The 72,089-nt window shown below is 44.4% G+C and overlaps 1 protein-coding gene across 1 annotated transcript; it reads right to left on the bottom strand.

The window, feature by feature from the left end:
- Window positions 1-13,588: 13,588 nt before the first annotated feature.
- Window positions 13,589-41,502, bottom strand: LOC309385757 (maestro heat-like repeat family member 5; the record flags this gene model as incomplete). The annotated part of the gene is made up of 27 exons (XM_081940461.1): window positions 13,589-13,755; window positions 15,346-15,448; window positions 17,132-17,257; window positions 17,650-17,715; window positions 17,803-17,949; window positions 20,939-21,115; window positions 21,680-21,823; window positions 24,718-24,832; window positions 25,641-25,778; window positions 26,013-26,194; window positions 26,530-26,677; window positions 27,430-27,584; window positions 28,086-28,235; window positions 28,563-28,681; window positions 29,915-30,050; window positions 30,774-30,878; window positions 31,031-31,126; window positions 31,555-31,690; window positions 32,357-32,409; window positions 32,740-32,880; window positions 34,060-34,179; window positions 35,000-35,149; window positions 35,682-35,804; window positions 36,257-36,373; window positions 38,210-38,317; window positions 40,278-40,414; window positions 41,085-41,502. 27 exons carry the CDS (start codon window positions 41,500-41,502, stop codon window positions 13,589-13,591), a joined length of 3,777 nt encoding a protein of 1,258 aa, XP_081796587.1.
- Window positions 41,503-72,089: the final 30,587 nt, after the last annotated feature.

Consider the following 72,089-nt stretch of genomic DNA (forward strand, 5'->3'; position numbering starts at 1 on the left):
GCAGAGTTGAAAGGTCGAGGAAGCTCCTTCCGCCCACCAGCCCCCCCTCCCCCTCCCCTTCGGCTATCTGGACTCACAACCACAATGGAGCCCAGCATTCAGAGGCTGGGCAACTGGCATGTACTTACGACGGTTGCAGTGTCCTGGGGTCACGTGATCCCCTTTTACGACCATCTGGCCAGCAAAGTCGATGGGGAAGCCGGATTCATTTCACAACCATGTGACTAACTTACAGAACAGAACAGAAGAGAGCTGGAAGGGACCTTGGAGGTCTTCTAGCCCAGCCCCTGCTCAAGCAGGAGAAGCTACACTATTTCAGATCAGGGGCTGTCTAGTTTCTTCTTGAAAGCCTCCAGTGATAGGGCTCCCACGATTCCTGAAGGCAGCTATTCCAGGGGTTAATTCTCCTCACTGCCCGGAAGTTTCTCCTTAATTCCACTCTAGGGATTCACTTAACAAAGGTGGCAAGAAAGGTGGTAAAATGGGGCAACACTCACTTAACAACCGTCTCGCTTAGCAACAAAAGTTTTGGGCCCGACTGTGGTCGCAGGTCAAAGATTCCCTGCATTTTAGTTTCCTTGCAGACAGTCCAGAATCTCTTCCTTTGTGAGATGGACAACTGGCCAACTTAGATGAAGAAAGAAATAAAATTTGTTGTGAAGTTTTTTGTGATTCAATGCAGCTTCTGGTTCCAGAGCTGAGTTTGCTTCAGTGGCTTTAGACACCGGCAGCTTTTCTGTTTCGGAGTTTCTTTTCTTTTTTAAAAAAGTTTTTTATTTTTAGACAAACAGAGACGAACAAGACATGAAACATAAAACCATCATCAATTACACATACATATAGCATGTTGTTTGGTTACAAACACTTGTGCATCACTGCTTTCAATTATATATAAAGTCACAGAATGTCCATCGAGTATACATAGGTACATTATTCTTATTGTTTATCATATGTTCAGCTTACAATTGTTACTCCTTCATTTTTTAAAACAAATATTCTAAAGATTATATTCATGTATACACCAACATTCCATTACATCATTATTAATCTATTTAGTACTAATATGTTTTTATAGTATCACCTATCTCATTCTATTGTTCTTACCATATGAAAAAATTCTCCAACATTCATACTTATGCATCACCATTTTCCGTTGTATATAAAATCACGAATTGTCCATCAAATATACATAGATACGTTGTTATATTGTACATCATATATTCAACTACAATTATTATTCCTTCATTTTAAACAAAATATTCTAGATATTTGATTCATATATATACCAATATTCCATTGCCTCATTATAAATCTATTTAATAATAATATGTCTTTATGGTATCACCGAACTCATTCTATTATTACAATATGAAAAACTTCTCCAAGATTTTTCATTTCCATATTTTTTTTAATCTAACCACTGGTAGAACAAATCCCATACCTTATAAAATTGTTCATCTTCTTGTTCTCTAATTTCAAATGTCAATTTACTCATTTCAGCACATTCCATTGTTTTTCAAATAACTTCCTCCTGCGTGGGTATTTTCTCGTTTTTCCAATTCTTTGCAAATACAATTCTAGCTGCCGTTAAATCATTTACAATAAAATATTTTAGATCTTTATTATATATTTCTGGTATGATTCCCAATTAAAAAATCTCTGGTTTAAAGTCTATGTGTTTTTGTATCATTTTCTCCAACCATGAGTGGATTTTAGTCCAGTATCGTTTAGTTTCTAAGCAAGTCCACCACGTATGGTAATATGAACCCGGTGTCTGATGACATTTTCAACACTTTTCTGACTTGTTCTTGGACATTCTTGCTATTCTCGTTGGGGGTAGGTGCCACCTGTAAAACATCTTATACAAATTTTCCTTATATGCTGTTGACATTGTCATTTTATAATTTTGAGACCACAATTTCTGCCATTTCTCTAATTCAATCCCATGTCCAAAATTTTTTCCCCAAGCTATCATAAGTGTCCATATAGTTTTTTAATTACTTTTTCATCAGTACCTGTCAAAATTTTGTCTATTGAAGCCTCGAGAGTAGTCAAAATGACCCTCCGAGCAAACCAGAGGTCTGTTCCAAAACTTCCAGTTTGCCCTTAGGGCCGTTTTTTTGGGCTCCGGAGGCATCAAGGAAGCTAATGAAGCCTCTGGAGGGCCTCCGGGGGGGGGAGGCTCTTTTTGCCCTCCGCAGGCTCCTATAAAGGCTCTGGAACCTGGGGAGGGCGAAAATTGGCTTTAAAAAGAGTTGAACACAGCTGGCCAGCGCAAGCATGCACACTGGCCAGCTGACAGGGCAGTACCTCACGTGCCCTGACAAATGGCTCCACGTGCCACCCTTTGCAAACGTGCCATAGGTTCGCTATCACTGCCTTATACCATAGAAAATCATGCCATCCCAACAGTAAGTCATGTCCTTCTGCAGTCAATAATCTAGAATTCCTTAATGTTATCCACTCCTTAACCCACCTCAAACTTTTTTCCTCGTAATATAATTCCCAGTTGGGTAACTCCAGTCCTCTTATTCTAGCATCTTGTAATAATTTTAATTTTATTCTCGCTTTCTTTCCCTGCCAAATATACTTCAACACTATTTTGTTTAAATTGTCAAAATAATATTTCCCTAATCTAATTGGAATTGTCTGGAATAAATATAAAATCCTGGGTAATATATTCATCTTGATTGTTGATATTCTCCCTATTATTGATAGTTGTAAATTTTCCCATTTTGCCAAATCTGTCGCAATCTGTTGTTTGAGTTTATGGTAATTGTTCTCTTTAAGTGTACTACATCTTGCTGTCAAATATATCCCCAAATACTTGACCTTATTTGTGACTTGGATCTTCAAAGCTTCCACCAATTCTTCCTTTTATTTTAATAGCATATTCTTTGTCAAAATCTTCATTTTGTCTTTATTTATTTTCAAACCTGCTACTTTTCCATATTCCTCTATTTTTTCTATCAGTTTAGGTGCAGTTTCTAGTAGATCCTCTAAGATGAAGACCAGGTCATCCGCAAATGCCTGCAATTTATATTCTTCCTTTTTAATTTTCATTCCTTTTATGTCCTTTTCTTCTCTAATGTTTCTATTTAGGACTTCTAATGTTAAGACAAACAACAGAGGTGATCATGGACAACCTTGTCTTGTCCCTTTCCTTATTTCAATAGAATCTGTCAGTTCTCCGTTTATCATTATCTTTGCTGTTTGTTTGTGGTATATAGTATGTATGGCGTGGGTGAATTTCTTACCAAAGCCCATCTGTTCCAGCTGTAGTAACATAAATCACCAGTTCACATTGTCAAAGGCTTTCTGTGCATCTAAGAACCTCAAAGCCATTTGTTTTTCAGGATGGGCCTCATAATATTCCAAAGTGTCCAGAATTATTCTCATATTATCTTCAATTTGTCTCTTTGGTAGAAACCCATTTTGATCAGGGTGAATAAAGTTGTTTTAATATTTTTTGAGTTGTTCTGCTAATATTGAAGCAAATATCTTATAGTCTTGAGTTTAGCAGAGAAATTGGTCTATAATTCTTAATTTGAAGTGGGTCGTACTTCTCTTTTAGCACAAGTGTAATATGTGCTTCTGAACATGATTTAGGTATCCTTATGTTTGACATAACCTCATTCATAACTTCTAGTAATGGAAGACACAACGATTCCTGCAATGTCTTATGAAATTCCACTGGCAGTCCGCCCGGAACTGGAGCCTTTGTATTGTTTTGTTTTTTAAGTGCTCCATCATGGTTATATTGCCTTCTAGCATCATTTCAGTTTCTTTAGGTATCTGTGGTAGATTCACTAACTGCAAATATTGTTTAGCTTCTCCCTCTTCTATATTCTCTTGTTCATACAATTTTCCATAGTAATCTTCTTTCTCCTCTTCATTTCCATAACAAATTTGCCCTTGATCATCTATTAATTGAATTATTTTTCTTGATTCTCTCTCTTTTTCAATTTATATGCTAACCATCTGCCTGGTTCATTTGCATTTTCAAAGTAATTCTGTTTAGCACCTCTAATTTTTTTGTGCTAATTCCTCCTTTTCGATTAACCCCATTTTATGTTTGATTGTATCCACTTTTATTTTAATGTCCTTTTTTTGTGGAGATTTCTGTAACTCTCTTTCAAATCTCTTGTAATTGTCATCTAGTATTTTAAAGGCTTGTCTTTTCTTTGTATTTCTTTTCCTTGTATAGTCAATTAACAAGCCTCTGGCGTAAGCCTTCATTGATTCCCAAAGAGTCTGCATTGATGTCTCTTCTTTTCTGTTTTCTTTAAAGAAGAATGGCAATTCTTTCTCCTTTTCTTTTAATATAGTTGTTAGGGTTCTAAATACCATGCAGAAATAAATCATTGTCCAAGGCAAAACATCCTTAAAGGTGCAATTTATTCCGCAGGCATGTTAGCACGGCTATGGAAAATTCCAACTCTGGAAGTACATCCTCTAAGTCCACCCAGTTGAAAGTTCATGATTTATCCCCACACCCACAAATCCATCACATGTTCCAATCATATTCTTCCACGCTGGCATGTACACTCATCTTCTTCCGGCCAGGTGTCGAGATGCGAAGACAAAAGATGACCTTGGTTTCTACAAAAGAATGTCAACAATCCATTCTACAATCCTACTCCTTTCAATTCCTCCCTCCCAACTACTACACTATTGAAACAGCATAGAAAATTATAAGAAAGTGTGGCAGGCCCAAGATCCTAAAAAGAACATAACTACAGGCCTGACAGGCGGCCTCTCCTCAAAAGAAAAACGTTTCCTGCAAAGAGAATAACATAAAAGTTAATATAACAAAATTAACCACCTCTTCTCCACCCAGGGAACCCCTTGACTTCTTGGGAAACTTCCCATTGAATTGCTTTACTAACTTTTCCACTTTTAGGTTCCCACTGTTCACCCAATTAGCTTCAGACCAAGGGTAACCCTTCCAATGCACTAAGTACTGTAAGCAACCCCTATTCAGCCTGAAATCTACAATTCTTTCCACCTCAGATTGTGTTTCCCCTTCTATCACTACAGGAGGAGATTGAGCTTGGGTGGATGCTCTTCTGTTAGACCCAATTACTGATTTCAACAAGCTACAATGAAATTCTGGGTCAATTTCCCCTAGACTTCTGGGTAGACTGAGTTGAACTGTAACTGAGTTAACTATCTTCACTATTGGGAATGGCCCTAGAAATTTTGGACCCAATTCCTTGCTAAGCATTTCTAATCTTATGTATTTGGTAGAAAAAAAAACATTGTCCCCCACACGGTAGGGGTTTTGGAGCGAGCGATGTTGATCATCTTGCTTCTGGTAGGCTTCTGCCGCAACTGCTAGAGCCTTCTTCGTATTCTCCCATCCTTTCTTTAGCATGTCCATCCATTCACTCAAAGACATGAAGGAAGGAGCTTCTCTAGGCAATTCAGGCATGGCAACAACTTCCATGCCACCAGTAATCTGGAAACCCGCTAGTCCTCTGCTGCTGTGGACCGCATCGTTGTACGCCACTTCGGCGAAGGGTAGCAAGTCCGACCAGTTGTTGTGCTGATAGTCCACAAAACACCTGATGTATTGTTCCACCACCGCATTGGCTCCCTCTGCTGCGCCATTCATGCTGGGATGAACCTCTGAGCTTAGTTCTTGTGTGGACCCAATGGATCTCAGGACCTCTCTCCAGAACTTGGCTGTGAACTGGACTCCGCGGTCTGAAATGATCCTCTTGGGTACTCCGTGCAGGCGATAAATGTGTTTCACAAACATTTTCGCTAATTCATTTGCGGATGGCAATCCTGAGCAAGCAATGAAGTGTGCCTGCTTAGAAAACAAATCAATAATAGTCCAAATTACTTTATGCCCCTTGCTGTCTGGGAGTTCCACGATGAAGTCCATTGCGACCTCTTCCCATGGCCGTTTAGGGCTCTCTGCTGCAGGTGCTGTAGGTTCTGGGCTCTTGGATTCAATCATCCACGGCTGGCCTTGTTCCTCCTCCGAGGCCTCCCCCTTGGTAGGACTCTTCGTCACCTGAAGTTGAAGGTCCTCTTCCAGAGGTCGGTTGGGCATTTCCCCCTCTGAGGCCTCCCCCTTAGTTGGACACTTTGTCACCTTCAGTTGGGGATCCTCCTCCGGAGATTGTTTGCCCTTTTCCTCTTCCAAGGCCTCCCCCTTGGTAGGACACTTCGTCACTTTAAGTTGGGGATCCTCTTCCAGAGGCTGTTGGCCCAGATGACTTTTCTGTGCAGGCATCTGGGGCCCTCTCTTAATCACCGTGGCAATTGGTACACACGTTTGTTCTTTGGCAATTCCCTCCTCCGAGGCCTCCCCCTTGGTAGGACTGTTTGTCACCTTAAGCTGGGGATCCTCTTCCAGAGGTCGTTTGCCCAGATGACTTTTCTGTGCTGGCATCTGGGGCCCTCTCTTTACCACCATGGCGACTGGTACACACAATTGTTCTTCGGCAATTCCCTCCTCCGAGGCCTCCCCCTTGGTAGGACTCTTCGTCACCATAAGTTGGGGATCCTCTTCCAGAGGTCGTTTAGACTTTTCCCACTCCGAGGCCTCCCCCTTAGTTGGACTCTTTGTCACCTTAAGTTGGGGATCCTCCTCCAGAGATTGTCTGCCCTTTTCCTCTTCCAAGGCCTCCCCCTTGGTAGGACACTTCCCCACCTTAAGTTGGGGATCCTCGTCCAGAGGTTGTTGGCCCAGATGACTCTTCTGTGGTGGCATCTGGGACCCTCTCTTTACCGCCGTGGTGGTTGGTGCGCACGTTTGTGGCATTGGGGCTGGAGCCAAGCACTCTGACGCTCTGTGGCCAAGTTGACAACAATGGTGGCATTTAATTGGCCCCCACGAGGAATGGAACCTAGTTACATCTCTAAACTTAGGAACCGTTTCATCACACTGCCTTGCTCTCCAACTTGCAGCTGCCCCCTTGGTAAACCCTTCTTCCATGGTGGAGATTGCTTCTCTGTAGGAAGGTGGAGTAAGAACCTTTTGGGGCATTGCAGATGCACCTTGTCCCGCTTCCCATCCTGCAGGCCTCTCTTTGGTAATCCCTTCTTCCATGTTGGAGATTGCTACTCTGTAGGAAGGTGGGGTAAGAACCACTTGGGGCCTTGCAGGCGCACATTTTCCCGCCATCCACAATGCAGGCCTCTGTTTGGTAATCCCTTCTTCCATGGAGATTTCTTCTCTGTAGGAAGTTCTGGTAAGAACCTTTTTGGGCCTTGCAGGGGAGACTGGAACCGGTGGGGAGGTCAATCCCTCGGTTGGCCACTGCCCAGCTTTCTGCCATGGTGCCATCTGCTGAGGGAGGGCAGGTGACCACTGGCATCCCTCCCATCCATGACCTGGGGTTAAGACCCATCCCGGGGATGCCTGCTTCACAGGTTGCAGCTCAACCAATGATGGCTGGCTAGGGGGTTTTACGTGCCAAGGACCCTCCTGCTGGCTTGGAGGAGTTATGGGCCAAGTAGGTGCCCTTTGCTGGCTTGGATGAGTTATGGGCCAAGTAGGTGCCCTCTGCTGGCTTGGAGCATTTCCCCATGCTGATGGCAAAGGAGTTGGTAAGTAGCATCTCTTCCATCCAAGTCCTGGGAGGAAAGCCCAATTTACTGCCCAATTTGCTTCATTTACTGGTTGCAGCCCCATTTGTGGTGGCTTGCAAGTGACAATTGCTGGAAAAATTCCTTCTTCCTGCCTCCTTTGAAATTCCCATTTTGAAAGGGAATCTTTCTCCCAGCTAATTGCAGGGTGATAAGCCATTTCATTTATTGCTGTCTGGAAGGAGCCCAAACCTCTGTTCTAGGGTTTTTTTTTCCAAGCCTTGTTTCCAAGCTGGGGGGAAGGAGGGGGAGCATGCACTCACAATTTTCCTGAAGAAGTACGTCTGCGACCTTCCTTCGTCTTGTCGTGTCTCCTCCTGCATTCCTCCTGATGCAATTAAACTGGAAGCAGCATTCCATTGCCTTTGAAGTTCCGCACTCAGCTTCTTATCACCAAAAGCTTCTCATTTATTCTTCGCTGATATTTACGCTGTCCCGGTCAGCATTGGGAATGCCGAGACCCCATCACCAGATCTTCCATCACCAGCCCTTCCCCCTTGATAGGGGGAGGGAGCTAGTGAATTATTTTAAAGTAGAGAGTTGGAATAATGTTAGGGTTCTAAATACCATGCAGAAATAAATCATTGTCCAAGGCAAAACATCCTTAAATGTGCAATTTATTCTGCAGGCATGTTAGCACGGCTATGGAAAATTCCAACTCTGGAAGTACATCCTCTAAGTCCACCCAGTTGAAAGTTCATGATTTATCCCCACACCCACAAATCCATCACATGTTCCAATCATATTCTTCCACGCTGGCATGTACACCCATCTTCTTCCGGCCAGGTGTCGAGATGCGAAGACAAAAGATGACCTTGGTTTCTACAAAAGAATGTCAACAATCCATTCTACAATCCTACTCCTTTCAATTCCCCCCTCCCAACTACTACACTATTGAAACAGCATAGAAAATTATAAGAAAGTGTGGCAGGCCAAAGATCCTAAAAAGAACATAACTACAGGCCTGACAATAGTATTGTTTAGTGTCCATCTAGATCTTCTCCTTTGAACTTTCCATTTAATTGTCATATGATTGTGGTCCGCCCAAGTGCTTGTTTCTATGTCAATTTGCTCTATGTTACAAATCAATTCCATTGAAATCCATATCATATCTATTCTGGACCATGATGGATGTCTATTTGAGTAGAAGATATATTGTCTATTTGTGGGATTTCTTTCTCTCCATACATCTTCTAAATCTATTTCATCAGTCATTAAAAACAGATTTTGGAAGAGTCTTTCTATTCAGTTTTGTTGTTTTTTGTGTTTTATAGTCCATATTCTGATCTACAATTCCATTAAAATCTCCCATCGTACAAATATTAACATAATCAAATTCAATTATTTTCATGTGTAATTTTCTATAAAATTCATCTTGGTTGTCATTGGGAGCATAAATTGCTATTAAAAGTATTTTCTTATTATTGTCCATAATTTCCACCATCAAAATTCTTCCATCATCATCTGTCTAGATTTGTTCCACTGGGATTGTATATTTGATATACAAAACCACTCCTCTTTTCTTACATCTTGGCAACACAGTAAATATTTTCCCTAATTTTGGCTGCACCAGTATTTGTTCATGTTGCTTTATAATATGTACTTCTTGTAGGCAGATTATGTCCCAATTTTAATTTCTTTAATTTATGAAATGTTTTCCTTCTTTTAATAGCTGAATTAAGTCCATTTATATTAATTGTAATCATTTTTTTCTGTTCCATTTTTATACTTTATAAGAAGGATTTACTGCTCTAGTAGATCTTGTTGTTCTCTAAGGTCAATGCCGCCTATCGCACCTTCTTCTTTCTCAGTCACAACTATGCACTCCTCTTGGAGTACAATTAGTGATTCTTCTTTTCCTGTCTCCTCATCTTTCCCTCTCAGATGTTCTGCATAGAATAGTTCTGCTTTCTCAGTTGAATCTATTCTGTGTCTTTGTCCTTGCCATACAAACATGAGACCTTCTGATATCAGCCATCTATAATTAACACCTTTTAAAAGTAAAATTTTAGTCAAAAATTGGTATTCTCTTCTCATCTCTTTCACTCTTCTTGGTACTTATTTCAAAACTGTAATCTCCTTATTTTTATATTCCAGTCTTTTGTCTCTTGCCTTCTGTAATATTTGTGTCTTAATTCCTTTCTTAGTAAATCTTAAATGAACTTCTCTTGGGAGATTGTTTCTCACTGCATATCTTGTATAGACTCAAAACAACTTGTCCATACCATCCATCAACTTCTCTTTGGTTATCTCCAAGATGTCTGCCAGAATTTCTATCATTATTTCTGCCAGATTTTCTCCCTTTTCTTCTTCTGTTTTGAAATCTGAGATAAAATTCTGATCTATCAATCTCCCATCCCAGTATTCTACTGTTATCTTTTTCAACCATGCTGAATCTGCTATCAATATCTTCAATTTTCTTATATTTTGCTCATCTTTTTCTTCAATTTTTTGAAATCTGTCCTCATATTTCATCATCATTTGGTGAATGCTCTCAATTTTCCCATCTGTTTTCCCGTTTTTTTTTGTTCGATGTTCTCTGTTCTATATTTTCTATTCTCTTTTCAATGTTCTCTGTTCTTTTCTATATTCTCTGTTCTTACTTGTATTTTATAGAGGAAGTTGGTATTGCAGAGCCAGTGGCCATTATGTTTTACTCATTTCAAAACAGTTGATTTACTATATGGTAGTTGAGAAATACAAAGTCTTCAGGTTCTTCTATATCTTAATCCATTTATATAGAGGACATTTATAATCCCAAGTGGCCCTAATAAGGAGAGAGAGAGAAAAGGAAATGGCAAAAAGAAAAAAAGGGGAAAGGGGGAAAAGGAAAAAATCTTCAGGCTCTCGTTTGCCCTAATCCAATTGGTTCCAGTTGTTTAAAAGAAAAAAAGGAAAAAACAGATCATTCACAAAATAAATAAATAAAAGGAACAATAATAAAAGTCTTCAGGTTCTTTTTTACCTTAATTCAGTGGAATAAAATAACAAAATCCATCAGGAAAAGAGGAAAAACATGTCTATATATGCATCCCAAGAAACAGACAAGAAAAACAGAAAAGAAGCACACCTTTTTTAAGAAAAAAAGGGGGGAAGCCAAACTTCTTCTGCAGAAAGCCTCAGACCAGCTGGCAGTGGTTAAGTGAGAAGGAGAGTAGGGGAGTACAAAGAGAGAGAGAAAAAGGGAGAGAGAAACACTGCCACTGCAAAATCCAAGGCTCCTATATTAAGTTCCAAACAAAATTAGCAATTATCTTTTCAAGTTCACTACAGTCTTTTTTCTTTGAATTCCAAATTTTCTCTCATGCCCAAACTCCACACACTGATAGTATCCCAGAAGAGCACCTGTATAAACAATGCATGCTCATCCCACTATCATTTCATAAACAGGTTAAAGTCCTTGAAATGTAACATCATGTCTTACCTTTTTTAAACTTTTCCCTAAACACTCATACAAGAAAAAGAAAACAATGTTTCCAGGTCTCTAGGTGGCAGAGGTATTTATTCTCTTCCATTTCTCTTACTTTCCTTATACTCAAAAAAGAAAAAAGAAAGAGAGATTCAAAAAGGAAATACACTTAGAGCCTTGAAAAGAGAAAAAAAGTAGGGAGGAAAAAGTCTTAGACAGCAAAAATTATTATGCAAATATTTAAGAAAGAAAAGACAAAAAAACCCCAGTCCAGTTTAAAAAGTAAAAGGCGTTTGTAAAAATCCAGCCAAATTCCAACAATAAAAAGGAAGAAAAAAACCCACTCAACTTGACTGGCGTAATCTCACCGTTTAGCCTCTTCAGTCTTCAATTTTAAATTAACTTTTAGTCTTTTAGGGTGTTCTCTCGAACAATAATGATGAAAAGTCCTCTCACCAGATCGACACACTTTCTCTCCTGCTCTTTCTTCCCTACTGGAGCTGTCCCTGACTTCAGCAGCTTTGATGGCTGTTTCACAGCCGCCAGAAAAAGGGCCTCTTCTGGATCAACCAGGGACTTTGCAATGTCCCTGGGATCAGCACGATGTGCCTTTCTCTGTCACCATCTCTACGGGACAGTTTAGGTCCAAAAGGACCATCCAGCAGCAGAGATATCAACGGCGATCCTAGAGCTGCAAGATCACCCATCGTACCGCAGCGACAACAGCCCCCTCTCTCTATTCTATTCTATTTCCATTTCCATTTTTATTCTTATTCTATTCTATTATTTATATTTATATTATTTCTATTTCTATTTTCTATTTCTATTCTTATTTTTATTGTTATTGTTATCCTATTTCTATTTCTGTTCGGTTCTGTTTTATTCTATATTTTTCTGTTCTATTGTATTCTATTTTTTCTATTCTATTTCTATGCTATGCTATGCTAATTCTATTCTATTTTATTTCTGTTTCTATTCTTATTCTATTTCTATTTCCTTTCATTCTGTTCCATTCCATTCCATTCCATTCCATTCTTTGTTTCTTGTCCTGTCTTCACTTGCTTTGGAGAATAGTTTGACTCCCTCTTTTTTGTGGCAACCCATGAGATATTGGAACAATGCTATCATATCTCCCCTGATTCTTCTTTTCATTAAACTAGACACACCCAGTTCCTGCAACAGTTCTTCATATGTTTTAGCCTCCAGCCCCCTAATCCTCTCTGTTGCTCTTCTCTGCACTCTTTCTAGAGTCTCCACATCTGTTTTACAACCAAAACTAGGACTGCGGTGGCTTTTTTGGCTGCTGCATCACATGCTAGCTCGTATTTTAGTGGCTGTCCAATAATGTCCCTAGATACTTTGAATGTCCTAGTTGAACATAATTAACAGAATAACAGAATATCTGCTGTTACCACCAGCCACAGCTTAATTTCAAATTGAGCATCTCAAAAGCCACATTCCGTGTTAAGGTTGTGGTTAAGTAGAAACTGTTAGGGATGTAACCATAGGCTTGGCTTGGCAATGTATGTAAGCTATGATTACTTTACTGTTACTTTAAATGCTTAAGAGATATAATTGGTTTGTTACCTCAATCAGCCATAAAAGGGAGCCAGAATGGCTGTTAGCTCTCTGTTTTGTTAGAAGCTGATCAGTGTATTTTGAGGTATTATGGTTTACTACTGTTTAGCTATACTTTGTGTGTTAGACTGACTATTTTGATAACTGAATTACTGGACCATGTATGACTTGGACTGTTAACCGGACTCTGAAAACTTCTATATTTCTACATAGTAAACTACTATATTTTTATACTATTCAGTGTCTCTGTATGCTGGTTTGAGCGTGTTATTCCATATCACTCTCAATAACCTTCTCTGCATACTCGGTCTCCTAACGGGGAGCTTAATTACTTAACAGAAATCAATCAAGATTTCCCAAACTCATTGGTAGCCTCACATTGCAATGAAGAAGGACATGCATTCAATTTCACAGCTGCTAAGATTGTTGGCTGAGCAGGTACAAAAACAGCCAGGGAAATGATTGAAGCCCAGGAAATGGGCCCCTCGTCAGTCAACAGCCAATCAGGTACCTATGAGTTACTAATCTCCCTCCCAGCCCTTTTCCATGATGTTCCTTTGGGGTCTTTCACAACGTAGGAATTATCTTCATGTTTCCTCCCTTTCTCCAAAGACCAGCTGGAAGGGAGGTCCTTGGTTGCCCCCCCCCCCACCTCTTTGGAAGAGCTATATAGCTCCCGCTGTCTTAAGAAAGTTCCAAACATCCTTAAAAATCCATCTCCTCCTGGGCACCCCTTTTTTTTAACTATTACCATCTGGCAGACAGTACAGGACAATAAAAAGAAGGACAAGTAGACTGAAAAAGAGCTTCCATCCCAGAGCAGTAACTATCTTGAATTCTAGTACAGAGGGCAACAGAAATGCAATATTAGGAGTTTCCAATTTCATTGTATAGAATGTACAGTTGTATACAATTGTATGGTTTTATTTTTAATGTATAATATACACTGAAGAAGGCACAACCTTGTTGTATGAGGTGCCAAGTCAATAAAGTAAACTATGATAATTTGGTCTTGGAGATGCTCTGGATGACTTTGGAGAGGAGCTGGCTACTAATGAGAGCAGGGTTGATCCGATGGCCGCACTGCCGAAAGATTTTTTCCATGGACTCAGCTGCAGCCTGAGCCACGGAGGCTTCGCAATCCTCTTGAAGATCCCGGAGACCTGGAAGGAATCCAGAAAAGAAATGATTCCCGGGATCCACCTTGAGAACCAATCCTGATCAGGGACAGAGCTTCTGGAGAGAAAATCTCTGCTTCAAGCGAGGGAACATTGGAAGCCGTACGGGTCTGGATGGATGGCAACCGACTCAAACTCAACCCCTCCAAGACGGAGTGGCTGTGGGTACTAGCTCCCCGGTTCAGCCAATTAATTCCATCATTGGCCATCGGGGGCATCCAACTCGCCCCTGTGGAGCGAGCGCGCAATTTGGGCGTCCTCCTGGATGCCCGGCTGTCCATGGATGACCATGTGACAGCCGTGGCAAGGGGGGCGTTCCACCAGGTTCGCCTGGTGCGCCAATTGCGCCCCCTACTGGACCGGGACGCCTTACGCATGGTCACTCATGCGCTGGTGACGTCTCGCTTGGACTACTGTAACGCTCTCTACATGGGGCTTCCCTTGAAATGCACCCGGAGGCTACAGTTGGTCCAGAACGCAGCCGCGTGGGTAATTATGGGGAGTACTAAGTACTCCCATGTGACACCGTTCCTGCGCGAGCTGCACTGGTTTCCTGTGGTCTATCGGGTGCGTTTCAAGGTTTTGATAACGATCTTCAAAGCGCTCCCTGGCTCAGGACCTAGTTACTTGCGGGATCGTATTCTGCCCCATACATCCCTGCGACCAATCTGCTCGCACAGAGAGGGTCTCCTCCAGGTGCCGTCCACCAGGCAGTGCTGGGGGGCGGCGCCTAGGAGTAGAGCCTTCTCTGTGGCGGGCCCAGCCCTGTGGAATGACCTCCCCCCGGATATTAGGAATACCTCCGACCTCTGCTCCTTTCGTGTAAAACTCAAGACCCACCTATTTCAAGTAGCTGGCCTGGCTCAACTTTAATCCAACTATATCGCTCCTGACGGGTTTTTTATTTGGGGTATTTTAATTGTATTAAATTATTTAAGGGTTTTTAAACATTGTGTTTTTAATTGTTTTTTATTCATCAGCTCACCTCCTCCTTGTATATGTATATGTCTTGGTATACGTTTTTGTTATATGTATGTTTGTTTATATATTTATTTCCTATGTTTTATTGTACGCCGCCCCGAGTCCTTCGGGAGAGGGTGCGGCTAAGAAATAAATATTTATTATTATTATTATTTATTAAACTCACCCAGGAAAACTTCTTCGATTTGTTTGGAAGTCACCACATCTGGTTTCATGTATTGTGCGCAGCAGCCTAGACACATGCAAAGAAAAGGTTGGTGGAGTTGGCAGAGACGGCTAAGTTGACTGATTCAAGAAATCCAACACCACAGGATCAAAATTCGGATGCTTGGCAAACTGACTCGTATGACAGTTGCAGAGTCTTGGGGGTCACCTGATCACTTTTTGCAAACTTTGGGTGAGCAAACACCGAAAGGAATCCAGATTCACTTAACAACCACGTGACTCACTTAACAACCACAGCAATACCATTAAGAAAGGGGGCCGTATGTGTGTGTGTGAGTGAGAGAGATAATGGTCAGCATGCCTGGCCTTAGCCCGCCCACCTGCCCTGGTTTTTCCTCCCCTCCTTCCAGAGTTTGCATTTGGGGTTACCAATTAAGAGGGCAGCTGCCTCTCGGGACAAAGAATTCCGGCTCTTCAGGAATTCCAACATCTGCTCCAACATTTCAGGCAGGTTTTCCTTGCATCGATTGATCTGGGGAACACAAGGCCATAAACAAGGCAATGAACTCTGTAGCTTCCTCTTTTTTTCTTTCTAAGGTTTCTAGTCCTCATGTCCTCAACAACAATGTCTTCAATAACATATTGAATTTTATTATACTTTATCGTATCATATTGTACTTTAAACTATAAAATTGTTATACTATACCAGTGATGGCGAACTTATGGCACATAAGGTGGCACGTGGAGCCATTTGTCAGGGCACGCGAGACGCACTGGCCAGCTGAGTTCACCCTTTTTAAAGCCATTTTTTCCCCTCCCCAGGCTCCAGAGGCTTTATAGGAGCCTGGGGAGGGAGAAAATAGCCTTCTCCCCCCCAAACAGGAGGCCCTCCGGAGGCTTCATGAGCTTTCCTGAAGCCTTCGGAACGCTTAAACTGACCATCTGAGCAAACCGAAAGTGACTTCTGGTTTGCTCGGAGGGTCGTTTTGAGCGCTCCGAAGGCATCAGGGAAGCCTCCCGATGGTCCCCGAAGCTTTTGGAGCGCTAAAAAGGATCCTCTGAGCAAACCGGAAGAGACTCGGAGGGTCGTTTTGAGCACACCGAAGGCATCAGGGACCATCCGGAGGCTTCCCTGACGCCTCCGGAGTGCGTCCAGGGGGTGGGGGAGGCTGTTTTCGCCTTCCCCAGGCTCCTATAAAGCCTCTGGAGCCTGGGGAGGGCGAAAAAAGGATGTAAAAATATGGGGGGTTCGCTCCTGTAGTGCGTGCATGCAAACTGGGTGTCATGCATTGCATTATGGGTGCGGCATGCCCACACACGACCCCCCTACACTCCCCCCCCCCACTTATGGCACGCAAGCCAAAAAAGGTTCGCCATCGCTGTACTATACTATCTTTTATTATACTAAACAATATTATTATACTAATCTGCACTTGACTGGACTGGACTAGACTGGACTATTATACAATGCAATACAATATACTATTACACTATATAGTACAGTATATTATAAGTATTAGTATAATATAGTTCAATATTGTATTATATTATACACGCACACATTTGTGCTATTAAAGACACTTTTATCCAAATTAAAACCAAAAAGGAAAATAAAGGAAAATGGTAGATAGTGAAAAACAAACAGAAAAAGAAAAGGGAAAGAAAGATGACAAGGAAATGGCTTCTGATCTTATAAATGCATTTATGTTTTGCCCTCTTTACATCGTAATTTCCCTTTTCCACAAACTGCCATTTCTAATCGTCAAACCCACAAATCAGCAAAGTTTCTAGTCCTCATGGTGGCATAGAACCTCTGCTGTTCCCAAGGGAGCAACAACCCAAGAAGAATCCCTCTAGTCAATTTAGTCTAGTGGTTGTGGCTTCAGGCAACAAACCAGGGGCCGGTGAGTTCTAGTCCCTCCTTTAGGATGAAAGTCCGATGGGTGACTTGGGGAGTTCTAGTCCTGCCTTAGGCATGAAAGCTAGCTGGATGACTTTGGTCCAGTCCCTCTCTCTCAGGGCAGCCTACCTCACAGGCTTGTTGGGAAGGAAATCGGAGGAATAGGAGGAGAAGGAGGAGGAGGGGAAGGGGGAGGAGAAGCATTAGGGACGTCCACTATCTTGAATGATTTATCAAAAGAAGAAAGGCAGGAGAAAAAGAAAATATATTATACTCTAATCCGGAAGAAAAGGAACCAGCTGGGCTCCTACTTACCACCTCCGAGCAGATGCTGGAATACATGCTCTGGAGACTGGTGTAAATCTCGTAGTCAAACAAAGTCTCTGGAAACTCCTCCCACTTCATAAAGGAGACGCAGGAGGTCAGGGTGTTCCTGGAGACCTGGGCCGCGGGAGGAAAGGAGGCATCAGAGGAGCCGGTTCTGAGGTTATCCATCTTTGGCAGAGAAAAGCCAGGCTTCTCCTTGCTCAGAGGTGGGAAAGGGGATGAGCCACCCCAAGAGGAAGCTAATGCAGGGCAAGGGCCCCCCTGAAGGCCAGAGTTCCCCACAATTCAACCCCGATTCTCTTCTATTGGTACCAGACAAACAATCAAGCAGAAAACAACCCCCTAATCAAAGAACAACCCAACAGAAAACCTGCACCAACATCAAAATGATTGGGCATTAAGCAGAGGTCAAACCCTCCCCTCCAACCTACTGATGCTGTCACCTAGTTGGGTCAGGAAAGGCCTGCAAGAAAACAACCAGGTTCAGAGAGCACCAAGGACCTCACAACTTCAGGATTGTCCAGAATCTCTTTGCCTTCTCGAGAGGGTCCACATGATGCAACCATGTTGCCCTGAGTGAAGATGGGGGTACAGCATGGTCTCATGGAGAAGGGAGCATGAAAGAGCAGGAGCTTAGTTGACCCTGCCCTTCAACTCACCTCTTGGGTCCAACGATTAGCCAACTGGATGACGAGAGGAATCAGGCTGCGCAGGATGGATTTGGTCAGATTCTCCTCTGTCTCCTTGACCCCTTTTAAGACCAGGCCAAAAAGGGTGATGGAGGTGTTGCGCAACTCGATGTCCTCCTACGAAGGAAGAGAAATGCGTCAGTCCCTCCAATAGCATTCAGTAAATGGGAGGTGTAGTGAGAACCTAGAAGACAAACTGCAACACATACTACAGTCAGCTGAGCAAAAACTGAGAGCAGAATTTGCAGACAAGAAAACATCTCACAGAAGTTTTTCAACATGATATGATTAAATAGACATAGACATAGACCGATATTTGGTGAAAGAGAAAATTCCTATACTTACAGATGAGCAAAGGGGAAGATTGAATCAACTTGTAACTACAGAGGAAATCTTCCTGGCAATTAAGTAGTTAAAAATCGGCAAAGCGCCTGTCACAGATGTCTTGACAGCAGTTTATTATAAAAAGTTACAACTAGAAATGATGGAACCTCTTAGGGAACTATTTAATAAAATTCAAATGGAAGGCATGGTCCCACCATCTTGGAAAACAGCTTTTATTTCATTGATTCCAAAAGAAGAACAGGATCCTACCCAGACAAAAAACTACAGGCCTATTTCATTACTTAATACAGACTGCAAAATCTTTGCTAAAATATTGGTAAACAGGTTAATCCCAATTGCGCAACAAACGATTCACAATGGTCAGTCTGGTTTTATACAGGGAAGGCAAATGAAAAGTAATGTAAGACAAAACATTAATATAATGGAATATTTGGGAAAGTATAATCAAGTCCCGGCAGTGCTTCTATTCTTAGATGCAGAGAAAGCATTCGACCAAGTCAATTGGCAATTTTTAATAAAAATACTACAAAAGATGCAGTGCGGAGAGGATTTCATGCAATCTATCAAAGCAATATACCAGAAACAGACAGCACAAATTATAGTTAATGGAGGCTTAACAGAATCTTTTAAAATTGAAAAATGAACAAGACAGGGGTGTCCCTTGTCTCCATTATTGTTTATCTTAACCTTGGAATTGTTATTGAACAGAATACGTGGGTCTGACAAACTACAAGGAATTAAGATTAGGCACTACGAATATAGAGTAAGAGCATTTGCGGATGACTTGGTTGTAACTTTAACCCAGCCAGGGGAATCAGTTATAGGTCTAATGAATATAATTAACCAATATGATCAAGTATCTAGGTTCAAAGTAAATCTAGGGAAGACAAAGATGATAGCTAAAAATATGACTACGAACCAAAAAAAAAAAGAAGAAGAAGAATTAGAAAGAGTAACAGGGTGTGAGATAGTAAAAAAGGTTAAATATTTAGGAATTTATATTACAACTTCAAATGGGAAATTATATAGTACAATTATGAACCATTATGGCATAAAATACAGATAGAAATGAATAATTGGAAAAAATTACAATTGTCTTTGTTGGGAAGGATAGCTGCAGTTAAAATGAATGTTTTGCCCAAGTTTCTATTCTTCTTCCAAATGATACCAATACTTTAAAAAGACGCAAATTTGGAGGAATGGCAGAAAGGTATTAACAATTTTGTTTGGGTAGGAAAGAAACCGAGAATAAAACTTAAAATAATGCAAGACATACGTGAAAGAGGAGGCTTAAAAATGCCCAATTTAAAATTATACTATGAAGCAACAGTTTTAGCAACAGTCAGCGATTGGATCAACTTAACAGAGGATAGAATATTGAATATTGAGGGTTACGATTTGGTATATGGCTGGCATGCTTATTTAATATACGACAAGAAGGCCGACAAGATATTTAAAGTCATATTTTAAGGAATGCCTTACTGCGTGTCTGGAAAAAATATCAAGATAGGCTAAACGACAAGATACCTATGTGGGGGGTGCCTAGACACGCTATAGAGAACATAAGTATAGAACAAAAACAAGATGTAACTACATATGCAGAACTCCTTAGTATGGATAGAGGCGCACTGCAGTTGAAATCTTTAAATGCATTAAGAGATGAAAGGGTAATTCAAACCTGGTTTCAGTATGGTCAGTTACAGGCTAGATGGAAAAAAGAGTTGCCTACTATCCAAGAATGGACGTTAAAAGTAGTAAACTTAGCAGAGATGGCCAAAATTTCAGCCTATCTGAAGGATCACTCAGATGAGAAGTACAAGCTGGACTGGAGAAGATGGATTGACTGCATTCAAAACAAATACCGGACTAAAAAAATTCAGTTAGCTTATGAATGAAGGCATAAAGAACGTTACAATTTATTCAAAGTTAGCTTAGTAAAGGGGGAGTTAAAGCACAAGAATAGTAACATGTTAAAATTAGTTAGCTTATGTTAGCGTATGGTTGTTAAATGTTTATACCCTGTATTTTGCTCTGGGAGGTCGGCGGGAGGGAGGGCGGGAAGAGGGAAGGGTAAGGGGGGTGATAATTGTAAAGTTTATTTAAAAATTTTAATAAAAAAAAAAGAAAACATCTCACATTTGATTCTCCTTTGTTTCCTTAAAGAGAAAGGCAAGGAGAGCTCCACTAACCCTACATAATAGCCTTCATAACCTCCATCCTCTTTGTCTGATCTGCCTCAGTTTCCCACTCAAGAAACAAAGGAAGGGGAGTCTGGCAACTGTTTTCTAGAAAAGGCCATGCGAATGGTTGGCCATGGGTGTAAAGGGCTTGCAGACCAACTTCTATGGTTTGATCGAGGGAGTTGTTTTCCCATCTTAGCAGCTTTCAGATGTGGGGACTTCAACCTCTGGAGTTCTCAGGCCTCAGAGTTGAAATCCACACACCTTAAAGTGTCTGAGATCAAGCAACACCAATCTGGACTTTTAATAAATATGGAGAGGGATTGATAGTGGTTTGGTGAAGCTGAAGAGAGTGGGAACCTTCTCCAGCTCTCTGGAAGGGCTCAAGGATCATCTGAAAGCTCACACACTCTTTTAGATGGGAACAGCACAGTTATTGCTGAACTATTTCTAAGCCTTTTTGATAAAATTAGAATTCTGCAGATGTTACCCAGGCCATCTTTATGGGAGAAAAAGAGAGAAGGGAGGGAGAGGAAGAGAAAGGGGGGGTGGATTAGTTTGTCGTGATTTGGTTGACGTACATCAGCAAAATACTTCCCCAGGACCGGAATAAGATTGACAGCTTTCCATCCATAGGTTTGAACATTCAGGTGCCGGAATAGGAACTGAAGAGTCCGTAGGGATTCCTTTGCCACACTTTTTTCTGGGTGACAAGCACAGTTGACCACAGGGACTAGCACCGGCTCTAACATCGTATTCTGGAGGAAGGAGGGAAGAAAGGGAGCAATTAAACATGGTCACTGGAGTTCTCTGAGTCTAGGAATGACAAACATATAGAAGCCCATAGAACATAGAATAACATGGTTGAAAAGGAACTTGGAGGTCATCTAGTCCAACCCCCTGCTCAAGCAGGAGACCCTACACTATTCTGGACAAGTAGTTGTCCAGTCTTTTCTTGAAAGCCTCCAGTGTTGGAGCACCCACAACGTCTGGAGGTAGGTCATTCTACTGGTTAATTGTTCTCAGTATCAGGAAATTTTTCCTTAGGCCCAGGTTGCTTCTCTCCTTGGTTAGTTTCCATCCGTTGCTTCTTGTTCTGCTTTAGATGTCCTCCAAGAGGATCTGTCTCCAAATTGATCCTTCAGATCTTCCAGGGATGCCCCCATCTTTGTAGAAGAGACCCCACTGTAGCTGAGGGCATCCTCTTTCTGGTGGTTGTCTTCTTCTCCTCCTTCTACCCTTCCTAGCCTTGTAGACTTCCCAGAGAGGTCACACCTGCTGCTCCCTTGAAAGTCCCTCACTTCCTGCCCCCCATCTCTTACCTCCAAGGGGTGCTGGAGAAGATACCCCAGACCACGAATAGCAAATATTTGGATGAGGGGATATGGCTGAGCCATCCAGTCTTGGAGGACATCGAGGATGTCCTTTATGACGAAGAGGTGTCCGAGCTCCGGGTGATAGAGAAGCTGGGGAAGAAGAGGAGAGAGACGAAGCATTAGCAAAACAAAGGAAGGGAATTTTCCTCAGAGCCTCTACGAAGAGATGCCACATTCAGCCTTTACGGGGAGAGGAAAAGAAAAGACAGTCCTCATTTAGTGACTGCGGAAAGTCACCACGGCACTGACAAAAGGGACAACTCCATTTTTCAGACTCATGACCATTGATCACGGTCACCTGATCAAAAATTGGATACTTGACGGTCCGTATTTATGTGTGTCGCAGTGTTTCATTTTTTATTTAATATTATTTATTTTTAAACAAACAAACATAAACAAACATAGAGCATAAAAACCATCCTCCAGTTACATACAGTATGTCGATTGGTCATAAAACTCCTGTGCCTCCTCTCCAGAGTTTTCACTTACAATTTATATAGAATCTCATATTATCAATCTAATATATATGTATAAATTATTATCATTATTTAACATTTATTTGACTATAACTATTATTACTTCCTTTTATGTGAGATATTCTAAATTTAGAATATTTATATTATGACATTTCATTACATCATCCTAAATCCATCCAGTAATGTTACATCTTTACATTGTACTCTATATAAAATGATTTATCTTTGGTTACAAAACTTTTATGCGTCCTCTCCATAGTCCTCACTTACAATTAATATAAAATTTCACAGGCATTATTAATATTAATCATTTATTTGACTATAACTATTATTACTTCATTTTATGCTTAATATTCTAAGATTAACTAAATTTAAATTAGCTTTTATTATAGCATTTCATTACATCATCCTGTATCCTTCCAATAGTAGTGAAATCCTATATTTCTTGCTATTTTTAGTATTTGTGTTCTAATGGCTTTCTTAGAAGATCTTATATGGACTTCTCTTGGCAACTTGTTTTTCATTGCATATCTTGTAAAGACTCGAAACCCCTTGTCTGTTCCTTCCATCAACTTCCCTTCGGTTATCACCAATGCTTCTGCCAAAATTTCTATCATTACATTGCCAAATTTTCTCCCTTTTCTTCTTCTATATTCTGGAATTCTGGAATTCTAATCTATCAATCTCCCATTCCAATATTCCACTCTTGTCTTTTCCAACCTCAATCTGCTGTCAATATCACCAATTTTCTTATCTTTTTGTTCATCTTTTTCTTCAATTTTTTTCTGTTCTTTGTTCAATATTCTGCATTCTCTTTTCAATGTTCTCTGTTCTTACTTGTATTTTTTGAATTTCTTGTATAATCATCTGCCATGTCACTTTGTTTTCTTTTCATGTTGCAACATTCCTCCAGATATACACTGCCACTATATAGAATCCAAGGCTTTTTTATTAAATTCCAAACAAGTTCACTGCAATTCTTCTCTCTTTCAAGGCTTCCTTTTCACTCCAATCTAGCTACTGATAGTACCCCAGAGGAGCACCTGTATAAACTATCCGTACTCATCCGGCTATCATTTTCAATAAAGAAGCTCAGAGACCTTGAAATGTAAATTAAATGTTCAAAGAAAAAAAAAGAAAAACAATGTTTCCAAGACTCCAAGCCTCTAAGTGGCAGTGTAACTTCTTTTCTTCTACTTTTACTCCCATCTTTATATTCCAAACTTCAGTAGAAAAAGAAAAGTTCTTAAAAGAATATGTACTAGAACATTGAAAAAAGAAAAAGAAAGAAAGTCTTAATCAATAAGTATTAAAAAAAGGAAAAATTGAAGAAGAAAAAACCGGTCCAGTTTGAAAAGTAAGAAGTGTTTGTAAAAATTCCATCAATAAAAAGATTAAAGAACACACTAAGTTTGACTCAGGCTTTAATCTTGTCGCTTACCTCTTCTGTCTTCAATTTTAACTTTATTTTTGATCTTTTTGGTTGTTCTCTTCTCTAATAATAAAATTATCTCACCAATTCGACACACTTTCTCTCCCGCTTTCCTTCCATTCTGGAGCTGTCCCAACTTTAAGCAGCTTCAATGGCTGCTTCTCTTTCGATGGAGAAAAGGGCTTCTCCTGGATCTGCCAGGAACTTTGCGATGTCCCTGGGATCAGGAGGATGTGCCCTTCTCTATCACCGTCTCTACGGGACCGTTTAGGTCCAAAAGGACAATCCAACGGCAGTCATATCGACGGCGATCCCGGAATTTCAAGACTGCATGTTGTATCGTCGCGATGTCAGCCTCACCTGCCAACGGTCGGAGTGTTTCAAGGTTACGTGATCCATTTTGTGACTGTCTGATAAGCCAAGTCAATGGGGAAACCTGATTCACTTAACGACCATGTGACTAATTTAACAACTGCAGTGATTCACTTAACAACTATGGCAAAGGAGGAGGTAAAATGGGACAAAACTTGCTTAAGGACTGTTTCACTGAGCAACAGAAATTTGGAGCTCAGTTGTGGTCATAAGTCGAGGACAACTTGTAGAAGGAAATCACTGAAGTATCTGGTTTATCCTAAGTATATGACCACGGCATTGGCTTAAGGGCTGCTGCGATCACTTAGTGACCACTGGAGGTTCTATGATGGTCTTATGTTGAGGACTACAGTATGGCAATACAAAACTGCCTATAATGCAAAGAGGAAATGGAATTTGGGGTCATTGAATCTTCCTCCCTCCCTCCCTCCCTCCCTCCCTCCTTCCCTCCCTCCCTCCCTCGCTCCTTCTCATTCCACCAATTAACAGAATAAGAGGAGACCTTGGAGGTCTTCTAGTCCAACCCCTTGACCAAGCAGGAGACCATCTACTATGTCAGACAAATGGTCTTTCCAGTCTCTTCTTCAAGGCCTCCAGTGATGGAGCCCCCACAACTTCAAGTTCCTAACCATAAAGTCCTCTTGAATCCTGCGCAACATTCCTGGAGATCCACAATGTTGTGGTGCATCACAATGTCTCCTCACCTCTGAGAAGAACACCATCCCAATTGTCTTCTCCCTTAAATCGGGATGGTGCAGATAGTTGTTGGCCTGTCTGAACATCACCTTCAGCTCCACTTTAGAGTAAGTGAAGAGTTTCCTAAAGATCAAATAGGGAGAAATCAGACAAGATCTGCTGGTGATTGAGGAGAAAATCACCAAGCTAGAGAAAAGATTATCTGAATTATGGATAAATGAATTACTCAATGAAGTAAGTATTTAGATAATGTCTCACCCACCCTCTCTTTCTTTGTCTTTCTCTCCCTCTCCTTCCCACCCTCCTTCTCCATCTCATTCTCTCTCTCCTTTTGTCTCCCTCTCACATTCCCTCTCTTTCTTTGTCTTTTTCTCCCTCCCTCCTCTTCCTCTCTCCCTCTCCTTTCTTTGTCTAACTCTCCCTCTCATTCTCTCTCTCCTTTTCTGTTTCCATCTCTCTCTCCCCCCTCCCTCTCTTTTGCTCGCTCCCCTTCCCTCTCCTCTATCTCCCCTTCCCCCCTCTCTTTCCTCCCTCTCACCCTCCCTTTCCTTCTCTTTCTCTCTGTACCTCTTCTTCTTCCTCTCCTTCTGCCCTCCCTCCCTCTCTCCTTCACTTTCTTTCTCCCTCCCTCTCTCCTTTTCCTCTATCTAACCCTCCCTCTTCCTCTCTCCCTCCCCTCTTTCCTCCCTCTTCCCCCTCTCGCTCACTTTCTCTATCTCTGCCTCTTCTTCCTCCTCTCCCTCAGCCCTCCCCTCCCACTCTCACCCTTCCTATTCCTCTCTTTCTCTCTCCCTCACCTTACCTTCCCTCTTCCCCCTCTCCCTCACTTTCTCTCTCTCCGCCTCTTCCTCCTCCTCTCCCTCTGCCCTTCCCCTCCCTCTCTCACCAACTGCCACTTGTAGCCAAGCTCTTTGGACTTTGAAGTTCTTACCGGACCAGGTGGAAAATGGCCTCAAACAGACTATCTGGGCTCAAGAGCATCTCCCAGAATCCCACCATCCCCAAATCGTTGTACTCCTCTTCGTATCCAGCAGACAGGATGAGGTTTTTGATCGCCTGCACTGCCGTGCTAAATCAAAGAAAGGGAGAAGAGTTGGTGCCAATCCTTCGGCTGATGCCCCCTGCAAAGGCCAGGCTTGCCCTGATACCAACCGGCCTCCCGCTGCCCTTCAGGAGATCTCCAGGTTTCACTTGGCAGCTTGTGCAACAACCACAAAACACAACAGCAAATCAGCCTCCATTTATTTCTTCCCCCTCCAGTGATATCCTGTAGGATCCAGATTGGGCCCAGGACATTCCTTACCCCAATTGGTTGATCTGTTCTGAAAGGTCTGTGACTCTGCTGGACTTCCTGGCAACACTCTTGCTGGCTCCCAGGAGGAAGTACAGCTGCGTGACCAGGGCGAGGAGCAGGTTGGAGAATTTGTTGTGGAGGAGCTCAGCAGCGTTCGGGAGGGACAGGAGGAAACAGAGAGCGTTGGTGGCCTAGAAACGGGATGAAGGGTGAGTCACCTTGGGCTCCCCAGGTTACTTAGTTTCATCACATTCTTCTTCTTCTTCCTCTTCTTCTAACGTTCCCAGAAACACTTGCAGGGTGGAGTCTGGCCATCTGAATGGAGCTGGGGGTTTACTGGCCAGATGCCCTTCCTGTTGCCAATGAGGAGTTTTGTTCGGCAGATGTATTCTCATTGTGCTCAGGGAGAGAAACATCTGCCTCCACTTAAAGGAGAGCGTCTTACGCCAAATGATGCTCCAATTTCAGCCCCCAGCTGCTTGCCCACTGCCTCCCTCCCCCATTCCCAAAGACGTGGAGGGCTTACCGCAATGGGCATGAGGGACTTGCTGTTCCTCCTTGCGAGGGCGTCGGTGCTGGGGTCTTGGTCCTGCAGCCTTTTCAAGAGGGGCTTCATGATCTTGAGGTTGGCATAATGGTCTGCAGCCAGTGCCCCCCAAACCTCCCTGGCGCTTCTGCAGAGGGGGAGAAACAGATAGGGTGGAAATCAGATACTTTCCCCATTTCAGAAGAGACGGCCAGTCCAGATAGATGAACCCCCCCGTCCCAATGGAAGGAAGGATTGGAAAACCGATGGCCAAATAAATGGCTCTCATGCCAGAAAAATCTCTATATACACAGGTAGTTCTCGACTTACAACTGTTTGTCAACTGCAGTGATTCACTTAACGAATGTGACAAGAAAAGTCGTGACCTCCCCACTAGAAGACTTCATCTGTGACACACCCATGGCCCATCAGGACCTCCCTCAGAAGACCCTCACCTGACACAACCTTTACTAACCTCCACATCACAAGTCCCATCACAAGATCCCCACCTGACATAACTCTCAATCTGAGGTGACCTCTCCATCACCCTCACCTGAGACAACCCACACCTGAGGTGACCTCCCCATCACAAGACCCTCACTTGATATGACCCTCACCTGAGACAACCCACACCTGACGTGACCTCTCCATCACAAGACCTACTGACCACACCAAGCCCTTACAAGCAGAAGATCACCAGCACTGGCGTTCTTTAAACTCCACTGAAGACGTTACCTTGCCTGGTAACAAAACATTTGGAAACCAACGCAGAAGCTCAGAGAACCAACCTCCACCCTCTCCCTCCACCTGAGCTACAGGGATTCACCCCATCGCAAAGGATGGAGAGTCTCTGAGGAATCCAAGGCAACAGGAGGCCCATCTCCTTGAAGTTCTTCTTACCCATCACAGCCAATGGAGGATTCCAGCAATATGTCCACAACTGGGTTGACCCTCTTGGATGCCAGGTGACATACGGCCTTGAGGGTGAGGTGTTTCGTTGCTGGGTGGGCAATATTCGGGAGACGCTGGTAAATCTCCTTCAAGATCTTAGGTAGCTATGGCAAAAGAGAGATCGGAGGGATGAGATCCAGCGTTGGTCTCCATTGGAGATGCAGTAGAGACGATAACTCCCACCCATTGGGGGAAATAAATTGGCCCCCACAATGTCAATGTTTGCCCTACATTTTTGAAAGGACTCCTGATTTGTCCATCTGCCTGTGATAATTTATTGGTTTATTTTAGGAGATTTATATTGCTGCCTATTCGCATATGGCAACTCAAGGCGGATGACAAAGATGGAAAAACATCTGGAGCCTTAACCACTGGCACACTGGCTCACCAAATGTTATTTTTCATGAAAGCAATATGGCTCCTTTGTTTTGCCCTTACCGTCTTCTGGGAGGTTTGGATAGCTCAGTGGTCTCCCATCCAGCCCTAGCCTTCTTAAAACCAGCCAAAGCGTCATCACTGAGCCAACAAGGTCTCAGCCGTTCTCGTCTTTGCTTTCTAAAAAATCTCCTACATCCCTTTTGCTCCAAGCCCTGCAATTTTCTTACCTCCTCCAGATCCATGCCACACTCCTCCAGGATGGAGTTGAGGAGCTGCCCCGCAGACTGGGATATGTTCTTGTCCGCGTGTGTCAAGGCCTCCAGGGCGTCCAGGATCACCTGCGTTAGCTGCAATGGGCTGAGGTGCTCCCCAAAGGCCTATCGGAGAGAAGGAAAGGAGACCATGCAGAGATGCCTCAGGGCTTTGACTCCCTTCTCTTGAGACTTTGACCCAGATTGGGGGACAGCACACCATCTAGAGAGGCAGGCCTTATTCCATGTCCTCCATATGTGGGATTCAGATCGGGGTCAAGAAAGCCAACATGGCAGCTGCCCTTTCTTCCTCCTAGGCATTGGAGAGGAGGGGTACCCAAAGCCCAACCTTGGGAGGATGCTGTCCCCACTGTGAGACTGACTCCTTTGAGGGTCTCCGGGTCAGGAGGAGGAGCGAAAGGAAGACAGGCCAATGGCTGATCCAAAACATACCTTCGCCATTTTGGAGATGTTGTTGTAGAAGATCCCAGAACCCGAAACAAAGAAATCCTCACGCAACCAATGTACAATATTCCCCTTTTTATTCTTCTGTTTCTTGTCTGTTTCTTTCGCTTTGGATGGAGGGGAAAAAACCACAAGGTCAGATTTTGGCCTTCAGAACTTGGGAACTTCCTTCATCTGACGGCCGGTTTAGTCATTGAAATAGAAGAGAAGATCGGGAGCTCAAGGTCGACCTGAGGGGTCCCTGGTGCTCTCTGAGCTGGGGAGGGGGGGGTTCCTTGCAGGCGTTTTATTGCCCAACTAGGGAAGGTCATCAGGGATGTTGACCATCAATACTTACAGGGCAAAACACTTGTAAAGAAGCACAGATAAAAGATCCCTCCCTTCAAGTACTGATGAACTTACCTTGTTGGGTCATGAAATGTCAAGAAGAAAACCACCAAGCTCAGAGAGCACCAAGGACCCCACAGTCCTTTTTCCTCCTCCTCCTCCTCCTCCTCCTCCTCCTCCTCCTCCTCCTCCTCCTCCTCCTCCTCCTCCTCCTCCTCCTCCTCCTCCTCCTCCTCCTCCTCCTATTATTATTATTATTATTATTATTATTATTATTATTATTATTATTATTCATATTTATAGACCGCCCCCTCTCCCGAAAGGGACTCCTCCTCCTCCTCCTCCTCCTCCTCCTCCTCCTCCTCTAACTCTTTTCACTCTCTCCCTCTCTCTTCCCTATTTTCTCACTACCCCCTCTTCTCCCGCTCCTCATCTTCCTCTCCCTATCTTCATCTCTCTCCCCTCCCTTCTCATCTCCTCCACTTGCTGCTCCTCCTCCTCCTGTTCCTCCTCCCCCTCCTCCCTGTCTCCCTTTCTCCCTCTCTCTCCTCCTCCTCTTCCTTGCTCCTTGTCTCTCTCTTCATCACTCCTTCTCTCTCTCTCCTATCTCCTCCTCCTCCTCTTCCTCCCAAACTGATTCACTTAAAGTGAGAATCTAGGTCATAAAAGGACCCCTGGCCTACTTGCTGCTCCTCTTCAGCCTGCTTCTCCTCCCTGTCTCCCTTTCTCCCTCTCCTCCTCCTCCTTGCTCCCTGCCTCTCTCTTCATCGCTCCTTCTCTCCCCCCTCTCCTCCTCCTCCCTAGCTGACTCAGTTAACGTGAGAATCTCAGTCTTAAAAGGATCCCTAACCCCGAGAAGTGCCAATATCAACTGCCAATTCCAGGCTTCTCTGCCAAGCCCAATGGCCAGGGTCTTGGCCACACCACAGGCTGTGCCACCCAAAGGTCTCCTGGGCAGGGGGTATCCCTGGTCCTCTTGCAGCAAGTCAGCCCTTGGAGTCCAACTTTCTCACCCATTTTGCTCATGAGGAGGTGGTGCAGGTGGTAGGCAGCCTCTGCGGACGTCTGGCCAACTTCTGGGTTGGTGTCGCCAATGTGCAAGGCCAGCAAAGCCACCAGCTGTCCCAGCAAAGAAAAGTCAGCTGTGGTCTAAGGAAAGGAAGGGAAAAGGAGGGGGAAAAGGAGAAGCGGAGGGGGCTCATGAAGCTTTCAGCCAGCTGAAATCAGGGAATCAGAACCACAGAACCTCAGAATCTTAGATACACAGAATGTTACAATCATAGAGACTTAGAATCATAGAATTATCTAATATTTGAATCTTAGAATCATAAAATGTTTGAATCAAAGAATCTTTGAATCACAGAATCTTTGAATCACAGAATTTTTGAATCACAGAATCTTAGAATTACAGAATCTCGGAATCACAGCTTCTCATCCCAAAGGGAGACTTACGTCGAAATTGACGTTTTCTGAAATGAACTTGAGGAGGTGCTTGGTGCTCTTGAGGGCCCTCTCTCTCTCTCCTGGCTCTTGGGAGAGTCGATCCAGGGATCTAGGCAGGGGGTTGGACTAGAAGACCTCCAAGGTCCCTTCCAACTCTCCTATTGTATTGTATTGTATTGTATTGTATTGTATTGTATTGTATTGTATTGTATTGTATTGTATTGTATTGTATTGAATCCTCAAATCTTAGAATCTTTGAATCACAGAACCTGAGAATTACAGAATCTCAGAATCTTTGAATCACAGAACCTGAGAATTACAGAATCTCAGAATCTTTGAATCACAGAAACTTAGAATTACAGAATTATAGAATCACAGCATGACAGAAACGCAGTTGCTGGTCACTTCTCATCCCAAAGGGAGACTTACGTCGAAATTGACGTTATCTGAAACGAACTTGAGGAGGTGCTTGGTGCTCTTGAGGGCCCTCTCTCTCTCGTGGCTCTTTGGAGAGTCGATCCAGGGATTTGTGTGCTGCCAGGGGAAACGAAGGAGAAGGAGGAAAGGAGGAATGGGTCATTCCCAGTTGGAAGAGCCACAGACTCCACAGGGGGACAGAAGGGCCAAATCCAGCCTGAACATCTGGCTGACTGGGTGACCCACCCCAAGAAAGGATCTCTCTTTACCATCAGCATCTCCTGCAGGGCATCCAAATTGGGAGCTTCGGACAGCAATCCGGTCAGCATGTTGTTGCAGGCGGTGGCCGTCTGCTGATAGAAATCCTAAAAGAAGGAGAAAATGTCAGAAGGAAGGAGGGGCGTCAAGGAAGGAACGGCACCTGAAAGAGGCAGAAATCCAGGGGTGGGGAATTGATGGCCCTTTTTCTGATAGGGGCACTGCAGCTCCCAACCTTCCTGAGCCAGCCATGGAATTCTGGGAGTTGAAGTCCAGAGGTCTGCAGTAAATGGAGTGGCCGACCTTGCAGGGCTGGTTTTTCTTCCTTAACAGTTCTGGGATATTCAAATGCAGGCAGTCCTCATCTTACAACCACAATTGAGACCAAAATTTCCATCACTAAGCGAGACATTAGTGAAGTGAATTTTGGCTCAAGGGATGGATCAAGGGCTGTTGAGGAGATTGGGAATCCGGCTCACTGCATCCTTGTTTCCAGGTGGATCCACTATTTCTTTGCTCCGTCTGGACTGTTCACCTGAGATTGAGATGATGGGGGTTGAATATCTGTTTTCATTGTGGACACCTTGATAGCTGGCAACGAAAACACCTTCCGGATGCTTTGTTTGACCACTTTAGACCTCACCTCGGAATTCAAGGGGGGCTTCATACGGCTGATGAAAGACAAGAAAAGAGGAGGGGGGGGGGTTTCTAGACTCAGAGGGCTAAAAGGGACCTTGGAGGTCTTCTACTCCAACCCTTGCTTGATGGTTCTTAAGCCATCCCAGTCATATGGTTGTTCTATCTTTTCTTGAAAACCTCGAGTGATGGAGAGAACACAACTTCTGGAGGCAAACTCTTCCACTGATTGATTGTTCTCAGTGTAAGAAACTTTCTCCTGGATCGATCGATCGATCTATCGATCTATCTATCTATCTATCTATCTATCTATCTATCTATCTATCTATCCCTCCCTCGCTCCCTCTCTCTCTCTCCATCCATTCATCCACCCACCCACCACAGCCCTGATGTGTCCCTCTGTGGAAGGTTATCACCCAGTCCTCTCCCAGAAAAATGAAGCATCCTAGGAAATATTGAAACGGCAGAATATTATATTTCCCTGGATGTGAAAAGGAAGAAACGTGTTTTATTAAAGAGAGAATAGCTCCCTGTAGTTTCCTGCCTCCAACTACTTTGTCAATAGGCCCTTAAGAAGGCCAAGCCAGTCCCTTTACATAATAAAGAGTTCTCCCCTTCAGCTCCAGGGGGATGGGATTAAGGCATGATAATATTGGCCCTTTACCCAACTCCCCACATGGCATCTGAGAACTCAACCAAACCTGGATTCAAAACGCAGCCTAGAGAGTTGCCCCTGCATGGCTCCCATGGGAGTCTGACAACCAATCAGAATACATTTCTTACACAGGAACAGGAAACAGAGGTGGGACTGAACAGGTTATAAAAAGCCTAGCAAGCCCCTCCCTCAGCTTTTTCTCTTTTTCTCCACCAACATTGAAGCATGTGATCACCTTTTCTGTTCAGGACTCAAGCCATGTGGTCCTGTCCACCATTAAAACCATCCTTCCAGGCAGTCTCCATGTCTCCAGTGTCTTTTTCCCCAATTCGAGCCAAACCCAGAAGGACATTTCTTCCTACACCTCAATGAAATGGGGTTTGAAATCCTGCTCTAGAGCACGGGGACTTGGCATGGAAATCCCATCACTTGGTCCAACTCCAAGTTCCTCCCCAGCTGGTGGGAAGATGAGGGTGGGGCAGGTACATACCTTATGCAGGTGATGGTGACGATGGCTTGATGGAGAACTATGATGGACAGGTGTCTTTCGGGCTCATCTTCAATGACTTCCTGAAAGGAGAAGGAAAGACATGTAAGGAAGCTCCTGAGATGTGGCCACCATCCAGCTGGCACTACTCCCATCCCTACGCCTTTCCTGGTTGACATGGGAAGTCCTCAACTTACAACTGCTTGCTTAGCCACCATTTAAAGTTATGAAGGATCTCTCCAGGATCCCTCTTAGAACCAAGGGTAAATTTCCTGCCAGAACAATTAACCAGTGGAACAACATTCCTCCAGAAGCTGTGAATGCTCCAACATTGGAAGTGTTAAAGAAGAGATTGGATAGCCATTTGTCTGAAGTGGTGTAGGGTTTCCTCGCTGGACTAGAGGACCTCCAAGGCACCTTCCAACTTTGTTCTTCTAATTCTAATACCCAAGGATTACTTATGACCCATATTTGAAGTTCTGAGAGGATCTTCTACCTCAGCGATCAGACCAAGCTGGTCACTTGGCAACCAGCCAGCATTGATTGCAGTTTGCAGTGTCCCCTGACCATGGTTTAAGTCAGGGATGGGTAACTAGAGCCTCACTACGACCTGTGAACTTCAAATCCCAGAATCCCTGAAGGCTGGAGAATTCTGGGAGTTGAATCCACCGTTCTTAAAGTTATACATTTACGCCCTCTTCCATTCTGGACATTGGCTGTGTCGTTTCTTCTAGAAAATCTCAATGTCTTTTTTTTCTTTTTCTCCTTCTTATCCTCTTCTTTTTTCTTCCCCTTATTTCCCATTTCTATTTGTCTTTCTACTTTATATATTAAATATCTGTCTGTCTGTCTGTCTGTCTCTCTCTCTCTCTCTCTCACTATCCATCCATGCATCCATATCTATCTATCTATCTATCTATCTATCTATCTATCTATCTATCTATCTATCTATCATCTATCTATCTATCATCATCATCTATTTTTCTGTCTGTCTCTCTCTCTGGATATAAAAATAAACACTAATAATAAAAACAATGGGGAAGCCAGATTCATGAAACAATCGTGGGACTAATTTAATGGCAGTGATTCAGCTAACAACTGTGGAAAGAGAAGTCGTACAATGGGGCAGAATTCACTTAACAGCCGTCCCACTTAGCAAAAGAATAATTTGGGGCTCAATTGACTGGAATTCAATTCGGTTCAAATTCTCTTTCAAACCTAAAGGCGCCCAGGAGCACCTGCCCCTCCCGCTCCCCACTTACGATGATCTTGATAACCAATTCCTGTTTCTGGGGTAGATGGAGGTCTTGCCTCCTACTGAGGGCAGCCGCTTTGGTGACCATGATGATGGACCTCATGAAGGCTTTCTTCAGGCCTTCGTCCTGGGAAACCCAATTGGGAAGAGGGTGGGGTGAGAAGACACCAGGAGGAAGAGGGTGCATCTATTTATTTCAACCTTTACGTAGCCGACCGTCTTTTCTTGAACTCCAGGGGGCTCCCAATCAAAATATCCCCTGGACATTCTGGGTGCTAGTCCTGCATTAGGCATGAGAGGCAGCCGAGAGACTTTGGGCCAATCACCAGGAGATGGAGAGTTCTAGTCCCACTATAGCCATGAAAGCCAACTCTCTGAGCCAATCACCAGGAGACTGTGAGTTCTAGTCCCTCCTTCAGCACGAGAGCCAGCTGGGTGAGTCTACATCTGGCCCAGCTCTTCTCTCTCAATCCAAGACATGTCACAGGGTTGTTGTGGTTGTGTGAAAAGGAAGAAAGAGGATAATGTGCTGCCTTGAGTGTAATGAATGTGGCATGACCATAGATAAAGAAACCACTAGCATTTCATCATCTCCAGGGCAATTGGAACAGGAAGCAGATCTGAATGGGAGGCATAACTGGGGGCTGGAGGTCGCCTGTTGAGCCCAGATTCTCCCCAGCAACCTCTAAGAACTGCAGTCAGGTTGTCCTGGTTCACTAAAAGGGGCGATTTGTAGCTCAGGGTTGAACTGTGGAGCCCTTGGTGCTCCCTGAGCTTGGCTGGTTTTTTTAGAGATGTTTCTTATATTTTTTCACCATCAATTGAAATCCAGATAAGCAGGGATTAACCCCAGACAAACAATGCAGAAGTAAAAAACCAGATCAAGGAACTAGGAGGAGGAAAACAACAGTCCTGCCAGCACTGACAGAGGGTGGAAACCAGCCTACCTTGTTCATGGTGGCGTACTGGACAAGAATTTCGGACACGATGGGTTGGATGAAAACACCCAGGTCTTCAGGGGAGGCTCCCTGGGCTGCTTGTCCATAGCAGAGGATTAATGTTGTTCTAATCCGTCTGTCAGACAGATATTGTGAGTCCTGCCAGGACAAATACGAGGGTGTCAAACTCTTTTCCAGAGCACCAGAAGACAAGACAAGAAGCCATGGATGGAAACTGATGGAGATTGTTAGTCATCCAGGTCATGGTTGTCTCAAAGGGGCTTTTTCCAAAGGCAACTGGACTTGTTTTTTCCTTGAAGAGGTTTCGCTTCTCATCAAAGAAGCTTCTTCAGTTCTGCCTGAAGCTTCTTCACTTCTGACTTTGGTCAAAACAGAAGAAGCTTCCTGCATGAGAAGCGAAATGTCTTCAAGGTCAAACAAAGTCCAAGCCCTTTGAAAAAGCACCTTTGGGTCTACTTGAGATGTTTGTTGGGCAACTCATGATCTTCTCTAGATTTATAAAATAGTCCTCCGGCAGATGGAGGTGGACAATTTCCAGCCCCACCTACAATCTCAGTGCTGATCTCAGGTATTATCTGTCCTTCTAAACATCTAGGACTTTCCTTCTCAGAATCCCCCAGCCTTCTTCTCTACTGAGTTTCGGACCTTGGAACCCCATCCCTGGTCTTACCTTATAGGAGCCTTCCGAGAGAGATAGTCGCTTGGGCTGTGTGATGTTCCTGGCCTCCCTGAGGACCAGGAGGATTTCTGGCAGATGATGGAATGCAGCGAGGCGGATGGTCTCCGAGATTCCCTAGGCAAAGCAATGCTTGTGAATTAGGACATTTGCACATTTTCTTTTTTTTATCTTCCTATTCCTCCTCCTCCTCCTCCTATTTGCAAACCCCAGGCCCTTCTAGCACTGATGAAATTACCTAACTGGGTAATAAAATGTCTGCAAGAAAGCAACCAAGCACTCCTCCAAAAACCCCACAGTTCTCCTCCTCCTCCCCTCCTCCCTCTTCTTCCTCCCCTCCCCTCCTCCTCCTAACTCCTCCCCCTCCTCCCCCTCCTCCTCCTCCTCCTCTCCTATTCCCTCCTCCTCCCTTCACCTCCCCTCTGCAAAACCTGTTCCCTTCTAGAACTGATGAAATGACCGAGTTGGGTCGCAAAAGGTCTGCATTTCTTGCAACCAAGCTCAGAGAGCACCAAGGACCCCACAAAGTTGGAGGCCTCAGCCCCCGCAGGCAGCCCACCCCCACTCACCTCTCTGTCCGTCTCATCTGCAAATGAGAATGCCAGAAGCTTTTTGAGGTGGTCTTTTACAAGATCTTTCTGTCTGGTATTCCTCAACTTTAAGCCATAGTATTTATATAGGTTTATCTGAAGGTTGGAAAAAGAGTGCGTGAGTCTGAGGGAACTCCACCCATCATCCAGGAAATGGAAACATAGGACAAAGGACGATCAGAAAAGGACCAAGTGTGGTCAAGCACAGGATGGATTATAATATAAGAAGGATTATAAAGAGGGTTGTAACAACAGGAGGAACAGCAATTACGCTGCCACTTAGAGACTGGAGTCTGGGTACATTGTTTTTTCTTCTTTCTCTTTGATCACTTGAGATTCAAGGTTCTTTCAGATTGTTTACTGACAGCAGTGACGTGCCGTCAGGTGAGGCAAGTGAGGCACAGCCTCACCACTCTCATCATGAAAAAAAAAAAAGTAAAAGGAAAAAGCTGAGCTAGTTGCTGCCTCACCGTGGATGACTCTGCTTAACCTCACTGGTGCTCTCCCTCCCCAAGTGTAGTGACTTCCTCCCCAGGCCCCCATTCATTTCTCTCTCTCACACACACAGCTGGATAAAACTATATAAAAATCTAGACCAGCTTCACTGATTACAAGTTTGAAAAGGCAACGTGGCTCCACCTGCAATCAAACTACACTTGGGGAGGGAGAGCACAAGCGAGCACTGAGGAGACCACAGGAGGAGGCAGGAAGCCAGGCAAAGAGCCATGCTGTAGTACACACACTTCCCCCCAGACTCTTTCTTTTGGAAGGCTCGGCTCGGCTCCCCTCCGGCTTCTCTGCCTTTCCTCTCACGCCAGCCTGCCAGCAGGAGGTGGTGGGTGGGCTTTATTGTGTTCCAGGCATTTCCCACCCAGACAGCAGGCTGCATTTGCAATGGTGGAGGTGTTTGGGAAAGGCAGCAGGGGAAGGGGGGGTGATGGCAGAGGAGCTGCTTTCAAGCCACTGGAAAAGATATCCAATCCAAATTTTGTGTGTGGGGGGGTTTGTTTGAGAGTGAGTGAGAGAGGGAAGGGGTAGGAGAGATAGTCCAATCCAACTTCTGTGTGTGTCTGTGTGTGTGTGTGTGTGTGTGTGTGTCTGTGTTTGAGAGAGGGGGAGGAAGGGAGAGAGGGAGGAAGGAGGGGAAGGAGAAGAAAAAGAAAAAGAAAGAAGGAGCAAAGGAAAAAAACAAATGCTGTCGCTTTAAATTGGAACTGAGCATGCCTGGCTGTGGAATTCTGGGAGTTGAAGTCCACAAGTCTAAAAATATTTGAAACTCAGCACTGTGTCACTGCCTCACCAGTCATAAACCTCACCGCACGTCACTGACTGACAGTGATAGTAGGAAGTGCACAAGTTGTTTATACAGGTGCCTTTTGGAAGTTCTATCACTAGGCATTGGAGGGAAGACAACATTTTGACTTGAAAGATAATAAATGAACCTGTTTGAAGTTTATTAAAATAGCCTTGAACCCCATAGTGGCAGTATCTGCAAAACTGAAAGAATGGCCCAGCAGGAAAAAGAAACTGTAACATTGCAAATGATTATGTTTGAAATTCAAAATCTATTAGTTGTGACAGAGAGAATTGAAAAGAGATTGGAGAATATGGAATACAAAACAGAAAAATCTGATGGAGAAACTGAGGATGTTTACCAAATGAAGAAAGTGGAGGACAGAGTTCAACAGATGGAAGAAAAAAATGAGCAAAGAGATAAGAAAACTGTGGATACTGACAACAAAGTGAGCGAGGTTGGTACTAGCAAGAGTGGAACATGGAAAGGGGAGATGGATGGATTGGAACTCTACCCCAGACTTCAAAGCACAGAAGAAGAAAAGAGACAAAAATTTATGGAGATAAGGAAGTTGTCCTCTTCTGACCTTGTGTGTAAGACAACTGCGCCCTAAAAGGGGGAAAGCTCAGCATATTTACCTTCTCTTTAGACAAGAAGTGGGAAGAGCTTTGTGGCATTGAAGGCTTCTGGCTGATGGGCTGCAGTCCACTGATTTTCCCCCTGGGCACTTTGTGGTCTGCAGGAATCTGCTTGGACAACAAAGACAACAAAAGAGAAGCTGTGAGGACATGAAGGAGCAGAGGAAGGAAGAGGTTTTTGTGTGTTTCCAAGGGAAGGGTTGGTCTCCCTTCTGCCTCAGGATTCATTGGATCATTGACTCGACTTTTCTAGCTGGAACAGACACAAAGCACCTAAGAAGGACCATCCGGATTTTATCAGCTGGAGCCGAGAGAGCTTTTGAGAGGAACGGAAGGAAAAGCTCTGCCACAAAAGGTGAGATGAAGAGCATGGATTTTCTTCCTCTGTCTGGAATGGCAAGGAACCAACCTGTCTCTAGAGCAAGGGTGTCCAAACTTGGGAACTTTAAGACTTGTGGGAATTCTGGGAGTTAAAGTCCACAAGTCTTAAAGTTCCCAAGTTTGGACACCCCTGCTCTAGAGGTTGATAGGGAGTACAAGGTTTTTAGAGTGAAGGAGAAGAAGGGTTTTCTTGCAGATGTTTCATGGCCCAACTAGGAAACATCATCAGTGCTAGAAAGGACTGAAGTTTGCTCTCTGTTTATACACAGAAGCTTGCCCCAAATGAGCAGGGAGAAAACATCACACTCACCAGCACTGATGATGTACAGAAGTTGGGTCATGAAATGTGTGTAACTAAAGAACCAAGTTCAGGGAGCACCAAGGGCCCAATCTTCTTCTTCCTAGTGTATTCCCATAGAGTCCCTTTTTGGGAGAGGGGCGGTCTAAAAATCTAAGAAATAAAAATAAATAAATAAGATACAGTTTTCGCTTTATGCATCATTGAGGGCCACTTTGCACCATCACCTGTGTCGCCTGGGAGAAGGCCTGCAGCTTCTATATCTTTGTTGATGGCCTCCTGCCATCCCTGTTTTGGATGCCCACAAGGTCACCAGTCCTTGACTTCTACTTGGTAGGCAGCCTTGGCCACGGTGGAAGGTGCTGCTCTCGGGACGTGTCCTTATCAGCAGAGTCGGCCTTCTCTCATCTTCTCTGTAATCGGAGCCACACCAAACATTGTCGAATGGTGTCATGTGTGATGAGGTCAGGAAAGGAGGTGCCTGATATGCAAGGGAGCCTTCGCATTTCCATGGCATGGAGAGAGCTTTTGCTCCCTCCTGTTGCTGCCCAGCATTCAGGGCCATACAGTGCAACAGGAGGATGGTTCTCTTGTAGGTCTTAGATTCAAGACAGATGCCAATCCGTAACACACCAGTGAGCTCTCGCCAACGCATCCAGGCTGCATTCACCCTTGCTTGCGCCTTGCCATTGATGTTCCCTTTTGTTGTGGCCCACCAGTGGAGTTGGCAGCAGAGTGGGACAATGAGGAGGTTGGAGAAGAACATGGGTCAGTTCTGGGGACTGAGGGAAGCTCAGACAAGGACTCAGGCATTGGGTCGGTTGGCCGTTTCAAGAGTGGAAAGTTCTGTTTGTGACTAAGAGTCTCTGGGCCAAGTGTTGCCTTGCCCTGTGTTTGGAAACTGATTATCTGGCAGCTCTCCGAGCAAGATAAGGTTCATGTAGATAAATATTCCTCTGAAAGTCTGTTTGCCAAGCCTGGCTGACTCTGAATGAAAGGAATTCGTAGTCGTGTCAGTAAAAAAGGTTTTGCTGGGACCAAGACTGTGCTTCATGCTTTTTAAGAAAGCCTGTGTCAGAAGACCTTTGCCTTGGAGGTGGGATCCCAGATACCCAAAAATCTCCACCTTCTTTGGATTTTCTCCATGCATTGGAAGCGTTCGACGGCTGGTGACAGACTCTAAGGACCGCTTTGTCGTGATGTTGAGGCGGGGTCCGAAATGGTTGAGGTGATCATTCCATGGTCCTTCCATGCTCCTCCCACTAAGGGCCCCATCGTTCAACTGCTTCTCCAGAACCACCTTTGTCTACTTTGGGGGTCAATTATCTCCACCGGGGCAGCCCTGGCTTCTGCAACCTCTGCACAAAGGACACAAACGCAGCTGCTTACCTGGAGAGGATGAAGATGTTCCAAGATAGTATCCAACATTTTCCTCTCCTCCATGGAGTCCAATATCACTTTGATGGGTCTGCCTTTGAGAGACTTCTTGCTCTCCCACAAAAACCGAAACTGTTCATCGGAGAGTTCTGGGAAGGAGAGACAGGATGAGATTGAGGGGCAATTGGGTGGGAGGAGCCTTCTCGAAGGGAAGAGGGGAAAGGGGTGTAGGGGAGGGCCAGGCTGAGCCTGAAGGAGGAGTCAAACGTGTTACAAGCCTCGAGTCCCTCATCTTCATGTCCTTAGACAAACCTCTGGAGGAGGAACAGGACAATCAAGATATAAAACAGCATATAAAATTAGCCATGAAATATGAAGATTGATTTAGGATGACAATTTTTTTCTTAAATGATAAGATTAAAACAGTGTGAAATTTCAAATCAGTGAATAAAATCCCAAGAGCTGAGAGGGTCTCCACCATAACTCCCCTGCCTGATGAAGGACAATGGCTGGATTTGGGTTTCGCTCGACTTGAGAAAAGAAGGGCGGTCTCTTTGTGTGTATGTGTGTTTGTGTGTGTGTGACATGAGAGCTGTCTTCCAGTATTTGAAGGGTTGCCACAAAGAGGAGGGGGTCAACATATTTTCCAAAGCACCTGAAGGTGAAGAAGGAGCAAAGTAGGAGGTTGGACTAGAAGAACTTTAAGGTCCCTTCCGGCTCTGTTCTGATTGATTGATTGATTGATTGATAGGGTGGGATGGGCTGATGTGATAGGAGAAGGCTGGTTCCAGAGCTGGCCCAGCCCTGTAAGGTAAATACCTGGATATAAAGATAGGATGGCATCTGGGGAGCGTTTTCTCCCCTGGTCAAGACTGCTCCTCTGAGCCTTTTCCCTCTCGGGCCCCCTTGGCAGGGGAGGGGGCTCCTTCTGGCCATGCGTGACCTCCATCTGAGGAGCCCTCGGAGGGGTCTTGACAGTTCCTCTCTGGGCCAAATCGGGCAGTCCCTGTGCTGGAAGCTGAACTTTCCTCCTGGCCTCCATTGGAGCTGGAGAAGACTTTGCCAGCAGAGGCAGGACTTGCATGGTTCGCTGAGCGGCTGAGGAAGTGGATGGGTGGGAGCCCGAGAATTGGCCTTCCCGGTTGTCCCACCGCTGCGAGTCATTATTATTAATCTTTGGATGAGCCTCCTGGCTGTCCTTCCTCAGGAAGGGCCACTTTTTCAGCGTGTGAGACATCCTGCCGTCAAGAGCAACCGCTGGACCTGGAAGCAGATCCTATCAACAAGGGAAAAGGTTTGTAACGCCAGGTTGAAAAGAGGGCTCCTTGCTGGTCCTGACTGTCTGACTGTCTATCAACTTTCATCTATCTAGCATCATCTGTCATCTATCATCAATCATCAATCAATCTACCTACATACCTACATACCTACCTACCTACATTGCTATCCTCCATTAACCATCCTCCATCTATCTATCTATCTATCTATCTATCTATCTATCTATCTATCTATCTATCTATCTATCTATCTATCATCTATCTATCTTATATCTACATCTGTCTGTCTGTCTGTCTGTCTATCCATCTATCTATCCATCTATCCATCTATCTATCTATCTATCTATCTATCTATCTATCTATCTATCTATCATCTATCTATCATCATCATCTATTTTTCTGTCTATCTATCTATCTGTCTATCTATCTATCTATCTATCTATCTATCTATCTATCTATCTATCTCTATCTCCTATCTATCTATTTATCCCGTGTTCTTCCTGGGTCAACTCAGAAAGCTCAGACTGCCCAAGGAGCTGCTGATACTACAGAGGAATTCTTCTCCTTTGTACCTCTACAACTGTCTGGTTTGGCACCGCAACCAAATCAAAACTCCGCTAGAGAGAGAAGACGGAGAGGAAGTAACAGGCAGCAGAGAGAAAGCAGAGCTGCTTAACTCAAGGCTCCACTGTTCTCCTCTCCTTCATTTGGCCTTTCTCGGTCTGCCTTCAGGGGCCATGACATCACAGCATCCTTTATGCCCTCATGGGGGTTAGCTGAGGCCATGACCCCAGGGGCCTCCCACTCCCCCAGATAATGGGGGTGGGATGTGGAAGTTCCATAACATTGGCCATATCATATCTCCTACCGAATGACCCAATGGGAGGGAGGGAGGGAGGGGGCTCTCCACCTGCTGGATCTCCAAAGATGCCAACCGAGATTATGGCTGATCCGCTTTATTCTTATATGATACATGTTATATGATACATGATATATGATGCATGATACAAGATACATTACGATACATTTTACAGGATACAGGATTCATGATATATGATATATGACATTATGTGACATTAAGTTACATTATGTTATGTTATGTTCTTATATGATATTTTGTAGTCCTTGGCTTATAATTAATTGTTTTTTAAAATTGCATAGGGGTTCCGGGGTTGGGGGGCGGGTGGGTCAGGTCAGGAGTGAGGACAGAGCCAGGTCTCTAGGTGTGGTCACGAGCAGAGGGAGCGGTAGGGAAGAGGAGGGGGAGGTTGTCGTTCCTGTGCAGGGCCTTTTGATTCCAACGGTCGTAGGGAGGGGCAGATATGAGGACAGATTGAAAACTTGCAGTCGGTTGGGAGACCGTGGGTGCTGGCTACACCCGGTCGCTTGTACCAACCCCCGCATGCTAGGTGGTCAGGAGCTCCAGACCCAGGGCCTGAGGCTGGTGCTATGCAATGCGAGGTCCGTTGTTAACAAGGCCCCCCTCATCTACGATCTAATTTCAGAGGGGGAGCCGGACCTCGCAGGAATAACGGAGACCTGGCTGGGCCACGAGGGAGGTTTACCCCTCGTGGAAATGTGCCCGCCAGGTTATCGAGCATTTCACCAACCTCGGGCCCAGGGAAGGGGCGGTGGGGTAGCAGTGATTATCCGGGAGGACTTAGAGCCGAGGGAGTCCACTGTGCCACAGACGTCCGGATGTGAATCCCTTGTTGTGAAATGGGGCCCTAGGAGACAGTTGGGCTTGCTGATAGTATACCTGGCTCCTCGCTATACATCAGCGGCCCTGCCCGAACTCCTCGAGCTGATCGCATCGGTGGCGGTTGAGACCCCCAAACTTTTAGTGATGGGGGACTTTAACCTGCCATCAGTGGGAGAAGCATCCGAGGGGGTTCGGGAGTTCATGGCTTCCATGACAGCCATGGACCTGACTCAACTGATTCAGGGCCCGACACACGAGGGAGGGCACACCTTGGACCTTGTTTTTGTCTCTGGCCAGTGGTTGAGTGATCTGGGAGGAGGGGACTTAACCATCACTCCCCTGTCATGGTCAGACCACTCACTCCTCCGACTTGACTTCCCTGGTGCTACCCCCCGCTGCGGGGAGGCGGAACCGGAAAATACTAGATGGTTCCGCCCCAGGCGCCTGATGGAGCCAGATAGGTTCCAGATGGAGCTTGGGCCACCTTCTGCGGCCCTGACCCGCCCTCGGGTAGAGGACCTGGTGATCGCGTGGAACAATGCGACTACTGGGGCCTTGAACCGGGTGGCGCCTTTGCGGCCTCTCCGGCGGCAACGCTCCACCCTGGCCCCTTGGTTCACCGAGGAGCTAAGGGTGATGAAGCGCCGCAAGAGATGCCTAGAGAGTCGTTGGAGATCCTCCCGTTCCGAATTTGACCGAACACAGGTACGAGCCCATTTAAGGACGTACCTTGTGGCATTGAGAGTGGCCAAACGCCAATATTGTGCCACTCTCATTGCATCCGCAGAGAACTGCCCTGCCGCCCTGTTTCGGGTGTCCTGCTCCCTCTTATTTCAGAGGCCGCGGGAGGCCCCTTTACAGGGTAGGGCAGAGGAATTTGGGAAATACCTGCAGGATAAAATCGCTCAAATCCGGAAGGATTGGGTCCCTTCCAGTGGTCCTGCAGAGGCGTCCGTGGCGAGTCTTGAGAGTCCTATCTGGGAGGAGTTTGACTTGGTTGCCATCGAGGATTTGGACAGAGTGCGTGGACGACTGCGACCTACCACATGTTTACTGGACCCGTGTCCCTCCTGGCTTGTACTGGCATCCTGGGAGGTTACACGCGACTGGCTCCTGGGCCTAGTGAACGCTTCGATGGGTGAGGGGTCCCTTCCAGCCGCCTTGAAAGAGGCGGTGGTGAGACCCTTGCTCAAGAAGCCTTCCCTGGACCCTACGGAGCTGGCCAATTATCGTCCTGTCTCCAACCTTCCCTTTTTGGCGAAGGTTGTAGAGAGTGTGGTGGCTTATCAGTTTCCACGACATCTGGAGGAAAATGATTATCTAGACCCGCGCCAGTCCGGCTTCCGCCCTGGGCACAGCACGGAGACGGCCTTGGTCGCGTTGGTGGATGATCTCTGGAGGGCCAGAGATAGGGGTTGTTCCTCTATCCTGGTCCTATTAGACCTCTCGGCAGCTTTTGATACCATCGACCATGGTATCCTGTTGCGCCGACTGGAGGGGTTGGGGGTCGGGGGCACCGTTTTACGGTGGTTCGGCTCCTACCTCTCCGGCCGGATGCAACGTGTGTTGACAGGGGAGCAGAGGTCGACTCTGAGCCCCCTTACCTGTGGGGTGCCACAGGGGTCGGTCCTCTCGCCGCTCCTGTTCAACACATACATGAAGCCGCTGCGTGAGATTATCCGTGGTTTCGGGGTGGGATACCACCTGTACGCTGATGATACTCAGCTGTACATTTCCACCCGGAAACACCCCAACGAGGCCGTCGAAGTGATGTCCCGGTGTGTGGAAGCCATACGGGTCTGGATGGATGGCAACCGACTCAAGCTCAACCCCTCCAAGACGGAGTGGCTGTGGGTCCCGGCCCCCCGGTTCAACCAGTTAACTCCATCTCTGACCATCGGGGGCGTGCAACTTGCCCCGGTGGAGCGGGCGCGCAATTTGGGCATCCTCCTTGATGCCCGGCTGTCCATGGATGACCATGTGGCGGCCGTGGCAAGGGGGGCGTTCCACCAGGTTCGCCTGGGGCGTCAATTGCATCCCCTATTGGACCGGGATGCCTTGCGCACAGTCACTCATGCGCTGGTGACGTCTCGCCTGGACTACTGTAACGCTCTCTACATGGGGCTTCCCTTGAAATGCACTCGTAGACTACAGTTGGTCCAGAACGCGGCCGCGTGGGTAATTATGGGGAGTACAAGGTACTCCCATGTGACACCTTTCCTGCGCGAGCTGCACTGGCTCCCTGTGGTCTACCGGGTGCGTTTCAAGGTCTTGATAATGATCTTTAAAGCGCTCCATGGCTCAGGACCTAGCTACTTGTGGGATCGTATCCTGCCCCATACATCCCTGCGACCAATTCGCTCGCACAGAGAGGGACTCCTCCAGGTGCCGTCCACCAGACAATGTCGGGGGGCGGCGTCTAGGAGTAGAGCCTTCTCTGTTGCGGGCCCAGCCCTGTGGAATAACCTTCCCCCGGATATTAGGACTACCTCTGACCTCCGCTCCTTCCGGATTAAGCTCAAGACCCACCTATTTCAAGTAGCTGGCCTGGCTCAATCATAGTTCGTTCACACTGCTCCTGACGGGTTTTTTAATTCTGCGACTTTGGGAATTTTATTAGGGGATTTTAAATTGTGTTTTAACTGTTCTTACTCATCTTCCTTCCTCCTCTATGTATATGTATTCGTTTAATTGTTTGTGTATTTTTCGTATTGTTCCTATGTGTTTTGTTGTACGCCGCCTCGAGTCCTTCGGGAGAGGGTGCGGCTTAGAAATAAATTTTATTATTATTATTATTATTATAACAGTTTGTTCAGTGCTAGTTCAAGTCTACAACGGCACGGAACAAAGTGACTTATGACCGTTTTTCACACTTATGACTGTTGCGGCATCTCCACGGTCATATGATCAAAATTTGGATGCTTGGCAACTGACTCACAGGAGGGACGTGATCCCATTTTGTGACCTTCTCACCAGCAAAGTCGATGGGGAAGCCGGATTCATTTCACAACCATGTGACTAACTTACAGAACAGAACAGAAGAGAGCTGGAAGGGACCTTGGAGGTCTTCTAGCCCAGCCCCTGCTCAAGCAGGAGAAGCTACACTATTTCAGATCAGGGGCTCTCTAGTTTCTTCTTGAAAGCCTCCAGTGATAGGGCTCCCACGATTCCTGAAGGCAGCTATTCCAGGGGTTAATTCTCCTCACTGCCCGGAAGTTTCTCCTTAATTCCACTCTAGGGATTCACTTAACAAAGGTGGCAAGAAAGGTTGTAAAATGGGGCAACACTCACTTAACAACCGTCTCGCTTAGCAACAAAAGTTTTGGGCCCGACTGTGGTCGCAGGTCAAAGATTCCCTGCATTTTAGTTTCCTTGTAGATGGTCCAGAATCTCTTCCTTTGTGAGATGGACAACTGGCTAACTTAGATGAAGAAAGAAATAAAATTTGTCATGAAGTTTTTTGTGATTCAATGCAGCTCCTGGTTCCAGAGCTGAGTTTGCTTCAGTGGCTTTAGACACCGGTAGCTTTTCTGTTTCGGAGTTGCTTGACCTCTTCAGCTTTGAACGACCTTCGTGGCTTCAGATCTCCCTGCGATCAGTTTTGCACCTAACAATTCCTTCTTTCTTAAGGGGTTACAGGGCATATCAAGGCATCTGCGGTTTCTCCAGAGATTTGAGCTGCCCTTCACTTGCTTGGACGTTTCCTGGATTGGACAAAAACAGTTTCATTACTGGAGGAGACTTTCTGCATGAAATAAAAGATAATAAGTCAAACACACACCACTCAACCAATGGGAAGGCACCGCATAAGTATGAAGCGTAGAATAATCCGAAGCATATATTCTGGTAGAGAGAAGTTCCCTGAAGATGGGCTCCAGCAGGCGCCCTCAGAAGACTGGACGTTTTGGTTTTTCTTTGAAGACATTTTGCTTCTCATTCAAGAAGCTTCTTCAGTTCTCTTGGAGGTGAAGCGAAACATCTTCAAAGAAAAACCAAGAAAGTCCAGTTGCCTCTTGAAAAAGCACCTTTGGCAGCCGGCGAGGGTGCTTTTCAGCTTCGCCTAGGAGCCGGGGAGCGGAGGTGGGGTGGCGCGGGACAGCTTTGGGCTGTCCGCCCTTTCGCCGAATGGCTCCGGAGGAAGGAGCTTAGCTGGAGAAGTGCGGCTGGATCCTGGTGGTGGGGGATTCATCCTGATCTCTTTGATCGTCATTAAAGGAAAAGCAGCAGACTCCTGTAAGTTTGTGTTCAACTTACTTGAATGGAGATTAGAGGGGGGTGTCTGGGCACCCCCCACATAGGTATCTTGTCATTTAACCTATATTGATATTTTTTCCAGACACGCAATAAAGCATTCCTTAAAATATGACTTTTAAAAATCTTGCCGGCCTTCTTGTCATATATTAGATAAGCATGCCAGCCAAATACCAGATCATAACCCTCAATATTCAATATACTATCCTCTGTTAGGTTAATCCAATTGCTAATTGTTGTTAAAACTGCTGCTTCATAGTATAATTTTAAGTTGGGCATTTTTAAGCCTCCTCTTTCGCGTATATCTTGCATTATTTTAAGTTTTTTTAATTTCCTTCCTGCCCAAACAAAGTTGTTAATACTTTTCTGCCATTCTTCCAAATTTGCGTCTTTTTTAAGTATTGGTATCATTTGGAAGAAGAATAGAAACTTGGGCAAAATATTCATTTTAACTGCAGCTATCCTTCCCAACAAAGTCAATTGTAATTTTTTTCCAATTATTCATTTCTATCTGTATTTTATGCCATAATGGTTCATAATTGTACTTATATAATTTCCCATTTGAAGTTGTAATATAAATTCCTAAATATTTAACCTTTTTTACTATCTCACACCCTTTTACTCTTTCTAATTCTTTTTTTTTTTGGTTCGTAGTCATATTTTTAGCTATCATCTTTGACTTCCCTAGATTTACTTTGAACCCAGATACTTGACCATATTGGTTAATTATATTCATTAGACCTATAACTGATTCCCCCGGCTGGGTTAAAGTTACAACCAAGTCATCTGCAAATGCACTTACTCTATATTCGTAGTGCCTAATCTTAATTCCTTGTAGTTCGTCAGACCCACGTATTCTGTTCAATAACAATTCCAGGGTTATGATAAACAATAATGGAGACAAGGGACACCTCTGTCTTGTTCCTTTTTCAATTTTAAAAGATTCTGTTAAGCCTCCATTAACTATAATTTGTGCTGTCTGTTTCTGATATATTGCTTTGATAGATTGCATGAAATGCTCTCCGCACTGCATCTTTTTATTAAAAATTGCCAATTGACTTGGTCGAATGCTTTCTCCGCATCTAAGAATAGAAGCACTGCCGGGACTTGATTATACTTTCCCAAATATTCCATTATATTAATGTTTTGTCTTACATTACTTTTCATTTGCCTTCCCTGTATAAAACCAGACTGATCATTGTGAATCGTTTGTTGCGCAATTGGCATTAACCTGTTTACCAATATTTTAGCAAAGCTTTGGTAGTCTGTATTAAGTAATGAAATAGGCCTGTAGTTTTTTGTCTGGGTAGGATCCTGTTCTTCTTTTGGAATCAATGAAATAAAAGCTGATTTCCAAGATGGTGGGACCCTGCCTTCCATTTGAATTTTATTAAATAGTTCCCTAAGAGGTTCCATCATTTCTAATTGTAACTTTTTATAATAAACTGCTGTCAAGCCAGGCGCTTTGTCGATTTTTAACTGCTTAATTGCCAGGAAGATTTCCTCTGTAGTTACAAGTTGATTCAATCTTCCCCTTTGCTCATCTGCAATTATAGGAATTTTCTCTTTCACCAAATATCGGTCTATGTCTATGTCTATTTAATCATATCATGTTGAAAAACTTCTGTGAGATGTTTTCTTGTCTGCAAATTCTGCTCTCAGTTTTTGCTCAGCTGACTGTTGTATGTGTTGCAGTTTGTTCTTCTAGGTTCTCACTACACCGCCCACTTCCTGAATGCTATTGGAGGGACTGACCCGTTTCTCTTCCTTCGTAGGAGGACATCGAGTTGCGCAACACCTCCATCACCCTTTTTGGCCTGGTCTTAAAAGGGGTCAAGGAGACAGTGGAGAATCTGACCGAATCCATCCTGCGCAGCCTAATTCCTCTCGTCATCCAGTTGGCTAATAGTCGGACCCAAGAGGTGAGTTGAAGGGCGGGGTCAACTAAGCTCCTGCTCTTTCATGCTTCCTTCTCCATGAGACCACGCTGTACCACCATCTTCACTCAGGGCAACATGGTTGCATCATGTCGACCCTCTGGAGAAGGCAAAGAGATTCTGGACAATCCTCATTTATTTATTTTATTTATTTATTTGATTTATAGACCGCCCCCTCTCCCCGAAGGGACTCAGGGCGGTGTACAGATATCTCATTAAAAACCGTATACAAAAATAAATACCCTTAAATTCCCATAAAATCAAATTAAACAATAGGCTGTACAAAGTGATAAAAATTAAAAACAACCTAAAACCCACCCCTAAAAATTTAAAATACAGACTTGAGGGACTAAGCTGGGATTAGACCAGGCCGGCTAAATTGAACAGGTGGGTTTTAAGCTTCTTACGGAAGGAGCAGAGATCGGTGGGGAGGTCATTCCAGAGAGTCGGGCCCATCACAGAGAAGGCCCTGCTCCTGGGCGTCACCCGCTGGCACTGCCTGGTGGACGGCACCCGGAGGAGTCCCTCTCTGTGAGAGTGGATCGGCTGAAGGGATGTATGGGGCAGGATGCAATCCCGCAAATACCTAGGTCCTGTGCCATGGAGCGCTTTAAAGATGATAGTCAGCACCTTGTAACGCACCCGAAAAGCCACAGGTAGCCAGTGCAGCCCGCGCAGGAGAGGTGTTACGTGGGAGTACCGCATTCTGAACCAACTGCATCTGGTGCATCGGGTGCATCTCAAGGGGAGCCCCATGTAGAGAGCATTACAGTAGTCCAGTCGGGACGTCACAAGTGCATGGGTGACTATGTGAAGGGCGTTCCGGTCCAATAGGGGACGCAATTGGCTCACCAGGTGAACCTGGTGAAACGCCCCCATTGCCACGGCCATCACATGGTCATCCATTGACAGCCGGGCATCCAGGAGGACGCCCAGATTGCGTACCCGATCCACGGGGGCCAGCTGTTCATCCCCAATGGCCAGTGATGGAACCAACTGGTTGAACCAGGGTACCGGTAGCCACAGCCACTCCGTCTTGGATGGGTTGAGCTTGAGCCTTTTACTTCCCATCCAGATCCGTACGGCCTCCAGGCACCGGGACATCACTTCGACGGCATCGTTGGAGTGGTTCGGGGTGGAGATGTACAGCTGAGTATCATCAGCGTACAGGTGGTACTCCACCCCGAAACCACGAATGATCTCGCCCAGCAGCTTCATATATGTGTTGAACAGGAGAGGCGAGAGGACCGACCCCTGCGGCACCCCACAAGTGAGCGGCCTCAGGGTCGACCTCTGCCCACCTGTCAGCACACATTGCACTCGGCCAGAGAGGTAGGAGGAGAACCACTGCAAAACGGTGCCCCTCACCCCCACCCCCTCAATAGTATGCAATAGGATACCATGGTCGATGGTATCAAAAGCCGCCGAGAGGTCTAATAGGACCAAGATGGAGGAGCAACCCCCATCTCTGGCCCTCCAGAGATCATCCACCAACGCGACCAAAGCCGTCTCCATGCTGTGGCCGGGCCGGAAACCGGACTGGTGCAGGTCCAGATAATCAATTTCCTCCAAGTGGTGTGGGAACTGTTGTGTCACCACACTCTCTACAACCTTCGCCAAGAAGGAAAGGTTGGAGACGGGACGATAGTTAGCTAACATAGCTGGGCCCAGGGAAGGCTTCTTGAGTAGGGGCCTCACCACCGCCTCTTTTAAGATGGCCAGCAAGAACCCCTCTCTCAAGGAAGCGTTGACTAACTCCTGGAGCCAGCCTCGTGTGACCTCCTGGAGCCAGCCTTGTGTGATCCTGAAGTTGTGAGGTCCTTGGTGCTCTCTGAACCTGGTTGTTTTCTTGCAGGCTTTTCCTGACCCAACTAGGTGACAGCATCAGTAGGTTGGAGGGGAGGGTTTGACCTCTGCTTAATGCCCGATCATTTTGATGTGGGTGCAGGTTTTCTGTTGGGTCATTCTTGGATTAGGGGGTTGTTTTCTGCTTGATGTTTTGCCTAGTACCAATAGAAGAGAGTCAGGGTTGAATTGTGGGGAACTCTGGCCTTCAGGGGGGCCCTTTCCCTGCCATAGCTTCCTCTTGGGGTGGCTCATCCCCTTTCCCACCTCTGAGCAAGGAGAAGTCTGGCTTTTCTCTGCCAAAGATGGATAACCTCAGAACCGGCTCCTCTGATGCCTCCTTTCCTCCCTCGGCCCAGGTCTCCAGGAACACCCTGACCTCCTGCGTCTCCTTTATGAAGTGGGAGGAGTTTCCAGAGACTTTGTTTGACTACGAGATTTACACCAGTCTCCAGAGCATGTATTCCAGCATCTGCTCGGAGGTGGTAAGTAGGAGCCCAGCCGGTTCCTTTTCTTCCGGATTAGAGTATAATATATTTTCTTTTTCTCCTGCCTTTCTTCTTTTGATAAATCATTCAAGATGGTGGACATCCATAATGCTTCTCCTCCCCCTTCCCCTCCTCCTCCTCCCCCTCCTCCGATTTCCTTCCCAACAACTCTGTGAGGTAGGCTGCCCTGAGGGAGAGGGACTGGACCAAAGTCATCCAGCCAGCTTTCATCCCAAAGGAGGGACTAGAACTCACCGGCTCCTGGTTTGTTGCCTGAAGCCTCAACCACTAGACTAAACTGACTAGAGGGATTCTTCTTGGGTTGTTGCTCCCTTGGGAACAGCAAAGATTCTATGCCACCAATATTTTTTAGTATAGTACAGCGATGGCGAACCTTTTTTCGCTCGTGTGCCATAAGTGGGGGGGGGAGTGCAGGGGGGTCGTGTGTGGGCATGCCGCACCCATAATGCAATGCATGACCCCCAGTACGCATGCGCCCACTACAGGAGCGACCCCCCATATTTTTACATCCTTTTTTCGCCTTCCCCAGGCTCCAGAGGCTTTATAGGAGCCGGGGGAAGGCGAAAACAGCCTCCCCCACCCCCACGCCTCCGGACGGTCCCTGATGCCTTCGGCATGCTCAAAACGACCCTCCGAGTCACTTCCGGTTTGCTCGGAGGATCGTTTTTAGCGCTCCGAAAGCTTCAGGGACCATCGGGAGGCTTCCCTGATGCCTTCGGAGCGCTCAAAACGACCCTCCAAGCAAACCGGAAGTCACTTCCGGTTTGCTCAGAGGGTCATTATAAGCATTCCGAAGGCTTCAGGGAAGCTCATGAAGCCTCCGGAGGGCCTCCTGCGTGGGGGGAGAAGGCTATTTTCTCCCTCCCCAGGCTCCTTTAAAGGAGCCTGGAGTCTGGAGCCTGGGGAGGGGGAAAAATGGCTTTTAAAAAGGGTGAACTCAGCTGGCCAGTGCGCCTTGCGTGCCCTCACAAATGGCTCCGCGTGCCACCTGTGGCACGCGTACCATAAGTTCGCCATCACTGGTATAGTATAACAATTTTATAATTTAAAGTACAATATGATACGATAAAGTATAATAAAATTCAATATGTTATTGAAGACATTGTTGTTGAGGACATGAGGACTAGAAATCTTAGAAAGAAAAAAGAGAAAGCTACAGAGTTCATTGCCTTGTTTGTGGCCTTGTATTCCCCAGATCAATCGATGCAAGGAAAACCTGTCTGAAATGTTGGAGCAGATGTTGGAATTCCGGAAGAGCCGGAATTCTTTGTCCTGAGAGGCAGCTGCCCTCTTACTTGGTAACCCCAAATGCAAACTCTGGAAGGAGGGGAGGAAAAACCAGGGCAGGCGGGCGGCCTAAGGCCAGGCATGCTGACCATTATTACACACACACACATACACACACACACACACACGTCCCCCTTTCGCAAGGTATCGCTGTGGTTGTTAAGTGAGTCACGTGGTTGCTAAGTGAATCTGGATTCCTTTTGGTGTTTGCTCGCCCGAAGTTTGCAAAAAGTGATCAGGTGACCCCCAAGACTCTGCAACTGTCATACGTACGAGTCAGTTTGCCAAGCGTCCGAATTTTGATCCTGTGGTGTTGGATGGAATGAAATCTTGGACGACTGTCATCCTTCGTCCTTCTTTTCATCCGATCTCTAGACAGACCCAATTTCTGGGACCATCCCGTAAAGTCCCAAAGCGACTCTTCCAAGTAGAAACAAAAAAATTCTGCATTTTCTTTCTTGAATCAGTCAACTTAGCCGTCTCTGCCAACTCCACCAACCTTTTCTTTGCATGTGTCTAGGCTGCTGCGCACAATACATGACACGGGATCTGGTGATTTCCAAACAAATCGAAGAAGTTTTCCTGGGTGAGTTTCAAAGTTCCCTCGCTTGAAGCAGAGATTTTCTCTCCAGAAGCTCTGTCCCTGATCAGGATTGGTTCTCAAGGTGGATCCCGGGAATCATTTCTTTTCTGGATTCCTTCCAGGTCTCCGGGATCTTCAAGAGGATTGCGAAGCCTCCGTGGCTCAGGCTGCAGCTGAGTCCATGGAAAAAATCTTTCGGCAGTGTAGCCATCGGATCAACCCTGATCTCATTAGTAGCCAGCTCCTCTCCAAAGTCATCCAGAGCATCTCCAAGACCAAATTATCATAGTTTGCTTTATTGTCTTGGCACCTCGTACAACAAAGTTGTGCCTTCTTCAGTGTATATTATACATTAAAAATAAAACCATACAATTGTATACAACTGTACATTCTATACAATGAAATTGGAAACTCCTAATATTGTATTTCTGTTGCCCTCTGTACTAGAATTCAAGATAGTTACAGCTCTGGGATGGAAGCTCTTTTTCAGTCTACTTGTCCTACTTTTTATTGTCCTGTACTGTCTGCCAGATGGTAATAGTTAAAAAAAAGGGTGCCCAGGAGGAGATGAATTTTTAAGGATGTTTGGAACTTTCTTAAGACAGCGGGAGCTATATAGCTCTTCCAAAGAGGTTGGGGGCAACCAAGGACCCTCTGGGCATCTCCCTTCCAGCTGGTCTTTGGAGAAAGGGAGGAAACATGAAAATAATTCCTACGTTGTGAAAGACCACAAAGGAACATCATGGAAAAGGGCTGGGAGGGAGATTAGTAACTCATAGGTACCTGATTGGCTGTTGATTGACAAGGGGCCCATTTTCTGGGCTTCAATCATTTCCCTGGCTGTACCTGCTCAGCCAACAATCTTAGTAGCTGTGAAATTGAATGCATGTCCTTCTTCATTGCAATGTGAGGCTACCAATGAGTTTGGGAAATCTTGATTGATTTCTGTTAAGTAATTAAGCTCCCCGTTAGGAGACCGAGTATGCAGAGAAGTTTAATGAGAGTGATATGGAATAACACGCACAAACCAGCATACAGAGACACTGAATAGTATAAAAATATAGTAGTTTACTATGTAGAAATATAGAAGTATTCAGAGTCCAGTTAACAGTCCAAGTTATACATGGTCCAGTAATTCAGTTATCAAAATAGTCAGTCTAACACACAAAGTATAGCTAAACAGTAGTAAACCATAATACCTCAAAATACACCGATCAGCTTCTAACAAAACAGAGAGCTAACAGCCATTCTGGCTCCCTCTTATGGCTGCTTGAGGTAACAAACCAATTAAATCTCTTAAGCATTTAAAGTAACAGTAAAGTAATCATAGCTTATATACATTGCCAAGCCAAGCCTATGGTTACATCCCTAACAGTTTCTACTTAACCACAACCTTAACACGGAATGTGGCTTTTGAGATGCTCAATTTGAAATTAAGCTGTGGCTGGTGGTAACAGCAGATATTCTGTTAATTATGTTCAACTAGGATATTCAAAGTATCTAGGGACATTATTGGACAGCCACTAAAATACGAGCTAGCATGTGATGCAGCAGCCAAAAAAGCCACCTCAGTCCTAGTTTTGGTTGTAAAACAGATGTGGAGACTCTAGAAAGAGTGCAGAGAAGAGCAACAGAGAGGATTAGGGGGCTGGAGGCTAAAACATATGAAGAACTGTTGCAGGAACTGGGTGTGTCTAGTTTAATGAAAAGAAGAACCAGGGGAGATATGATAGCAATGTTCCAATATCTCATGGGTTGCCACAAAAAAGAGGGAGTCAAACTATTCTCCAAAGCAAGTGAAGACAGGACAAGAAACAAAGAATGGAATGGAACAGAATGAAACAAAATAGAAATAGAATAAGAATAGAAACAAAAATAAAATAGAATAGAATTAGCATAGCATAGCATAGAAATTAATAGAAAAAATAGAATACAATAGAACAGAAAAATATAGAATAGAACAGAACCGAACAGAAATAGAATAACAATAACAATAAAAATAAGAATAGAAATAGAAAATAGAAATAGAAATAGTATAGAAATAATATAAATATAAATATAAATAATAGAATAGAATAAGAATAAAAATGGAAATGGAAATAGAATAGAATAGAGAGAGGGGGCTGTTGTCGCTGCGGTACGACGGGTGATCTTGCAGCTCCAGGTTCGCCGTTGATATCTCTGCTGCTGGATGGTCCTTTTGGACCTAAACTGTCCCGTAGAGATGGTGATAGAGAAAGGCACATCGTGCTGATCCCAGGGACATTGCAAAGTCCCTGGTTGATCCAGGAGAGGCCCTTTTTCTGGCGCCTGTGAAGCAGCCATCAAAGCTGCTGAAGTCAGGGACAGCTCCAGTAGGGAAGAAAGAGCAGGAGAGAAAGTGTGTCGATCTGGTGAGAGGACTTTTCATCATTATTATTCAAGAGAACACCCTAAAAGACTAAAAGTTAATTTAAAATTGAAGACTGAAGAGGCTAAACGGTGAGATTACGCCAGAGTCAAGTTGAGTGGGTTTTTTTCTTCCTTTTTATTGTTGGAATTTGGCTGGATTTTTACAAATGCCTTTTACTTTTTAAACTGGACTGGGTTTTTTTGTCTTTTCTTTCTTAAATATTTGCATAATAATTTTTGCTGTCTAAGACTTTTTCCTCCCTACTTTTTTTCTCTTTTCAAGGCTCTAAGTGTATTTCCTTTTTGAATCTCTCTTTCTTTTTTCTTTTTTGAGTATAAGGAAAGTAAGAGAAATGGAAGAGAATAAATACCTCTGCCACCTAGAGACCTGGAAACATTGTTTTCTTTTTCTTGTATGAGTGTTTAGGGAAAAGTTTAAGGTAAGACATGATGTTACATTTCAAGGACTTTAACCTGTTTATGAAATGATAGTGGAATGAGCATGCATTGTTTATACAGGTGCTCTTCTGGGATACTATCAGTGTGTGGAGTTTGGGCATGAGAGAAAATTTGGAATTCAAAGAAAAAAGACTGTAGTGAACTTGAAAAGATAATTGCTAATTTTGTTTGGAACTTAATATAGGAGCCTTGGATTTTGCAGTGGCAGTGTTTCTCTCTCCCTTTTTCTCTCTCTCTTTGTACTCCCCTACTCTCCTTCTCACTTAACCACTGCCAGCTGGTCTGAGGCCTTCTGCAGAAGAAGTTTGGCTTCCCCCCTTTTTTTCTTAAAAAAGGTGTGCTTCTTTTCTGTTTTTCTTGTCTGTTTCTTGGGATGCATATATAGACATGTTTTTCCTCTTTTCCTGATGGATTTTGTTATTTTATTCCACTGAATTAAGGTAAAAAAGAACCTGAAGACTTTTATTATTGTTCCTTTTATTTATTTATTTTGTGAATGATCTGTTTTTTCCTTTTTTTCTTTTAAACAACTGGAACCAATTGGATTAGGGCAAACGAGAGCCTGAAGATTTTTTCCTTTTTCCCCTTTCCCCTTTTTTTCTTTTTGCCATTTCCTTTTCTCTCTCTCTCCTTATTAGGGCCACTTGGGATTATAACTGTCCTCTATATAAATGGATTAAGATATAGAAGAACCTGAAGACTTTGTATTTCTCAACTACCATATAGTAAATCAACTGTTTTGAAATGAGTAAAACATAATGGCCACTGGCTCTGCAATACCAACTTCCTCTATAAAATACAAGTAAGAACAGAGAATATAGAAAAGAACAGAGAACATTGAAAAGAGAATAGAAAATATAGAACAGAGAACATCGAACAAAAAACAGGGGAAACAGATGGGAAAATTGAGAGCATTCACCAAATGATGATGAAATATGAGGACAGATTTCAAAAAATTGAAGAAAAAGATGAGCAAAATATAAGAAAATTGAAGATATTGATAGCAGATTCAGCATGGTTGAAAAAGATAAGAGTGGAATACTGGGATGGGAGATTGATAGATCAGAATTTTATCTCAGATTTCAAAACAGAAGAAGAAAAGGGAGAAAATCTGGCAGAAATAATGATAGAAATTCTGGCAGACATCTTGGAGATAACCAAAGAGAAGTTGATGGATGGTATGGACAAGTTGTTTTGAATCTATACAAGATATGCAGTGAGAAACAATCTCCCAAGAGAAGTTCATTTAAGATTTACTAAGAAAGGAATTAAGACACAAATATTACAGAAGGCAAGAGACAAAAGACTGGAATATAAAACTAAGGAGATTACGGTTTTGAAATAAGTACCAAGAAGAGTGAAAGAGATGAGAAGAGAATACCAATTTTTGACAAAAACTTTACTTTTAAAAGGTGTTAATTATAGATGACTGATATCAGAACGTCTCATGTTTGTATGGCAAAGACAAAGACACAGAATAGATTCAACTAAGAAAGCAGAACGATTCTATGCAGAACATCTGAGAGGGAAAGATGAGGAGACAGGAAAAGAAGAATCACTAATTGTACTCCAAAGAGGAGTGCATAGTTGTGACTGAGAAAGAAGAAGTGTGATAGGCGGCATTGACCTTAGAGAACAACAAGATCTACTAGAGCAGTAAATCCTTCTTATAAAGTATAAAAATGGAACAGAAAAAAATGATTACAATTACTATAAATGGACTTAATTCAGCTATTAAAAGAAGGAAAACATTTCATAAATTAAAGAAATTAAAATTGGGACATAATCTGCCTACAAGAAGTACATATTATAAAGCAACATGAATAAATACTGGTGCAGCCAAAATTAGGGAAAATATTTACTGTGTTGCCAAGATGTAAGAAAAGAGGAGTGGTTTTGTATAACAAATATACAATCCCAGTGGAACAAATCTAGACAGATGATGATGGAAGAATTTTGATGATGGAAATTATGGACAATAATAAGAAAATACTTTTAATAGCAATTTATGCTCCCAATGACAGCCAAGATGAATTTTATAGAAAATTACACATGAAAATAATTGAATTTGATTATGTTAATATTTGTAAGATGGGAGATTTTAATGGAATTGTAGATCAGAATATGGACTATAAAACACAAAAAACAACAAAACTGAATAGAAAGACTCTTCCAAAATCTTTTTTTAATGACTGATGAAATAGATTTAGAAGATGTATGGAGAGAAAGAAATCCCACAAATAGACAATATATCTTCTACTCAAATAGACATCCATCATGGTCCAGAATAGATATGATATGGATTTCAATGGAATTGATTTGTAACATAGAGCAAATTGACATAGAAACAAGCACTTGGGCGGACCACAATCATATGACAATTAAATGGAAAGGACAAAGGAGAAGATCTAGATGGACACTAAACAATACTATATTAAAAGAAAAGGAGAAAGAATTGCCATTCTTCTTTAAAGAAAACAGAAAAGAAGAGACATCAATGCAGACTCTTTGGGAATCAATGAAGGCTTACGCCAGAGGCTTGTTAATTGACTATACAAGGAAAAGAAATACAAAGAAAAGACAAGCCTTTAAAATACTAGATGACAATTACAAGAGATTTGAAAAAGAGTTACAGAAATCTCCACAAAAAAAGAACATTAAAATAAAAATGGATACAATCAAACATAAAATGGGGTTAATGGAAAAGGAGGAATTAGCACAAAAAATTAGAGGTGCTTAACAGAATTACTTTGAAAATGCAAATAAACCAGGCAGATGGTTAGCGTATAAATTGAAAAAGAGAGAGAATCAAGAAAAATAATGCAATTAATAGATGATCAAGGGCAAATTTGTTATGGAAATGAAGAGGAGAAAGAAGATTACTATGGAAAATTGTATGAACAAGAGAATATAGAAGAGGGAGAAGCTAAACAATATTTGCAGTTAGTGAATCTACCACAGATACCTAAAGAAACTGAAATGATGCTAGAAGGCAATATCACCATGATGGAGTTAACCGAAGCACTTAAAAAACAAAACAATAGAAAGGCTCCAGTTCCGGGCGGACTGCCAGTGGAATTTCATAAGACATTGCAGGAATCGTTGTGTCTTCCATTACTAGAAGTTATGAATGAGGTTATGTCAAATATAAGGATACCTAAATCATGTTCAGAAGCACATATTACACTTGTGCTAAAAGAGGAGTACGACCCACTTCAAATTAAGAATTATAGACCAATTTCTCTGCTAAACTCAAGACTATAACATATTTGCTTCAATATTAGGAGAAAACTCAAAAAATATTAAAACAACTTTATTCACCCTGATCAAAATGGGTTTCTACCAAAGAGACAAATTAAAGATAATAAGAGAATAATTCTGGACACTTTGGAATATTATGAGGCCCATCCTGAAAAACAAATGGCTTTGATGTTCTTAGATGCACAGAAACACTTTGACAATGTGAACTGGTGATTTATGTTGCTACAGCTGGAACAGATGGGCTTTGGTAAGAAATTCACCCACGCCATACATACTAGATACCACAAACAAACAGCAAAGATAATGATAAACGGAGAACTGACAAGATTCTATTGAAATAAGGAAGTCCTAAATAGAAACATTAGAGAAGAAAAGGACATAAAAGGAATGAAAATTAAAAAGGGAGAATATAAATTGCAGGCATTTGCAGATGACCTGGTCTTCATCTTACAGGATCTACTAGAAACTGCACCTAAACTGATAGAAAAAATAGAGGAATATGGAAAAGTAGCAGGTTTGAAAATAAATAAAGACAAAACGAAGATTTTGACAAAGAACATGCTATTAAAATAAAAGGAAGAATTGGTGGAAGCTTTGAAGATCCAAGTCACAAATAAGGTCAAGTATTTGGGGATATATTTGACAGCAAGATGTAGTACACTTAAAGAGAACAATTACCATAAACTCAAACAACAGATTGCGACAGATTTGGCAAAATGGGAAAATTTACAACTATCAATAATAGGGAGAATATCAACAATCAAGATGAATATATTACCCAGGATTTTATATTTATTCCAGACAATTCCAATTAGATTAGGGAAATATTATTTTCACAATTTAAACAAAATAGTGTTGAAATATATTTGGCAGGGAAAGAAAGAGAGAATAAAATTAAAATTATTACAAGGTGCTAGAATAAGAGGAGGACTGGGCTTACCCAACTGGGAATTATATTACCAGGCAATAAGTTTGAGGTGGGTTAAGGAGTGGATAACATTAAGGAATTCTAAATTATTGACTGCAGAAGGACATGACTTACTGTTGGGATGGCATGATTTTCTATGGTATAAGGCAGTGATGGCGATCCTATGGCACGTGTGCCACGGGTGGCACGTGGAGCCATTTGTCAGGGCACGTGAGTATGTATACTCGATGGACATTCTGTGACTTTATATATAATTGAAAGCAGTGGTGCACAAATGTTTGTAACCAAACAACATGCTATATGTATGTGCAATTGATGATGGTTTTATGTTTCATGTCTTGTTTGTCTCTGTTTGTCTAAAAATAAAAAACTTTTTTAAAAAAGAAAAGAAACTCCGAAACGGAAAAGCTGCCGGTGTCTAAAGCCACTGAAGCAAACTCAGCTCTGGAACCAGAAGCTGCATTGAATCACAAAGAACTTCACAACAATTTTATTTCTTTCTTCATCTGTTAACTAGTTGTCCATCTCACAAAGGAAGAGATTCTGGACTGTCTGCAAGGAAACTAAAATGCAGGGAATCTTTGACCTGCAACCACAGTAGGGCCCAAAACTTTTTTTTTTTAAACAAAGTTTTATTGGTTTTTTTAGAATTTACAAGGGAAAAGGTAGTGGAAAAGGTATACAAATTTTGGCAGTTGCAAAGTGTGGTAGGTGCCCCCTCCCTCCAAACTCATAGTATACATCTAGGTAAAAGTCATTAATACATAGTCATATATAGTCAGCATGTTAGTTCCATTGATACTTTCAATCAGTTTAATACATAGTAGTATATAGTCCACATGTTAATTCCATTGGTACTTTCGATCAGTTTATGTCAAAAAGATTTTCTTATTCATTTTTGTGATCTGAGCTTTCTTGGTATTGCCCCATCTCCCCCTGCCGATAGAGCTCCGGCCCCTCCCGTGTCCTGCATATCTGTTGTAGGATCTTCTGTTTTTTCTAGGTGTGTTTTGTTTTTTTCCATAAAGGCCTGTGCCTCTATGGGTGTATTGATTCTAATTCTTGTCTCCTCCCAGAATATTAACATACCTTCAGGCATCAGCCATCTGAACCACACCCCCTTCTGGTATAATTTATTCCCTAATTGCGAATAATTTTTTCTTTTTTCCCTCACTTTCTTGGGGATCTGCTTCAGAATGGTTATTTCCCTATCATGGTATGTCAAGGCTTGCCCCCTTTGTGCACCCAGAATTTCGTCTCTTGTGCTTTTTCTAAGGAATTTAATATGTACCTCCCTGGGTACATTGTGTGTTCTAGCATAGGCTGAGTTCACTCTATAAACCAGATCTATCTCCCATTCCATCTGTTGTTTTTCTTTATGAATGTATTCGGCCAAAATATTTGCCATGATGTCCCTTATATTTTCATCATCTGCTTCCATCACATTTTGAAATCTAAGGTAAAAGGACATTCTCTCAAATTCTGTTTTCATCTGTTGGGTGTCAAGTTCTTTGTTTCCCTTCTGCACCACCTCCACCCCCTCCCTCATCTCAGCCACCCCACCCTCCAGAAGGTCCAGTCTCTGTGAGTTCTTATAAATTTGGGCCTGATTCTCTTTAATTTCTTCTTTCATCTCCTTTAGTTGTTTCTTGATTTCCTCTTGTCCCTGTAAAAGTTGCTGAAGCATTTGTTGAAAATCCATCTCTGTACTTTTAGGTTGCATCAGGTCTGTTATCTTTGATTGTGTAGCAGGGCTGGAAGTTGCTGATGTCGGGGCAGAGGTAGCAAAGCCAGGCTTTCCAGGAGGTGGTCTTTTAGGAGGCCTTGTTTATGGAATAAAGAGTTCAGTCAGTGTAGAGAATGGACAGTCAGAACGGCAGAGCAGCCAGATGAGTCCAGGAGGCAGAAGGTCCAGGCAGAAGAGAGTTTCTCTAATCACCCTGGCAGTAGAGCAAAGTTTTTCTCTCCAGGGAGTTCAAAGAGTAGCAATCCACAAGAGATTTATCTGAGTAGCACGGAGACAAAGACCGGAAGCCTGAAGTTTTAAAGGTGGAGTCAGGTTTCACAGTTCATGAAGACAACGGAAGTGTGCCATCTTGTGTTGGGCCCAAAACTTTTGTTGCTAAGAGAGACAGTTGTTAAGTGAGTGTTGCCCCACTTTACGACCTTTCTTGCCACCTTTGTTAAGTGAATCCCTGGAGTGGAATTAAGGAGAAACTTCCGGGCAGTGAGGACAATTAACCCCTGGAATAGCTGCCTTCAGGAACCGTGGGAGCCCCATCACTGGAGGCTTTCAAGAAGAAACTAGAATCCGTTATCAGGAAATAATGCAGGTTCTCCTGCTTGAGCAGGGGCTGACTAGAAGACCTCCAAGGTCCCTTCCAGCTCTGTTCTGTTCTGTAAGTTAGTCACATGGTTGTGAAATGAATCCGGCTTCCCCATCGACTTTGCTGGCCAGATGGTCGTAAAAGTGGATCACGTGACCCCAGTACACTGCAACCGTCGTAAGTACATGCCAGTTGCCCAGCCTCTGAATGCTGGCCTCCATTGTGGTTGTGAGTCCAGGTAGCCGAAGGGGAGGGGGAGGGGGGGCTGGTGGGCGGAAGGAGCTTCCTCGACCTTTCAACTCTGCAATTGTCCCTTTTAACTTTTTTTTTTAAAATCTGTCTGGCTTTTTTCAAAAAAACCTTTCCACCTGCAGCTTTGAGATGGTTGTCGTGTTGGGCCAAAATTCTGTGGGACTCCAGCGATGATGGGCAGGGCAGGAATGGGACAAAAAACATCATGTATACAGAGGGTCCTCGAATTACGACCACAACTGAGCCCAACACTTTTGTTGCTAACTGAGACATCTGTTCAGTGGGTTTTGCCCCATTTTATGACCTTGGTTACCACAGTTGCTAAGTGAATCGGGTTTCTCCTTTGACTTTGCTGGTGAGAAGGTCGCAAAATGGGATCACGTCTCTCCTGGGACAGTGCGACCGTCATAACTGTGAGTCAATTGCCAAGCATCTGAATTTTGATCATATTACTGTGGAGATGCCGCAACCGTCATAAGTGTGAAAAACAGTCACAAGTCACTTTGTTCAGTGCCATTGTAGATTTGAACTGTCACGAAACAAACTGTTGTAAGCCAAGGACTATGCAATATCATACAAGATAACGTCACATAATGTCATAGATCATGAATCCTGTATTATGTATGTCATGTATCCTGTATCGTGTATCGTAATGTATCATGTATCATGCATCATATATCATGTATCATATAACATGTATCATGTAAGAATAAAGCGGATCAGCCATAATCTCAGTTGGGGTCTTTGGAGATCCAGCAGGTGGAGAGCCCCATCCCTCCCTCCCATTGAGTCATTCTGTAGGAGATATGATATGGCCAATGTTATGGAAGGGTTTATCAAGGGGACCCTCCATATCCCACCCCCATTATCTGGGGGAGTGGGAGGCCCCTGGGGTCATGGCCTCAGGTAACCCCCATGAGGGCATAAAGGATGCTGTGATGTCATGGCCCCTGAAGGCAGACGAGAAAGGCCAAAGGGAGGAGAGGAGAATGGTGGAGCCTTGAGTTAAGCAGCTCTGCTTTCTCTTTGCTGCCTGTTACTTCCTCTCCGTCTTCTCTCTCTAGCGGAGTTTTGGTTTGGTTGTGGTGCCAAACCAGACAGTTGTAGAGGTACAAAGGAGAAGAATTCCTCTGTAGAATCAGCAGCTCCTTGGGCAGTCTGAGCTTTCTGAGTTGACCCAGGAAGAACACGGGATAAATAGATAGATAGGAGATAGAGATAGATAGATAGATAGATAGATAGATAGATAGATAGATAGATAGATAGATAGATAGATAGATAGATGAGATAGATAGATAGATAGATAGATAGATAGATAGATAGATATAGATATAGATAGATATAGATGATATAGATATAGATATAGATATAGATATAGATATAGATATAGATATAGATATAGATATAGATATAGATATAGATATAGATATAGATATAGATAGACAGACAGACAGACAGAAAGACAGACAGATAGATAGACATAGATAGATCGATAGATCGATAGATCGATAGATCGATAGATAGATAGATAGATAGATAGATAGATAGATAGATAGATAGATGTAGATATAGATAGATGGACAGACAGACAGATGTAGATATAAGATAGATAGACAAAACAGACAGACAGACAGACAGACAGACAGATAGATAGATAGATGACAGATGATAAATAGATAGATAGATGATAGATAGATAGATAGATAGATAGATAGATAGATAGATAGATAGATGATAGATGATAGATGATGGATACAATAATACAATACAATAGTAGAGTTGGAAGGGACCTTGGAGGTCTTCTAGTCCAACCCCCTGCCTAGGCAGGAAATCCTATACCGTTCCAGACAAATGGCTATCCAACATCTTCTTAAAGACTTCCAGTGTTGGGGCATTCACAACTTCTGGAGGCAAGCTGTTCCACTGAGATGATAGATGATGATAGATAGATGATAGGTGATAGACAGAGAGACAGTCAGACAGAGAGGACCACCAAGGACCCCTCTTTTCAACCTGGAGTTACAAACCTTCTCCCTTGTTGATCTGCTTCCAGGTCTAGCGATCACTCTTCAGGATGTCTCACATGCCGAAAAAGTTCCCCTTCCTGAAGAAGGACAGCCAGGAGGCTCATCCAAAGATCAACAATAATGACCAGCAGCGGTGGGACAACCAGGAGGGCCAATTCTCGGGCTCCCACCCATCCACTTCTTCAGCCGCTCAGCGAGCCATGAAGGTCCTGCCTCTGCTGGTAAAGTCTTCTCCAGCTCCAATGGAGTCCAGGAGGAAAGTTCAGCTTCCAGCGCTGGGGCTGCCCGATCTGGTCCAGAGAGGAACTGTCAAGATCCCTCCAAGGACATCTCAGCTGGAGGTCAAGCATGACCAGAAGGAGCCCCCTCCCCTGCCAAGGGAGCCCGAGAGGGAAAAGCCTCAGAGGAGCAGCATTGACCAGGGGAGAAAACGCTCCCCAGATGCCATCCTATCTTTATATCCAGGTATTTACCTTACAGGGATGGGCCACCTCTGGAACTAGCCTTCTCCTATCACATCAGCCCATCCCACCCTATCAATCAATCAATCAATCAATCAATCAGAACAGACCCGGAAGGGACCTTGAAGGTCTTCTAGTCCAACCTCCTGCTCCAGCGGGAATCCCTGTACCATATCAGACTTCTGGTGGCAAGCTGTTCCACGGGTTGACTGTCCTCACTGTCAGGAAGTTTATCTTTAATTCCAGGTTGCTTCCCTCCTTTGATTAATTTCCATCCGTTGCTCCTTCTTCTGCTTTCGGGCGCTTTGGAAAATATGTTGACCCCCTCCTCTTTGTGGCAACCCCTCAAATACTGGAAGATAGCTCTCATGTCACACGCACACAAACAAACACACACCGTCCTTGTTTTCTCTAGACGAGCGAAACCCAAATCCTGCCATTGTCCTTCATCAGGCAGGGAAATTATGGTGGAGACCCTCTCAGCTCTTGGGATTTTATTCACTGCTTTGAAATTTCACACTCTTTTATTCTTATCATTTAACCCAAAAATTGTCATCCTAAATCAATCTTCATATTTCATGGCTAATTTTATATGCTGTTTTATATCTTGATTGGCCTGTTCCTCCTCCAGAGGGTTGTCTAAGGACATGAAGATGAGGGACTCGAGGCTTGTGACACGTTTGACCCCTCCCTCAGGCTCAGCCTGGCCCTCCCCTACACCCCTTTCCCCTCTTCCCTTCGAGAAGGCTCCTCCCACCCAATTGCCCCTCAATCTCATCCTGTCTCTCCTTCCCAGAACTCTCCGATGAACACTTTCAGTATTTGTGGGAGAGCAAGAAGTCTCTCAAAGGCAGAACCGTCAAAGAAATCTTGGACTCCATGGAGGAGAAAGAAGTATTGGAGACCATCTTGGAACATCTTCATCCTCTCCAGGTAAGCAGCTGCATTTTTGTCCTTTGTGCAGAGGTTGCAGAAGCCAGGGCTGCCCCGGTGGAGATAATTGACCCCCAAAGTAGACAAAGGTGGTTCTGGAGAAGCAATTGAACGATGGGGCCCTTGGTGGGAGGAGCACGGAAGGACCATGGAATGATCACCTCAACCATTTCGGACCCCGCCTCAACATCAGGACAAAGGGATCCTTAGAATCTGTCACCAGCCGTCGAACGCTTCCAATCCATGGAGAAAATCCAAAGAAGGTGGAGATTTGTGGGTATCTGGGATCCCACCTCCAAGGCAAAGGTCTTCTGACACAGGCTTTCTTAAAAAGCATGAAGCAAAGTCTTGGTCCCAGCAAAACCTTTTTTACTGACACGACTGTGAATTCCTTTCATTGAGAGTCAGCCAGCCTTGGCAAACAGACTTTCAGAGGAATATTTATCTACACGAAACTTATCTCGCTCGGAGAACTGCCAGATAATCAGTTTCCAAACACAGGGCAAGGCAACACTTGGCCCAGAGACTCTTAGTCACAAACAGAACTTTCCACTCTTGAAACGGCCAACCGACCGAATGCCTGAGTCCTTGTCTGACCTTCCCTCAGTGCCCAGAACTGACCCATGTTCTTCTCCAACCTCCTCATTGTCCCACTCTGCTGCCAGCTCCACTGGTGGGCCACAACAAAAGGGAACTTTAATGGCAAGGAGCAAGCAAGGGTGAATGCAGCCAGGATGCCTTGGCGAGAACTCACTGTTGTGTTACGGAACGGATTGGCATCCCTCTTGAATCTAAGACCTACAAGAGAACCATCCTCCTGTTGCACTGTATGGCCCTGAATGCTGGGCAGCAACAGGAGGGAGCAAAAGCTCTCTCCATGCCATGGAAATGCGAAGGCTCCCTTGCATATCGGGCACCTCCCTTCCTGACCACATCACACATGACACCATTCGACCACATTTTGGCATGTCACCAATTACAGAGAAGATGAGAGAAGGCCGAGTCTGCTGATAAGGACACGTCCCGAGAGCAGCACCTTCCACCGTGGCCAAGGCTGCCTACCAACTAGAAGACAAGGACTGGTGACCTTGTGGGCATCCAAAACAGGGATGGCAAGGTGGCATCAACAAAGATGCAGGAGATGGCGCAAACTGGCCCTCAATGATCCATAAAACAGACCCTGCACCTGTGGGAATACACTAGGAAGAAATAGATGGGGCCCTTGGTGCTCCCTGAACTTGGTTCTTTAGTTACACACATTTCATGACACAACTACATCATCAGTGCTGCTGAGTGTGATGTTTCCTCCCTGCTTATTCAGGGCAAGCTATTGTGTATAAACAGAGAGCAAACTTCACTCCCTTCTAGCACTGATGATGTTTCCTAGTTGGGCCTGTTAGATCGGGTAAAGGAAGGCACAAGAGGCTAGCGATAACAGCTCTTTATTTAAGTACGTGCAGACATCCACTGATGAGCTGGTCGGACAGCTCCCCTTTTTAAATGTTAGCTGTCCAGCCTCTCAGCCAATCAGGTTCCCCTCTGTTCCCACCGGCAACAGAGGACCTGAGTGGAGACTTCCATTGTCTAGCAGCACTAGAGGGGGAAGTATCTAACACCCTTCCCCTCTAGGATGGAACATCCTAACTTGTGACGTAATCTCGTAGGTAGGCGGGCCTTTGTGTTGTTCTGCTGGATCTGCGCAGTTCAGTCTGCTGGTTGCCCTCGCGCAGGTCGGACAGACCTGTTGTTCCTCTGGACCCATCCGGTGGAACCTCCTGGAATCTTTCGCCGGCCCCAGCTGGAACTTCTGATGGTGGATTTCCCTGGCCCTCATCCAGTCCAAATAAGTCTCCCAATGTTACCGGGACTATCTGGGGATGTTGATATTTGGGTCGCGAGGGAGTTATGGTTGGTTGTCTGAGTGGGGAGTTAGTCACTCGGCCGGTAGCTGGTAAATGTGCCTTCTCCAATGACGTCCGTCCTCGAGTCTCAAGGAGTAGGATCGCGGGCCGGTAATGCCGACTATGGTCGCATGTACCCACAGCCCCCCCCCCCCGTGTAATTGTGTGCATATACTGGGTTGCCTATGTTGAAGAATCTGACCCTGCTTGTGGAATTCGGGGGTGTTTCTGTTGAATAGTTGGGGTGTAGACGGTCCAGGTGGGACCTGAGACGGCGCCCCATGAGGAGTTTGGCTGGGCTTCTCCCAATGGTGGCGCTGGGAGAGATATGTTGTTTTAATAGGTAGTGGTCTATACACATCTGCCAATCGCCCGGGCCCATCTTGTTGAGGGCTTCCTTAGTGGATCTTACCATCCATTCCACCTGGCCATTGGAAGCCGGGTGGAACAACGTGACTAAGGCTGATTCCCTACTAGGAACTCCTCAAATGCTCTGGCCATGAACTGCTGGCCATTGTCTGACACAATCACATAAGGAAACCCGTGAGTCGCGAACAGCTTCCGTAGTGCCTTGATGACCGAGTCTGTGATGGTGGATGTCATCAGGACTACCTCTAGCCACTTTGAGAATGCATCCACAACTATAAAGAAGGTTTGCACATGGACTGGCCCGGCGTGGTATCCTGGACCACTGGCCCCAACAATAAATGGTGATAAATCAAGTACTACCAACCTCTGTAGACCAGTTGCATCCTGGCCATTCCAGACAGAGGAAGATGATCTAGGCTCTTCATCTCTCCATTTGTAGCAGAGCTTTCCCTTCTGTTCCTCTCAAAAGCTCTCTCGGCTCCAGCTGATACAATCTGGATGGTCCTTCTTAGGTGCTTCGTGTCTGTCCCAGCTAGAAAAGTCGACTCAATGATCCAATGAATCCTGAGCCAGAAGGGAGACCAACCCTCCCCTTGGAAACACACAAAAACCTCTTCCTTCCTCTGCTCCTTCACTTCCTCACAGCTTCCGTTTTGTTGTCTTTGTTGTCCAAGCAGATTCCTGCAGACCACAAAGTGCCCAGGGGGAAAATCAGTGGACTGCAGCCCATCAGCCAGAAGCCTTCAATGCCACAAAGCTCTTCCCACTTGTTGCCTAAAGACAAGGTAAATATGCTGAGCTTTCCCCCTTTTAGGGTGGCAATTGTCTTACACACAAGGTCAGAAGAGGACAACTTGCCGTGGCCAACTCCCCACTGCTCACGAATCACAGCCAACTTGACAGGGGTTAATTGAACAATTTCATTCTTTCCAATAATGTTAAAAATCATTTTAACGTTTGTCATTAGATTTTGTCTCTCCTTTGGCATCCTTTCTTTGATGCTTATGTTCCACATTTCTTCGATATTAGACAGACAAATGAACATTAGAATTACAGACTTGGAAGGGAGCCTTGGAGATCTTCTAGTCCAGTGGTGGGCAACCTTTTTTTTCAACTGAGCCAAATCTCGCCAAAACCACGATTGAAATTTATTTTGAGAGCCACATTTTTAAAACCGAAAATACATAGGATGGTACACTGTTTTTAGTTTCAATAAACTCTGGCATTTGAAGCATGCAAGTCTTAAAGCTGTCAAGTTACAAAATCCTTGCATCCCTAAGCCTTTAGGAAAAAAAACCCAAGGGGTCTTCAAACCTGACAGCTTTAAGACTTGTGGACTTCAACTCCCAGAATTCAACCCCAAACCACCCCAGTGAGGCTGTCGAAGTGATGTCCCGGTGTTTGGAAGCCGTCGGGGTCTGGATGGGGGACAACAGACTCAAACTCAACCCCTCCAAGACTGAGTGGCTGTGGCTACCGGCACCTCGGTTCAGTCAGCTGATTCCAGCGCTGGCCATAGGGGGCGAACAGCTGCCCCCTGTGGAACGGGCGCACAATTTGGGCGTCCTCCTAGATGCCCGGCTGTCAATGGATGACCATGTGGCAGCCGTGGCAAGGGGGGCGTTCCACCAGTTTCACCTGGTGCGCCAATTGCGCCCCCTCCTGGACCGAGATGCCCTACGCACGGTCACTCATGCACTGGTGACGTCTCGCCTGGACTATTGTAATGCTCTCTACATGGGGCTTCCCTTGGGACGCGCTCGAAGACTGCAGCTAGTCCAGAACGCAGCCGCGCGGTCAGTCATGGGGAGTACCAGGTACTCCCATGTAACACCGCTCCTGCGCGAGCTGCACTGGCTGCCTGTGGTCTTTCGGGTGCGTTTCAAGGTTTTGATCACCATCTTTAAAGCGCTCCATGGCTTAGGGCCCAGTTACCTGCGGGATCGCGTCCTCCCACATACATCCCAGTGGCCAATTCGCTCTCACAGGGAGGGGCTTCTCTTGGTGCCGTCCGCTAGGCAATGCCAGCGGGCGACGCCAAGGAGTAGGGCCTTCTCTGTGATGGGCCCAACCCTCTGGAATGACCTCCCCCCCGACATTAGAACCACCACCGACTTCCGCTCCTTCCGGCAGAAACTGAAGACTCACCTGTACCGACTGGCTGGCCTGGCATAATTTCAACGCCTATCATAATTTCAACGCCTATCTCCTGGCATATATATTTTTACTGGTTTTTAGGGGGATTATTGTGTAAACTTTTTATAGGGTATTGGGGTTTTAATGTCTGTATATTTTAATTATTTATTAGCAATACAGTCCTGCACATCTTTTATCCTCCTCGTATCTATCTATTTATATTTATATGTACATACTGTCCATTTAGTAATTTTAATTGTTTTAATGATGTATTTTGACATGGACTGTACACCGCCCCGAGTCCCTTTCGGGAGAGGGGGCGGTCTATAAGCGCTAATAAATTCAATTCAAATTCAATTCAAATTCATCCTCCAGTCATGTTTGCTCAGGAACTCTGGCATTGAAGCATGCAAGTCTTAAAGCTGTCAAGTTGCAAGACCCTTGCACCCTTAACCCTTTAGGAAAAAAACCCCAGGGGTCTTCAAACCTGACAGCTTGAAGACTTGTGGACTTCAACTCCCAGAATTCTGAGAGTTGAAGTCCACCAAGGGCATCAATCATATTAGCCCAGGGATCTGCAAAATTGGCTCTTAAGACTGGTGGACTTCAACTCCCAGAATTCTGAGAATTGAAGTCCACCAGTCTTAAAACAGCCAACTTTGCAGACCTCTGTGTTAGCCCAAAGCCTGGCGCTGGGTGGGCCTTGCTCCCCCATTGGTGGAGCCTCAAGAAGCGAGGAGGGAGAAAAAGAGACGGAGGCCAAGGAGCTTCCCCCCGCCCCCTCCCAGCAAAAATCTAACCAGGGAGGCGGGCGGGCAGTAGCAAATTAGCTGATCACGCTGCGTGGGCAATAGCAAATTAACCGATCACGCGGCATGATCGGCTAATTTGCTACTGCCCGCCCGGCTCCCCGGTTAGATTTTTGCTGGGAGGGGGCGGGGGGGAAGCTCCTTAGCCTCCGTTTCTTTTTCTGCCTCCTCGCTTCTCG

The sequence above is a fragment of the Natrix helvetica genome (genome assembly GCF_964273705.1).
Source record: "Natrix helvetica genome assembly, chromosome: 2".
Taxonomy (NCBI): domain Eukaryota; kingdom Metazoa; phylum Chordata; class Lepidosauria; order Squamata; family Natricidae; genus Natrix; species Natrix helvetica.